Source organism: Haliotis cracherodii, unplaced genomic scaffold, assembly GCF_022045235.1.
Source record: "Haliotis cracherodii isolate W230 unplaced genomic scaffold, xgHalCrac1.p SCAF_6, whole genome shotgun sequence".
Lineage (NCBI taxonomy): Eukaryota > Metazoa > Mollusca > Gastropoda > Lepetellida > Haliotidae > Haliotis > Haliotis cracherodii.
The window spans coordinates 58559276-58622673 of NW_027266319.1; the positions used below are offsets into that span (position 1 = coordinate 58559276).

Below are 63398 nucleotides of genomic sequence, written 5' to 3' on the forward strand. Positions count from 1 at the left end.
TGGTATGGCACGATGGGCTAATACAAAAACTTAAAAAAATAGGACTCAAAGGTCAGATAATAAACTACATCCAGGACTTCCTAAACAATCGTAAAATAACCGTGTGTATAGACCAAACTCTATCGGACCAATGTCCCCTAGAAAATGGCACTCCACAGGGCAGTATCCTCAGCCCCACCCTCTTCAATATAATGATAAACGATCTATTCGAGGGTCTATCCCCTAAAGTAAACACATCAAAATTCGCGGATGATGGAGCCATCTGGATCCGCACTAAAAGCATGAAAATGGCCAAAAATCTACTCCAAAAATCTCTTAATAAAATACAACAATGGGCTGACAAATGGGGCTTCTCCCTTAACTCAGAAAAAACAACAGGAATAGTATTCAAACATAAAAACATGAAACCCGCCTCCCCAATCCTCCAGCTAAACAATCAAACAATCAAATTTCAAAAACAAACCAAATTCTTAGGACTTATTTTCGATGAACATCTCACCTGGGATGCTCATATCCAAAACCTAACAACTAAATGCAGTAAAGACCTAAACACCCTAAGATGCCTAACTGGCTCTAACTGGGGAGCCTCCAAAGATACTCTCCTCTCTCTCTACATATCCCTAATTAGATCAAAACTAGACTACGGCTGCGCCATATACAACACCCTAAACAACTCTCTATCTAAAAAACTTGACTCAATACAATATCAGGCTCTCAAACTCATTACACGCACCCAACATGGCACCTCCTACACCTCACTTCAGGCCTTAACAGGAGAAATGCCACTAAGTCTACGCAGGGAACAGCTAAGCTTAAATTTCTGGGCCGCGTCCCAATCAAACCCTCTCATCCAAAACTTAATAAACCAAAACATCAGCCCTAAAAACCAAGCTCTAGCTCGTAAACACCCCTTACTTACCCCAATATCCCAAAGAATAACAAACTACCTAAATGAACACCAAATTAAAAATCTTAAACAAAACTGCAAACAATCAAATATCTTCACCCCTAAACTTAAAATACCCAAAATAGACACAACACTAGCTAGCCAAATAAATAAACAAACCGACCCAAACATAGCTAAAACTACCACACTAGCATACATACACAAAAATTGGCCAAATTGGTGTCACATTTACACGGACGGATCCTCAGATCCGACCTCCAAACACACGGGTTTCGGAGTCCATACCACACAACCAACTAAAACCACACAATCCTTCCGACTCCCAAATAACCAATCAATATTCACGGCCGAACTAATGGGCATGGCCTCAGCCCTCCACAATCAAGAATCCAAAAACAACCAAAAAATCCTAATACTTACTGACTCCCTAAGTGGACTACAAGCCCTCCAAAACAAAAATACCAAAAACCGACCTAAATTAATAAATCAAATACTTAAAAGCTCCAACGACCTAACAAAAGCAGGCAAACAAATAACCTTCTTGTGGATACCCGCCCACGTAGGAATATACGGTAATGAAAACGCCGATAAAGCAGCTAAACTATCCCTCAAAATCCCAGAAATAAGCTTAAACTTACCCATCTCAAAATCAGAAATTAAAAGTGTAAACAAACAAAAAATCACAAAAAAATGGCATAACCTATATCTAAACTCAAATAGCCAAATCAAAAGAGTGCTCAGCAAACCACTAACCAAACCAAAATTTCTCCATCCATCAAAAAAAATCGACAGAGTAATCACTAAACTCCAAACAGGACACACCAACCTAAATAACCACCTAAAAAAATTTAAAAAACACACTACAGGTAACTGCCCACACTGCAAACAACCAGAAACCCCAGAACACGCACTCATCCACTGCACACACTACCTAACACATCGAACCGCATTACAAACCACCCTCAATCTAAACAAGGCTCTCACTCTAGAAGCAATACTAAACCCACAAAATAAACTAGAAAACTTCAAGGCCTTAGGCGTATTCTTAATCAAAACGGAACTAATAAAACGCATCTAAAACCATAATAACCTACCAAATCAAAATCACAAAAACAAACAATCATCCACCATACCCAGCTCCCTTAGTTCTCCTCCCCAACCCCATCGGCATCTATTCCAAATCTCAAAATTCCCAAATTCTATATAAGCAACCCCTAAAGCCCCCTCTTGGGTTGCACAGACCACCCTCGCCCCTTTCGGAAACACATTAAATGGCCTGGCCGGGCCCGTGTGCGAAATACGCGTCAGTCGGAAAGCGCACGTTAAATCTCCAAAGTAAGTAAGTAAGTAAGCGGGCAAATTAAAAATCTTAAACAAAACTGCAAACAATCAAATATCTTCACCCCTAAACTCAAAATACCCAAAATAGACACAACAGCCAAATAAATAAACAAACCGACCCAAACATAGCTAAAACTACCACACTAGCATACATACACGAAAATTGGCCAAATTGGTGTCACATTTACACGGACCGATCCTCTGATCCGACCTCCAAACACACAGGTTTCGGAGTCCATACCACACAACCAACTAAAACCACACAATCCTTCCGACTCCCAAACAACCAATCAATATTCACGGCAGAACTAATGGGCATGGCCTCAGCCCTCCATAAGCAAGAATAAAAAAAACACACAAAAAATCCTGATACTTACCGACTCCCTAAGTAGACTGCCAAATACCAAAAACCGACCTAAATTAATAACCCAAATACTTAAAAGCTCCAACGACTTAACTAAGGCAGGCAAACAAATAACCTTCTTGTGGATACCCGCCCACGTAGGAATATACGGTAATGAAAAGCCGATAAAGCAGCGAAACTATCCCCCAAAATCCCAGAAATAAGCTTAAACTTACACATCTCAAAATCAGAAATTAAAAGCGTAAACAAGCAAAAAAATCACCAAAAAAATGGCATAACCTTTATCTAAACTCAAATAGCCAAATCAAAAAAGTACTCAGCAAACCACTAACCAAACCAAAAATTCTCAATCCATCAAAAAAAATCAAACAGAGTAATCACTAAACTCCAAACAGGACACACCAACCTAAATAACCACCTAAAATATATATAAAAACACACTACAGGTAACTGCCCACACTGCAAACAACTAGAAACCCCAGAATACGCACTCATCCACTGCACACATTACCTGACACATCGAACCGCATTACAAACCACCCTCAATCTAAACAAGGCTCAATACTAAACCCACTAAACCCACAAAATAAACTAGAAAACTTCAAGGCCTTAGGCGTATTCTTAATCAAAACGGAACTAATAAAACGCATCTAAAAGCACTATAATCTACCAAATCAAAATCACATAAACAAACAAACATCCACCATACCCAGCTCCCTTAGTTCTTCTCCCCAACCCCATCGGCATCTATTCCAAATCTCAAAATTCCCAAATTCTATATAAGCAACCCCTAAAGCACCCTCTCGGGTTGCACAAACCACTTTCGCCCCTTTCGGAAACACATTAAAATGGCCGGGCCGGGCCCGTGTGCGAAATACGCATCAGTCGGAAAGCGCACGTTAAATCTCCAAAGTAAGTAAGTAAGTAAGTACTCGATCCTGTTTGGTTTAGTGGATGTTATGATTAAGAAATTGCAAGTATTGGTAGCGGATAATTCTAGAAACGGCTTGTTGTGTCAGTGTTTGATATGAATGTGGCTATGGCATTGAAGATGTTTTGTGGGTTATCTGGGGAGAAAAGTTTGGAGATGTTGTGTTGAAAGGAAGGAGGGATAGCAGTAAAAAGTTGGGAGCGCTGGGTGCTGGCGACAGGACAGTTGTTAAAAACATGTTTAGATCCTCGGGTGTGTTACAGTGATTACAGTTTCCATCTGCATGTCTGTTTTGTGGAGTGTATTGCAGTGAGTATTACTAGTAGTTCCGCCGTGTTGTTGTTTGAGTGGTTTTGGTAGTGGAAGTTAGTGGAGATGGGCGGATTTTGTGTTATATACAAAAGGTATTTACAGGTTGTATACAAATATATACAGTAGCTGGGGGAGTTAGCTGACATGCAGCTATACTTTAAGCAAAAAATGGTATATACAATGAGATATATTTAAAGGGTAAAAAAGGGTAGATGGTAGGTTAACTTATCTAGCCTTGCTAGGTGGCTGGCAAGTACGTGGGGGGGGGGGGGGGGGGGTGTCCGGGTGAACAGTGGCGGCCAGCCGGCCGGCTTGTGCGTTCGAGAGTCCGAATCCCTGTGTTGTTAGCTGGTGGTTGGTGCTATTAATCAAGTGGATGGTGGTGTTGGTGGTGATTTGGTATATCAACTCATATATCAGCTGAATTGGCCTCAGGGGGTGTGATTACCTCTGCGGGAAAAACATACGTTGTTTCATCTCCAACTGAGAAATTTGAATGACGGGACTGACTGACTGATATAGAAGTTTTAACGTGCGCTTTCCAACTGCAGCGTATTTCGCACACGGGCCTGGCCGGACCATTTAGTGTATTCCGAGAAGGGTGAAAGTGGTGTGTGCAACCCAAGAGGGGGCTTTTAGGGGTTGCTTATATTGATTTTTTGAAATTTTTAAATTTGGAATAAATGCCGAGGTGGGTGGAGGAGGGAACTAAGGGAGCCGGGTGAGGTGGGTGTTTGTATGTTTATTGGATTTTGGATTGGTAGATTAATTAATTTTTAGATGCGCTTAATTAGGTCTGTTTTGATTAGGAATACGCCTAGGGCCTTGAAGTTTTCTAGTTTATTTTGAGGGTTTAGTATTTCATCTAGAGTAGGAACCTTATTTAGATTGAGGGTGGTTTGTAGTGTGGTTCTGTGTGTTTGATAGTGGGTGCAGTGAATGAGTGCGTGTTCTGTGGTTTCGGGTTGTTTGCAGTGGGGGCAGTTGTTTTAAGTTGTTTTAGGTGGTTATTTAGGTTAGTGTGTCCTGTTTGGAGTTTTGTAATTAATCTGTCAATTTTTTTAGAGGGGTGTAGGATTTTAGGTTTGGCTAGTGGTTTTCTGAGCACTTTTTTTATTTGGCTATTTGAGTTTTGATATTGATTATGCCATTTTTTGGTTATTTTTTGTTTGTTTACACTTTTAATTTCTGATTTTGAGATGGGTAGGTTTAGGCTTATTTCTGGTATTTTGAGAGATAATTTAGCTGCTTTATCGGCGCTTTCGTTGCCGTAAATTCCTACATGGGCGGGGATCCACAAGAAGGTTATTTGTTTGCCTGCTTTTGTTAGGTCGTTGGAGCTTTTAAGTATTTGGGTTATTAATTTAGGTCGTTTTGGGGTATTTTTGTTTTGGAGGGCTTGTAGTCCACTAAGGGAGTCAGTGAGAATTAGGATTTTTTTGTTGTTTTTAGATTGTTGGTTATGCAGGGCTGAGGCCATGCCCATAAGTTCGGCCGTGAATATAGATTGGTTGTTAGGAAGTCGGTAAGATTGTGTGGATATAACTGGTTGTGTGGTATGGACTCCGAAGCCTGTGTGGTTGGAGATCGGGTCTGAAGATCCGTCAGTGTATATGTGACACCAATTTGGCCAATTTTCGTGTATGTATGCAAGTGTGGTGGTTTTAGCTATGTTTGGGTCGGTTTGTTTATTTATTTGGTTAGCTAGCGTTGTGTCTATTTGTGGTATTTTGAGTTTAGGGGTGAAGATATTTGATTTTTTGCAGTTTTGTTTAAGATTTTGAGTTTGGTGTTCATTGAGGTAGTTAGTTATTCTTTGGGATATTGGGGTGAGTAAGGGGTGTTTGCGAGCTAGAGCTTGGTTTCTTGGGCTAATGTTTTGGTTAATTAGGTTTTGGATGAGAGGGTTTGTTTGGGACGCGGCCCAGAAATTAAGGCTTAGATGTTCCCTGCGTAGATTTAGTGGCATTTCTCCTGTAAGGGCCTGAAGTGAGGTGTAGGAGGTGCCATGTTGGGTGCGTGTAATTAGTTTGAGAGCCTGATATTGTATTGAGTCAAGTTTTTTAGAAAGAGGGTTGTTTAGGGTATTGTATATGGCACAGCCGTAGTCTAGTTTTGATCTAATTAGTGTTGTATATAGTGAGAGGAGGGTATCTTTGGAGGCTCCCCAGTTAGAGCCGGTGAGACATCTTAATGTGTTAAGGTCTTTGCTGCATCTAGTTTTTAGGTTTTGGACGTGAGCCTCCCAGGTGAGGTGTTGATCGAAAATAAGTCCTAAGAATTTTGTTTGTTTTTGGAATTTGATTGTTTGGTTGTTTAGCTGGAGGATTGGGTAGGCAGGTTTCATGTTTTTATGTTTGAATACTACTCCTGTTGTTTTATCTGAGTTAAGGGAGAAGCCCCATTTGTCTGCCCATTGTTGTATTTTATTTAGAAATTTTTGGATTAAGTTTTCTGCCATTTTAATGCTTTTAGTGCGGATCCATAGGGCTCCGTCATCCGCGAATTTTGAAGTGTTTAGTTTAGGGGATAAGCCCTCGAATAGATCATTTATCATTATATTGAAGAGGGTTGGGCTGAGGATGCTGCCCTGGGGAGTGCCATTTTCTAGGGGACACTGGTCCGATAGTGTATGGTCTATACCCACGGTAATTTTGCGATTGTTTAGGAAATCTTGGATGAAGTTTATTATTTGACCTTTGAGTCCTATTATTTTTAGTTTTTGTATTAGCCCGTGGTGCCATACCATATCGAAAGCTTTAGAGAAGTCGAGGAATATGCCTATGGTGTATTGCTTGTTTAGCTGTCCTGTTTTTATATCCTGTTCTAGTCGGGCAAGGTTATCGAGAGTTGATCGGCCAGGAGTGAAGCCGCTTTGGTCAGGAATTATGATGTTGTTTTGGTCTAGGTAGTGCTGTAGCCTATTTTTAGTCATAAGTTCCATTATTTTGCAGGGATTTGAGGTTAGGGAGATGGGCCTATAGGAGTTTGCCTGATCTGCTGGTTTATTTGGTTTAGGTATTGGGATTACTAGAGCTTCCTTCCATGAGGATGGGACCTGTCCGTTTAGGTAGACTAGGTTGTATAGTTTAAGTAAAGTTTGGAGTAGTTTGGTAGGTAAGTGTTTGATTATTTGGTAAGAGGTGAGGTCTAGGCCAGGGGCTGTTCCTTTTTTTCTATTGTTTAGTACGTGATTTAGTTCTTCTATGGTGTAAGGTTGATTTATTTCTAGGTTGTCTTGTCTGTTTTCTTTGGAGAATTTGGTTTCTTTATTTAGTTTATCTTGGAATTTCTTACTGAAGTTACTGTTGCTGCTAACTTTAGAGAAGTTTTTGGCTAGGTTGTTTGCCTTTTGGGTGGGGTTAGTGGAGTTGTTTATATTGGGGCTTTTTTTGTGCCGCTTGATGCCTCGGATGGCGTGAATTTTGCGCCACACCTTCCTAGCGTCGGTGTGGTGATTTAGCTCCTGACAGAATTTTTTCCAGTTTTTGGTTTTAGCAGTTTTAACTAGGTTTTGCACTTTGTGGTTAAGTTCATGAGCTGTTTTGAGATGAGAGGGGTCTCGTTTAGCTCTGTTGAAAGCTGATTTGCGTTTTAGTCTAGTTAGCTCTATTTCCTCATTCCACCAAGGGACAGTGGGTTTTCCTGGGTTGGATGATTTGAAGGGGATTGCGGATTTGGCTGCGTTGAATGACGGGACATAGTGCAGAATATATATAGTAGGTGGAGGATTAACAGTAACAACAATAGCATACATGAGTGGGATAACATAGGTAGGTGTGACAACAAAGGGATGGTGCTGTCACAACACGATGGACAGAAAACACATAGCTGGAAGCCACTAGGGTCATGAAGCCAACAAACAGGATGAGTGATTATTGTTTGATGAGTTCATAGTAGGCGGGTGGGATGAAATAGCCTTGATCTCTGTTGATTGATGGCTTGTGGCGGCGAATGTGGACTGCTTCTGTTAGTTTTCTTTTAGTGAAATCATGGAGGTTGTTGGCGAGGATTTGAACGTTGTCCCAGTTGATGATGTGATTGGGACAGTTGCTGATATGGTCCGAGATGGCTGATTTGCTGTCGGATTTGATGGTGGAGGTTTTATGCTCTTTGATTCTGGTGTTGATTGGGCGGAATGTTTCACCTACGTAAGATTGTCCACAATTGCAGTCAATTTTGTAGACTACACCTTTAGGCTCTTGGGGTTTAGATGTGTTCCTGCCGTTGGCTCTTAGCAGGCTGTTGAGGGAGTTGGAGCTCGTGAAGTGGGTGTCGATGTTGGCTTGCTGTTTGAGAAGGCGGCTGATGATGTGGGAGGCTTTTCCTATGAAAGGGAGGGCGATGCGGAAGGGCGCTGATCCGGGTTTAAGGGTCGCAGGTCTGGGTGTTGGATAGAGAACAGAGGCGATGACTTTGTCGACTAGTTTGGCTGGGTAATTGTTGAGGTGGGTGAAGACTTGGCGGAGGTGTGCGATCTCAGGTTTGGGGACAGCAGAGGAAAGGTTGATGGCTCGTGTGGTAAGGGTGGAGATGATGCCAGTCTTGGTTCTAAGAGGGTGGTTGGAGTTGAAGTTGAAGTGGATACACTGGTCAGTGTGGGTGGGCTTCCGGTAGACACTGGTTTGGATTCTGTTTGTTGGGCTTATGGAGACGAGGACATCTAGGAAGGGTAGTTGGTTGTCCTTTTCTCTTTCGATGGTGAACTGTACTCGGGGGTGTTGTTGGTTAAGATGTTGTAGTAGCAGGGTTGGGTCTTGGTCTTGTTTAGGATGACAAAGGTGTCATAACTCGTAATAGCCACTAGTGGAGCTACGATCGAGCCACGAAATTCCAGCCTGTTTCGGCAAGGGTAGAAACTGGACTTTTACAGTCAGTTAACTCCCTTTCCTCGGGAAGATGGATTACAGTCTGAGACTAGACTTTGTACTGACAACTCCAGTTTTGTCCGATTGTCAAAAATCAATAGCGGGGAATCTCAGAATAATACAGGCAGTGATGGTTCAGCATGGAGCCACTGCCGAACTTAATTGGCAAATCAAAAGGTCGGACTTTTCTCTTGTTTAGAAACAAAGGTGCTTATTTTGACATCAGAGCTAGCGGGCCTTTGGAAGCCTTTCAGTGTTTTTCGCATATTTTGCCTGATAATATAGCTATGTTACTACATTAGCGGCAGTGAGAACTGACAATATATCTTTACACAGTGATCATACAACTAGCTGCTCCCAGTTGGACATCGATGCCTACACGCGGAGCAGTAAACAAAGGATAAATATACAATTGGAAATAATGTATCTGTCTGTCTTTGAAAACCATGTGTAATTTGTTGAATGGACAGTGTAAGATGTGAAGCATTGTGGCAGAGATACAAGGTGGACCACAAGGAACTGTGGGTTAGAGAGAGAATATCATGTTGTCAAGTCCATTTTAGAAGCTGGGAGAGTCACTCCATACGCGGACAAGTCTGACGCGTACAACACCTCACTTTATAGCATTTTCTGGTGTCCCCCGCCGTGATATTGCTGGAATATTGCTTAAAGCGGCGTAAAACCATACTCACTCACTTTATAGCACAAGTCACTGTGAGCCAAACGTTGGTGGGACTGATAGCTCTAGTTATGTCCACGTCCAGACGAGTCTATGCCACAATTCACTTCACCAAGGACAGGCAAACAAGTTCTAAAACTCAAACGATTTTTCTACGGTATATTCTAATAAAGTAAATCTAACTTGTGCAATACAAATTAATTCGTTTTTGTGTAAATGGTCAGTTGACCAATAGATGGAAATTACCACTCGAAAACCGAAATAACCCTTTCATCATATTGATTGTTTATTAGCAGTCCTTTAGGGACCATTTCGTTGCATTAAATATTGTCAATCGATTACTTACACTGACCATATCACTTTTGGAGTTAAAAGTAACAATTTCATTTGATGCTCCGCTCAAATTCATGTGAAAGTCAGGGGCGGTTGGGTAGCCTAGCGGTTAGAGTGTTTGCTCGTCACGCCGAAGACACGGTTTCGATTCCCCGCATGGGTACAATGTGTGACGCCCATTTCGTGATATTGCTGGAATATTGCTAAAAGCGGCGTAAAACCATACTCACTCACTCTCACTCCAGTGAAAGTCTGAAGCATGTCGGGTAGAACCACGGCAGCCATATTGAAAAATCTACTTACGGCAAATAATCGGCCATTTTTGTACGAAATGTAACGTTCTAGTTGAACGTTGTCATGTGTGTTTCTCCTTTTGCTGCCATCGTACGTTCAGTTCATTAGGTTTTGGTGGAGGTAGAAAATATTTGAATATATTAGATCTAACATTCCGTGTCGTAAATTTTAGTGTTGTCAGATTAAAACTCCAGCTACTCTCCCTTCATGAAACAATACCACAGTCAGCCGGGGTTTATCCCCAGTGTGTCCCCTTCCCAGTATCACCACCGTATTTTGATTGGTTATGGTGAAAATTCCGTCTGTGACCACTCTTCATTTTACTCTTCCCACTGTCGGACCGTCTCCGTGGTCTAATGGTAGAGCGTCCGCCCGGACAGCGAAAGGTCCGGGGTTCGATCCCCGGCCGCGTCATACCAAAAGACGTTAAAATGTGGTACTTGTTGTTACCCTGTCTGGCGCTCGGCATTAAAGGGCTAAAACAAGGACTGGTCGGCTCGGAGTCAGTATACTATGTCTGAGTGGGGTATTCATGTTAAACTGCGGCATGGTATCTCAGTGGGCTAGCACTATAAATCGGCATCAGTCCGGACTTGTACAAGCAGCCACACACACACACGTACATGCACGTCGCTATATAAGTGCAATAATCTTGGATGCGACGTTAAACCCCATTTCACCTCACCTCACCTATTCCAACTGTCACCACTCATCGTTAATTGGGATCTTAAACTGAAAGAATAAAACAAAACAAAGTATTCATATTATATATCTATTTACCGTTTGCATTGAAATAGTTTATAGTTAGTTATAAATAGCGTTTATTGTTCATTGTCACTATTCACTTCACTTGTGTAACTGCTCACTGTGTAGACACTGTGACTTCATCCAATTCCCAGTGTGGACACTGTTCAGCGAGGCCTAAGCAGGTCGGTGACCCTACTGGGAGAATACCTCAGCCAGGCGTTAGTGAGTGAGTTGAGTTTTTACGCCTCTTTGAACAGTATTACTGTTATATCACGGCGTATTCCCTTAATATGTGTGGGAAGCCCAAAATGGTGCAGGTCTCAGATGTTTACCACTTCGGTAAAACCCACAAACAAGGATATGGTGCTGACAAATCTAGAAACATAATCGGGGCTAACCGGGATTCGAACCCACAATCACAGGTTTCTGGCGTGCCAAAGGGACGCAACTCTGCACAGTGAATTTCGGCGCCTTAGACGCCTTGGTCACACGTGCCACCATGTTCGTAAAAAAAGGCCCCGAACAATAGTAGTATTTTCACAGAACCAATTTATAAGGACATTCAACACGTCCAGCCAGAATTAAAAATCGGCTTTGTAAAAGCTGAGTCAGTATTACCAGTATTTTCTGGAAACGTTTTACTTTTGGTAAATGACCCAAGGTCACATGGGATGAATGAGTATAGAAAAGACAAGCAGTGCCGACCGGCTTCGCCTCGCGTCGTTTTGACCTCAACACATATGGCAATACTCAGAAAATGTCAGATTTTCAAAGGACAAAAATGTCAGAGTAGTTTTGTTTTGAAAGCACATATAGTGCTCTATAATAACCATTTGATATAACCATAATATAACCATTTGAGCATTAAAAACTCTGAAAACTTCACTTAATTTCGAATTGGAGCTTTATTTATACACATTGTTGAAAGGTAACCGAAATTAGAATGTCCCCCTGTTACCACCAAAGTGAGTGAGTTTGGTTTTACGCCGCTTTTAGCAATATTCCAGCAATATCACGGCGGGGACACCAGAAATGGGCTTCACATATTGTACCCATGTCGGGAATCGAACCCGGGTCTTCGGCGTGACGAGCGAACGCTTTAACCACAAGGCTATCCGACAGCCCCTGTTACCACCCAAAACATGATATATGATGACATACTGATGTGATGAATTATGTTTGATGAAAGTTGTACCCGTGAAGATTCGGGGTAGAATAGGTCTTCACAACCCATGCTTGCTGTAAAAAGCAACTATGTTTGTCGTAAGAGGCGAGGGTCAGGCTCGCTGACTTGTATACTACAGTCACGAATTGAGTGTGCATTGCAGCATTAACTATTTTGCGAATCAGTTGCCATAAAGAATTTACTAAATGTTCCATATAAACAAATTAAAAGCTACAATTTTAAAGTTTTAAATGACATTATAACACGAAGAAAGACAGAGAGGGAGTAATTATTTTTTGTTTTTCACAAACTTCAAGTTCTCGGTAACAGGACAGAAAGGGACAACAACAACAACAACAGGAAGGACATGAGCTTTATGTAAACAAAACATTTGTGTTCATCTCTGTATTAGAATAATTTCTGTTTGTTGTTTTTGTTGCTGTTTTGGGTGTTTGTTTATTTGTTGTTTAACGCCGCACTCAGCAATATTCCAGCTATATGACGGCGGTCTGTAAATAATCGAGTCTGACCAGACAATGCAGTGATTGACATCATGAGCATCGATCCACGCAACTGGGATACGATGACATGCATCAACCAAGTCAGCGAGCCTGATCACCCGATCCCGTTAGTCGCCTCTTACGACAAGCATGGGTTGCTGAAGACCTATTTTACTCCAGATCTTCACGGATGTTTTTGCTGTTCATTATATTATGTGTCTATACGTTAAATCATTGTTTTACTTCAAATAAGTAACACCAGGTAAAGTTACTTTTAATAATGTCCCTGGTGTTATCACTGAGGTCCTTCGTGTAACGTATGTCATGGCAACATCTGGTACAGTAACAGGAGGGAAGAGGGAAGAATTGGCTTTAAATAATATTTTAAAATTTAACACCCATAAGCCTACTTCTTTGTTGGAATGGTGCATCCAAAGATATTGTTTAATGTTAAAATGGGAGAAACATAATCGGCACGCCTTAAGCTTACTCCATAACTCGTCTCACCTCCAAGACTTTTTAAAAATAAAAACTACCGTATGCGACTTAAAAAGCGCCTCGCTCTAATAAGCGCCCGGGGCGATATTTGCTAATATATTGGTTAGTGAACAATCCCAATTAGTACCCATTCCGATTTAGCAATGTACACAAGATTTATTTATTAGTGTATAATACGCACTAATGTGTTATATGCACCCTTAACTATGGGCCATTAAATTCTGGAAAAATATATCTGTCGTATATAAACATTTCAGGCTGTCAGCATAAACTACGAAATTTACGATCTTTCAGCTCTGTTTTTTTTCCACCAAAATAATATTCTAATAAGAGCCCCCTATTTCTAATTTGGAGAGCGCTCTGGGCGCTTATGACGTCGAATACGATATATCTAAGATCCAAAATCAACCCACCACTGGAAAGACAGGGTCACGGGTGGCCCAGTCGTCTAAGGCGCCGCGATTCGATGTGCAGAGTTGCGTCCCTTGGGCACGCCAGAAACCTAAGATTGTGGGTTCGAATCCCGGTTCGCCCCGATTATTTTTCTAGGTTTGTCAGCACCATACCCGTGCTCGTGGGTTTCACCGAAGTGGTAAACGTCTGAGACCTGCATCACTTCGGGCTTTCCTCCCACATTAAGCTGACACGCCACGATATAACTGGAATACTGTTAAGAGCGGCGCTAAACCCAACTCACTGAGAAGACAGGAAGGCCGAATGGTTTGCTACCTGAAAGCTTGGAATCACGGGAGGGCTCAGTGAAAACAGTGTCAGTCTGGTAACAGGAGGGATAAACACATTTGAACCTAAGAAATGTAAGTTTCCCTTTGGCGCGCTGTAACTAAATCAATAACCGGGATTATCCGTATACATGAGGCTCGTGAATATCCGGGTTAGAAAAGATCTTCAGCAACCCATGCTTATCATAAAAGGCGATTTTGCTTGTCGTAAGAGGCGACGAACGGGATCGGATGGTCATGTCATCGTATCCCAATTGCGTGGATCGATGCTCATGATATCAATCACTGGATTCGAGTCGATTATTTACATACCGCCGTCATGTAGCTGGAATATTGATGAGTGCCATGTTAAACAACAAACAAACAAACAAAAACAACGTATACATGCAAATGACGTGTTTGCCGTACAACATGACAAACTTACAGACTTGCTGACTATGTGAGCGCGGACACACATGTTTGGAACTTGGTGTTCAGTTTCGTTTATGTGTGTTCTACAACCGTCTTTGGCGAGGGTATATTTGGACAGTGGGTCTTGTGGTAAGTGAATGGGAAATTCTTGCATTTGTACAAAGTGTGTTTTGTCGTTTGGTTTAACGTGAAATGTATGTTGAAGTTAAGTATATTGTTAAAGGCGCCTTGAAAAACATCATTCTAACAAAACATATCGCTGCAGTCATGAGCGGGAGACATTTATCCTAACAGCGAGTGAGTATGGTTTTACGCCGCTTTTAGCAATATTCCAGCTATTTCACGGTGGGGACACCAGAAATGGGCTTCTGGTGTCCCCCGCCGTGATATTGCTGGAATATTGCTTAAAGCGGCATAAAACCAAACACACTTACTCTTAGCCTTATATTCGCTGGACATTACTTGTGATTCACTTGTGTTAATATATACCATACAAATAATGCATGACAGGATAGACACAATTTTTTATGGATAACAACTTCTTTAATACTGTAAAAGGCGACGTTTCGGTATAGATCCTTATACCGTTGTCAAGCAAGACTGAATGAGGGACATAGTGCAGAACATATGGCCAAACACCTCAGCATGTAAACAATAAATCTGATCAAACAACTTGGGACAGGCATAAAATGTACCATCACAAAATACAATGTTTGCAGTACACAAATGTTCAATGTTCTTGTCTGTAGTGAAGATGATGATGTCGTCACTAACACGGTGTAGGAACTGGTCGCCTCCCTCAGTCTGGGAGTACCACGCTTAGTAATTTAAATGTGGGACACTCATATAAAGGTATCGGTAATCGGATTAATTAATTACCCGCTAGAATAGGCGAAATGCACTCAGCTAAAATGTGGCTTTACCGGCAATAGCCATTTCTGAAATGTGGCTCTCCCGGCAAGTGGATGATTAACAGTAGAGGATTAACAGTAACAACAAGGGCATACATGAGTGGGATAACATAGGTAGGTGTGACAACAAAGGGATGATGCTATCACAACACGATGGGCAGAAAACACATAGCTAGAAGCCAATGGGGGCATGAAGCCAATAAACAGGTGATTATTGGTTGATGAGTTCATAGTAGGCGGATGGGATGAAATAGCCTTGATCTCTGTTGATTGATGGGTTGTGGCGGCGAATATGGACTGCTTCTGTTAGTTTTCTTTTGGTGAAGTCATGGAGGTTGTTGGCGAGGATTTGGACGTTGTCCCAGTTGATGATGTGATTGGGACAGTTGATGATATGGTCCGAGATGGCTGATTTGCTGTCGGATTTGATGGTGGAGGTTTTATGCTCTTTGATTCTGGTGTTGATTGGGCGGGATGTTTCACCTATGCTTGTCACCTCTCCGGGATGACAACACCTTCAAGATTGCCCCTGCTGATAAGGGCAAGGCCACAGTCATCATGGAAGCTAGTATGGAATCCTTCCACAAAGTAGCTTTCAATCTAAAATTAACCGATCTTCCCTTCTTCCTCTTTAACCTCCATCTAAAAGAACTCACCGAATAAAATAAAAACTAAAAACTAAATCACCAATCACCCGAACCCAATATTCGAAGGACTAAATATTTTTCAGTGGAACGCCAACGGACTCACCTCCCACGGCCATGAACTAAAAACTAAATTTAAACTAAATAAAGGCCCTCACATTGCTTGTATACAGGAAACCAAATTCTCAAAAAAATCGAAATTCACACTACCTAACTACAACTCAGTTAGAACTGACAGAGCTAAACCGAAAACAAGAAGAGCCGCAGGAGGACTAATCATATTTATCAGGGAAGATATGAATTACGAAGAAATAAAAATAGACACGCCAAACCTAGAAGCCAACGGCATTAAAATCACATTAAATAACCGAAACATAAACATCATAAATATTTACCACTGGGCGGAACAAAAAGTCCAACCTGAGGATCTAAACAAACTACTCAAAATAAGCGATAAATCTACTATATTCCTAGGAGACTTTAACGCTCACCATCCTACATGGAGCATAGATGATAAAATAGATACTCATGGCAAATTAATCTCCGAATGGATAGAAACAAACGACCTAGTACTCCTTAATAGCAACCAACCCACGAGGTACGATAAGATAAACCAAAAAATGTCGGCTATCGACCTAACCATATGCACCGCAGATCTAGCCCAAAGCACTCAATGGGAAGTGCACGACGTCCCGCTAGGTAGCGACCACTTCCCCATAAACATAACCATAGGAAATACAAACGTACCAATCCAAACAGAAAACCAAGAACCAAAATTCCATTACAACAAAGCTAACTGGGACCAATTCCAAGATATCTGCAACGAAGCTAACTTAAACGAAATAGAAAATAATGATCCAGAAACCTATTGTAAAAACCTAACAGACTATATAATAAACGCAGCCAAAACCTCCATCCCCTTCAAAGTATCTAAGACAGGCAAACCGACGGTACCATGGTGGAATGAGGAAATAGAACAGACTAGACGAAAACGTAAATCAGCCTTCAATAAAGCAAAACGCGACTACAAATATTTAAACATAGCCCACGAACTAAACCACCAGGTTCAAAAACTAGTCCAAATAGCCAAAAGTAGAGACTGGAAAAAATTCTGCGAAGGTATAAATAACCGTACAGATGCCAGAACGGTCTGGCGCAAAATCCACGCCATTAGAGGCTTAAAACGACATAAAAAAAACCCTAACATTAACAACTCAACCAACCCCGCCCAAAAAGCAAATAATCTCGCCAACCACTTTTCGGCCGTTAGCAGTAACAGCAACTTCAGCCAAAAATTCCAAGATAAACTTAAAACAGAAAACAAACCCACAAAAGAACCAAACAATAACAATCTAGAAATAAATCAACCCTACACAATGGAGGAGCTCCTCTACGTAATCCAAAACAGGAAAAAGGGCACAGCCCCAGGATTAGACCTAACCTCTTACCAAATAATTAAAAAACTCCCCCTAAAACTGCTCCAGGCACTACTCAAACTATACAATCTCATCTACCTAAACGGACAGGTTCCTACACCCTGGAAACAGGCCCTAGTCATACCAATCCCTAAACCTAATAAACCAGCTAATCAAGCTAACTCATATAGACCAATATCCCTAACTTCAAACTTATGTAAAGTAATGGAATCAATGGTTAAAAATAGATTACAACATTACTTAACCCAAAATAACACCATAAACCCAGATCAAAGCGGTTTCACTCCTGGCCGCTCAACCCTAGATAACCTCGCCCGACTAGAACAAGATATTAAGACAGGACAACTAAATAAACAATATACCACAGGCATCTTCTTAGACTTCTCTAAAGCTTTCGACATGGTATGGCACGATGGGCTAATACAAAAACTTAAAAAAATAGGACTCAAAGGTCAGATAATAAACTACATCCAGGACTTCCTAAACAATCGTAAAATAACCGTGTGTATAGACCAAACTCTATCGGACCAATGTCCCCTAGAAAATGGCACTCCACAGGGCAGTATCCTCAGCCCCACCCTCTTCAATATAATGATAAACGATCTATTCGAGGGTCTATCCCCTAAAGTAAACACATCAAAATTCGCGGATGATGGAGCCATCTGGATCCGCACTAAAAGCATGAAAATGGCCACAAATCTACTCCAAAAATCTCTTAATAAAATACAACAATGGGCTGACAAATGGGGCTTCTCCCTTAACTCAGAAAAAACAACAGGAATAGTATTCAAACATAAAAACATGAAACCCGCCTCCCCAATCCTCCAGCTAAACAACCAAACAATCAAATTTCAAAAACAAACCAAATTCTTAGGACTTATTTTCGATGAACATCTCACCTGGGATGCTCACATCCAAAACCTAACAACTAAATGCAGTAAAGACCTAAACACCCTAAGATGCCTAACTGGCTCTAACTGGGGAGCCTCCAAAGATACTCTCCTCTCTCTCTACATATCCCTAATTAGATCAAAACTAGACTACGGCTGCGCCATATACAACACCCTAAACAACTCTCTATCTAAAAAACTTGACTCAATACAATATCAGGCTCTCAAACTCATTACACGCACCCAACATGGCACCTCCTACACCTCACTTCAGGCCTTAACAGGAGAAATGCCACTAAGTCTACGCAGGGAACAGCTAAGCTTAAATTTCTGGGCCGCGTCCCAATCAAACCCTCTCATCCAAAACTTAATAAACCAAAACATCAGCCCTAAAAACCAAGCTCTAGCTCGTAAACACCCCTTACTTACCCCAATATCCCAAAGAATAACAAACTACCTAAATGAACACCAAATTAAAAATCTTAAACAAAACTGCAAACAATCAAATATCTTCACCCCTAAACTTAAAATACCCAAAATAGACACAACACTAGCTAGCCAAATAAATAAACAAACCGACCCAAACATAGCTAAAACTACCACACTAGCATACATACACAAAAATTGGCCAAATTGGTGTCACATTTACACGGACGGATCCTCAGATCCGACCTCCAAACACACGGGTTTCGGAGTCCATACCACACAACCAACTAAAACCACACAATCCTTCCGACTCCCAAATAACCAATCAATATTCACGGCCGAACTAATGGGCATGGCCTCAGCCCTCCACAATCAAGAATCCAAAAACAACCAAAAAATCCTAATACTTACTGACTCCCTAAGTGGACTACAAGCCCTCCAAAACAAAAATACCAAAAACCGACCTAAATTAATAAATCAAATACTTAAAAGCTCCAACGACCTAACAAAAGCAGGCAAACAAATAACCTTCTTGTGGATACCCGCCCACGTAGGAATATACGGTAATGAAAACGCCGATAAAGCAGCTAAACTATCCCTTAAAATCCCAGAAATAAGCTTAAACTTACCCATCTCAAAAACAGAAATTAAAAGTGTAAACAAACAAAAAATCACAAAAAAATGGCATAACCTATATCTAAACTCAAATAGCAAAATCAAAAGAGTGCTCAGCAAACCACTAACCAAACCAAAAATTCTCCATCCATCAAAAAAAATCGACAGAGTAATCACTAAACTCCAAACAGGACACACCAACCTAAATAACCACCTAAAAAAATTTAAAAAACACACTACAGGTAACTGCCCACACTGCAAACAACCAGAAACCCCAGAACACGCACTCATCCACTGCACACACTACCTAACACATCGAACCGCATTACAAACCACCCTCAATCTAAACAAGGCTCTCACTCTAGAAGCAATACTAAACCCACAAAATAAACTAGAAAACTTCAAGGCCTTAGGCGTATTCTTAATAAAAACGGAACTAATAAAACGCATCTAAAACCATAATAACCTACCAAATCAAAATCACATAAACAAACAATCATCCACCATACCCAGCTCCCTTAGTTCTCCTCCCCAACCCCATCAGCATCTATTCCAAATCTCAAAATTCCCAAATTCTATATAAGCAACCCCTAAAGCCCCCTCTTGGGTTGCACAGACCACCCTCGCCCCTTTCGGAAACACATTAAATGGCCTGGCCGGGCCCGTGTGCGAAATACGCATCAGTCGGAAAGCGCACGTTAAATCTCCAAAGTAAGTAAGTAAGTAAGTAAGTCATCATGGACACTGACCACTTCCATGAGCTAGTGAACAACATTCTCCAAGATCCCACCACCTACTCCAAGATCAAGAAGGACCCAACCGCCAAACTCCTTCGCCAACATAAAACCCTCCTCAAACAACTTAAAGACAACTTTGAAATTACCCAAGCTCTTCACCACCAACTCTCCGTCAATCACCCCCAGCCAGCCTATGCCAGAGCCACCATCAAAATCCACAAGAACCCTCCTACAGCCCGTCTACTTGTGTGTTCCCGAGATACTGTCTTCTACAAAACGGCCCAACACCTAATCAGAATCCTCGCCCCCTTAGGAAAAACAGCCGACTCCTTCATCTCTGACTCCACGGACTTCTGCTCCAAACTCAAGAACATGACCAATCCAGATCAAATCATCAGTTACGATGTAGTAGATCTTTTCACCAACGTACCCATAGATGACACTCTGCGAATTCTCCGCCGTCGCATCACTGAAACCCCTCCTGAAACCAGCCTAACCACCGAATCCATCATCGCCCTCACTACCGCCTGTATCTCCACCACATACTTCACCTGGGGCGACGAGTATTATCAACAGATACACGGCCTAACCATGGGATCCCCGCTGTCTCCTATCCTTACTGAATCTACATGACCCACTTCGAACAGCAAGCCCTCACAACATCACCCATCCAACCTATTTGCTGGTACAGGAAAGTTGACGACACCTTTGTCATCATAAAACAAGACCAAGACCCAACCCTGCTACTACAACATCTTAACCAACAACACCCCCGAGTACAGTTCACCATCGAAACAGAAAAGGACAACCAACTACCCTTCCTAGATGTCCTCGTCTGTAGAAACTCAGCTAACAGAATCCAAACCAGTGTCTACCGGAAGCCCACCCACACCGACCAGTATATCCACTTCAACTCAAACCACCCTCTTAGAACCAAGACTGGCACCATCTCCACCCTTACCAAACGTGCCATCAACCTTTCCCCTGCTGACCCAAACCTGAGATCGCTCACCTCCGCCAAGTCTTAAGACAGAAAACTAAATCCGAGCCGACCACTCCTGGTTTTAGCCCCATAAATGCAGAGCGCCTGGCAGGGTAACAACAAGTACCATCGTCGATTGGTATGACGCGGCCGGGGGTAGAACCCCGTACCTGAATCGAAATAGCTCTTTTGACGATATATCAACTTACAGTTATATATCATAACCAGCAGCTACAGCGAAACTGAACCGAAAGGTGCATGATTGTTAATTTCACGATGTATTGTCTTTCGCCATACGTTTTAAGCGTTCAAGGTCACCAGACGTCTAAACCGAGGTGAGGCCAGACTTTTTTTTAAAAAATCTTTACGAATTCGCCGAAACAAAAAAATCAAATGTGATCAAATAAAAAAAATGAAATGCCGGCTAGAAATAAGTAAAATAAGTTTTTTGTTTTCGGGGTTTTTTTTAACTCTTTTACTGTCGCTATCAACTTAAATTAATTCATTAAATATACTATAATTAAAACTTATTGAAAATTAATCTTAATAATTCCCGTTCCCAATTTTGTTTTTCTTACCTTCTTACCATTTTGACGAAATCCAAAACAAATATTTCAAACTTTTTTTCGACCTACCCACCTGAAGTTTTCCCCCAAAATCAGTAAACCAAAACAAAACATATCATGCCACACTGGGAAGAGGAAAGTTGACATGGATAATCCTCACAACGGTGAGTCACGTGCTCGCGGGATTCAGATCAGAATGTTGGGCGTCTGATGTAGGGGAGGTAAATGTGTATGGCGTGTGCATATTTTGAAAATATATGAAATAAACCTGGAAAACAAATTAAAGCACCACTGCTTTATTTCATATATCCCGAAACTCCTTGTTTCTTTTGGACGTATCTCTAACTGACATCTCCAGATGGCTATCATTATAATGCATATATATAAGCAAAGGAAGCGATTCAAAGTGAAATTAAATAACTAATGCCATGGAATGAGGGGGTTAGTATGGTTTTACGCCACTTTTAGCAATATTCCAGCAATATCAGGGCGGGGCGCGCCAGGAATGAGCTTCAAACTTTGTTCCCATGTCGGGAATCGAACCCGGGCCTTCGGCGTGACGAGCGAACACTTTAACCACTAGGCTACAATTTTATATGGAAACATACAGTTAAATGAGTCCAATTATTGTCCAGGTATGTATCATATATGATTCAATTTATTCTAATCTTTTTTTATATAATGGTGAATATATGGGGCAATATGTTCCTATTTCTCATCGTTTTTTAACGTACATTCCACCATGCAAGATTCATTTACTCTTTCAGTGGAAGTTACAACATTCATATTGCTATTATTTTAAGAAAGCTCTGTTTTTTGAAAGTTCTGTTTTATTTGAACAATTAATTTGTCGTTTTGTGAATGTTCTTTAAGAAAGCAGTTAATATCTATGGTTAAGTTTGAAACAGGCCCATCAGTATCCCCAACCCACCCGCAAACAACACCACTACTATTGTAGCCCCAACCCACCCGCAAACAACATCACTACTAGTGTATCCCCAACCCACCCGCAAACAACACTATTACTAACATGGTCACCCGTGAAGAACCGGGTTTGAATAGGTCTTCAGCAACCCATGCTTGCCGTAAAGGTGTCATATGAGAGGCGACTGATATATCATCGTATCTCAATTGCATAGATCGATGCTCATGATGTCAATCACTGGATTGTCTGGAGAATGGGTATGATTTTACGCCGCTTTTAGCAATATTCCAGCAATATCACGGCGGGGGACACCAGAAATGGACTTCACACATTGTACCCATGTCGGGAATCGAACCCTGGACTGTGGCGTGAGCGCAAACGCTTTAACCACTAGGCTACCCGGCCGCCCCTGCATGTGAATGAGAAATCATGGCGGTCACATCATGTTGGGTATGAGAAGAAATACTGTATTTATTTTTGACCTGATTCATTGCGTGCCACCGCGCTCTGACGCCGCTGGACGTTGTTCGTGATGACAACACTGGTTGGCTGTCCCAAGCTTAATTATTGTCAACAGACCGACGTGATAAAGCTTGCGCGGCGTAAAACACCATTCCCTCAATGGAATTTGGTTTAACAAATTAGCATTTACGTGCATGGTAACACACATATGATTTCTGTTTCAGTGATATATGGCCATACATGGTGTTCACATATCGTGGGGAATCGAACCCGGGTCTTCGGCGTGAGGAACAAACGCTTTAACCACTGTGCTACCCCATCGCCCCGAGAAAAGTGATTAGTATTATAAGTGACGTCCCACGCTATCGGACACAATGGCACCAATGAACCAAATCACTGAGTCTGAGAACCCCAGCCATTAAGTCGGCTCTTGCCACAAGCAATAAATTGCAAGAGGCCTATTCTAACCAGGTTCTCTAAGGGTTTAGTGGAATTTAAAAAAGACATTGTCGATTGTAGTTCTGTGAATTTCAATATGATCTCAAAATGGGAGGATTGTGTGGTTACACTATAATGCTATTGTGATACATGCCAAAAGCGTCATGGACATTTCTTGGGAAATTCTTGCATTTGTACAAAGTGTGTTTTGTCATTTGGTTTAACGTGAAAAGTATGTTGAAGTTAAGCATATTGTTAAAGGCGCCTTGAAATACATCATTCTAACAAAACATTTCGCTGCAGTCATGAGCGGGAGACATTTATTCTAACAGTGAGTGAGTAAGGTTTTACGCTGCCTTTAGCAATATTCCAGCTATTTCACGGTGGGGACACCAGAAATGGGCCTCGCGCATTGCACTTATGTGGAGAATCGAAAACGGGGCATCGGCGTGACGAGCGAACGCTTTAACTACTAGGCTACCCGACCGCCCCACATCCAAACTTATTTTTTTTAGATATCGTACGGGCGCTTCAGTGACTATTGAAGAAATAACAAGAGCTGGGAGTTCTGAAAAAACTGTACAGCTGCTTCCTATAAAACATATTGAAAGCGGGTGTACAACAGTCATATAGACATATTTCTATAGCTATACATGTGTGGTAGTGATATCACGTGTGATTTCATTATTTCATTTTTTATTGTTGACATGTAATGTTTTACAGTGTTTCTTAACCTTATATGGGTACAATGTGTAAAGCCCATTCCTGGTGTCCCCCGCCGTGATATTGCTGGAATATTGCTTAAAGCGGCATAAAACTATACTCACTCACTCTTAGCCTTATATTCGCTTGACATTACTTGTGATTCACTTGTGTGAATATATACCATACAAATAATGCATGACAGATGAACTATAGCAATGCGAAAGAGTCGGGAGGTTGTTGAAGTATTTTAGAAGTATATTATGTATTCTTGTCATGTAAATGATGTGGAGTGAGACTTTCACTGGCTCTCCAACGTTGACCTAATTTTGACCTGTTTCAGATAGAGCGTCTGGAACCGTGTTGGATGTCTCGCATCAAGGCTTTTCTGTTTCATTTTTTGCCTTATCCAGGCAGCATTCGGGACCATGACGCCTGTTTATGTTTGTTTGTTTGTTGTTTAACGCCGCACTCAGCAATATTCCAGTTGTGGGACGGCGGTCTGTAAACAATAGAATCTGGACCAGGCATTCCAGAGATTGACGTCATGAGCATCGATCTACGCAATTGGGATACGATGACATCCATCAACCAAGTCAGCGATCCTGTCCACCCGATCCCATTAGTCGCTTCTTGCGAAAGGCATAGTCACATCCTACGGCAAACGTGGGTTGCTGAAGACCTATTCTAACCCGGACGTTCACGGATCTCGGAACCGTGTATGGGCGTGCTTGTGGATAAAGGTCCTAAAATGATTCGTTCAAGGGGACCCATAGTAGGAACAGCTATGCAAAGATCCAACTAAGTAACGAAGTGTGGCATTCTGGGTGATATTATGAATCGGCGGTGTCCCAAATGAATAGGTGGTATCTCAGGTGAACGGGCAGTGTCCCTTGTGAACAGATGGTGTCCCGAGTGAACAGGTGATGTCCCGATTGAATGGGTGATGTCCTTAGTGAATGGATGATGTCCCGAGTGAATGGGTGATTTTCCAAGTGAATAGGTGATGTCCTTAGTGAATGGATGATGTCCCGAGTGAATGGGTGATTTTCCAAGTGAATAGGTGATGTCCCGAGTGAATAGGTGGGGTCCCAAGTCAATGGATGATGTCCCAAGTGAATGGGTGATGTCCTGAGTGAATGGGTGATGTCCCGAGTGAATGGATGATGTCCCGAGTGAATGGGCGGTGTCCCGAGTGAATGGGCGGTGTCCCGGGTGAATGGGTGATGTCCCAAGTGAATGGCTGGTGTCCCGAGTGAATGGGTGATGTCCCGAGTGAATGGCTGGTGTCCCAAGTGAATGGGTGATGTCCCAAGTGAATGGGTGATGTCCCAAGTGAATGGCTGGTGTCCCGAGTGAATGGGTGATGTCCTGAGTGAATGGGTGATGTCCCAAGTGAATGGGTGATGTCCCAAGTGAATGGGTGATGTCCCGAGTGAATGGGCGGTGTCCCGAGTGAATGGGCGGTGTCCCGGGTGAATGGGTTATGTCCCAAGTGAATGGATGATGTCCTAAGTGAATGGGTGATGTCCCAAGTGAATGGTTGGTGTCCCGAGTGAATGGGCGGTGTCCCGAGTGAATGTGCGGTGTCCCGGGTGAATGGATGATGTCCCAAGTGAATGGATGATGTCCTGAGTGAATGGGTGATGTCCCGGGTGAATGGATGATGTACCGAGTGAATGGGTGATGTCCTAAGTGAATGGGTGATGTCCCAAGTGAATGGTTGGTGTCCCGAGTGAATGGGCGGTGTCCCGAGTGAATGGGCGGTGTCCCGGGTGAATGGATGATGTACCGAGTGAATAGATGATGTCCCAAGTGAATGGATGATGTCCTAAGTGAATGGGTGATGTCCCAAGTGAATGGGTGGTGTCCCGAATGAATGGAAGGTGTCCCGAGTGAATGGGCGGTGTCCCGGGTGAATGGGTTATGTCCCGAGTGAATGGGTTATGTCCTGAGTGAATGGGTTATGTCCCGAGTGAATGGGTTATGTCCTGAGTGAATGGGTGATGTACCGAGTGAATGGGTTATGTCCTGAGTGAATGGGTGATGTACCGAGTGAATGGATGATGTCCCAAGTGAATGGTTGGTGTCCCGAGTGAATGGGCGGTGTCCCGAGTGAATGGGCGGTGTCCCGGGTGAATGGATGATGTACCGAGTGAATAGATGATGTCCCAAGTGAATGGATGATGTCCTAAGTGAATGGGTGATGTCCCAAGAGAATGGGTGGTGTCCCGAGTGAATGGGCGGTGTCCCGAGTGAATGGGTTATGTCCCAAGTGAATGGATGATGTCCCAAGTGAATGGGTGGTGTCCCGAGTGAATGGGAGGTGTCCCGAATGAATGGGCGGTGTCCCGGGTGAATGGGTTATGTCCCGAGTGAATGGGTTATGTCCTGAGTGAATGGGTTATGTCCCGAGTGAATGGGTTATGTCCTGAGTGAATGGGTGATGTACCGAGTGAATGGGTTATGTCCTGAGTGAATGGGTGATGTACCGAGTGAATGGATGATGTCCCAAGTGAATGGGAGGTGTCCCGAGTGAATGGGTGGTGTCCCGGGTGAATTGGTTATGTCCCGAGTGAATGGATGATGTACCGAGTGAATGGCTGGTGTCCCGAGTGAATGGGCGGTGTCCCAAGTGAATGGGCGGTGTCCCGGGTGAATGGGTTATGTCCCAAGTGAATGGATGATGTACCGAGTGAATGGGTGATGTCCTGAGAGAATGGGTGGTGTCCCGAGTGAATGGATGATGTCCTGAGTGAATGGATGATGTACCGAGTGAATGGATGATGTCCCAAGTGAATGGGTGATGTCCCAAGTGAATGGATGATGTCCTGAGTGAATGGATGATGTACCGAGTGAATGGATGGTGTACCGAGTGAATGGATGATGTACCGAGTGAATGGGTGATGTCCCGAGTGAATGGGCGGTGTCCCAAGTGAATGGATGATGTACCGAGTGAATGGATGGTGTACCGAGTGAATGGATGGTGTACCGAGTGAATGGGTGATGTCCCGGGTGAATGGGCGGTGTCCCCAGTGAATGGATGATGTCCCCAGTGAATGGATGATGTCCTGAGTGAATGGATGATGTCGCGGGTGAATGGGTGATGTCCCAAGTGAATGGATGATGTCCTGAGTGAATGGATGATGTCCCGAGTGAATGGGTGATGTCCCAAGTGAATGGGCGGTGTCCCCAGTGAATGGATGATGTCCCCAGTGAATGGATGATGTCCTGAGTGAATGGATGATGTCCCGGGTGAATGGGTGATGTCCCAAGTGAATGGATGATGTCCTGAGTGAATGGGTGATGTCCCGAGTGAATGAATGATGTACCGAGAGAATGGATGATGTCCTGAGTGAATGGATGATGTCCCGGGTGAATGGGTAATGTCCCAAGTGAATGGATGATGTCCTGAGTGAATGGGTGATGTCCCGAGTGAATGAATGATGTACCGAGAGAATGGATGATGTCCCGAGTGAATGGGTGATGTCCCGAGTGAATGAATGGTGTACCGAGAGATTGGATGATGTCCCGAGTTAATGGTTGTTGTCCTGAGTTAATGGTTGATGTACCGAATGAATGGATGATGTCCCAAGTGAATGGGTGATGTACTGAGTGAATGGGTCATGTCCCGAGTGAATGGATCATGTCCCGAGTGAATGGGTTATGTCCCAAGTGAATAGATGATGTGTCAGGTGAATGGTGACTGGTGTTCCGAGTGAATGGCTAGTGTTCCGAGTGAATGACTGGTGTCCCGAGTGAATTTGTGATGTACTTAGTGAATGGCTGGTGTCTTAAGTGAATGACTGATGTCCTAAGTGAATGACTGGTGTCCTACGTGAATGGCTGGTGTCCTAAGTGAATGACTGGTGTCCTAAGTGAATCACTGGTGTCCTAAGTGAATGGCTGGTGTTCCGAGTGAATGGCTGGTGTTCAAGTAAATTGGCGGTTTTGTTCGATATGGTGAGCACCGTCCTACGCCCTTGGGGTAGGATGACACCCTGTTAAGTCACCGAGCCTGACAACCTGATCCAATTTACTCGCCACTTCCGAGAGTGTGCCGGGGTCCTATTCTTACCCAAGTTCTTATGGTTTGATGCCGATTTTATAGTGCTAGCCCGCTGAAACACCCTTAAACATGAATCCCCCTTACTTAAGACAGAAAACTAAATCCGAGCCGACCACTCCTGGTTTTAGCCCCATAAATGCAGAGCGCCTGGCAGGGTAACAACAAGTACCATCTTTTATCGTCGATTGGTATGACGCGGCCGGGGGTAGAACCCCGTACCTGAATCGAAATAGCTCTTTTGACGATAAATCAACTTACAGTTACATATCATAACCAGCAGCTACAGCGAAACTGAACCGAAAGGTGCATGATTGTTCATTTCACGATACATTGTCTTTCGCCATACGTTTTAAGCGTTCAAGGTCACCAGACGTCTAAACCGAGGTGAGGCCAGACTTTTTTTTTTTAAAATCTCTACGAATTCGCCGAAACAAAAAAATCAAATGTGATCAAATAAAAAAAATGAAATGCCTGCTTGAAATAAGTAAAAGAAGTTTTGTGTTTTCGGGGTTTTTTTAACACTTTTACTGTCGCTATCAACTTAAATTAATTCATTAAATATACTATAATTAAAACTTATTGAAAATTAATCTTAATAATTCCCGTTCCCAATTTTGTTTTTCCTACCATTTTGACGAAATTCAAAACAAATATTTCAAACTTTTTTTCGACCTACCCACCTGAAGTTTTTCCCCAAAATCAGTAAAACAAAACAAAACATATCATGCCACACTGGGAAGAGGAAAGTTGACATGGATAATCCTCACAACTGTGAGTCACGTGCTCGCGGGATTCAGATCAGAATGTTGGGCGTCTGATGTAGGGGAGGTAAATGTGTATGGCGTGTGCCATCACTAGAGGTCTGTCCATATTTTGAAAATATATGAAATAAACCTGGAAAACAAATGAAAGCACCACTGCTTTATTTCATATGTCCCGAAACTCCTTGTTTCTTTTGGACGTATCTCTAACTGACATCTCCAGATGGCTATCATTATAATGCATATATATAAGCAAAGGAAGCGATTCAAAGTGAAATGAAATAACTAATGCCATGGAAAGAGGGGGATAGTATGGTTTTACGCCACTTTTAGCAATATTCCAGCAATATCAGGCCGGGGCGCGCCAGGATTGAGCTTCAAACTTTGTTCCCATGTCGGGAATCGAACCCGGGCCTTCGGCGTGACGAGCGAACACTTTAACCACTAGGCTACCCGGCCGCCCCTGCATGTGAATGAGAAATCATGGCGGTCAAATCATGTTGGATATGAGAAGAAATACTATACTTATTTTTGACCTGATTCATTGCGTGTCATCACGCTCTGCATGACGTCGCTGGAAGTTTTTCGTGATGACAACGCTGGTTGGCTGCCCCAGGGCCACGTTCCACAAAGCGATCTTAGGGCTAAGTTGATTGTAACTCACTAAGTACGCGATCTTAAATTTTTGTTACGATCTGCCGCTTATTATTGTCAACAGACCGACGAGATAATGCTTGCGCGGCGTAAAACACCATTCCCTCAATGGAATTTGGTTTAACAAATAAGCATTTACGTGCATGTTAACATACCTATGATTTCTGTTTCAGTGATATATGACGCTATACCTGTGAGTGTTTTATGAGAAATGAACGTTCACATAAATGGCGTTCACATATCGTGGGGAATCGAACCCGGGTCTTCTGCGTGACGAACGAACGCTTTAACCACTGTGCTACCCCATCACCCAGAGAAAGGTGATTAGTATTATAAGTGACGTCCCACGCTATCGGACGCAATGGCACCAATGAACCAAATCACCGAGCCATTAAGTCGGCTCTTGCCGCAAGCAATAAATTGCAAGAGGTCTATTCTAACCAGGTTCTCTAAGGGATTAATGGGATTTGAAAAAGACATTGTCGATTGTAGTTCTGTGAATTTCAATATGATCTCAAAATGGGAGGATTGTGTGGTTACACTATAATGCGATACATGCCAAAAGCGTCATGGACATTTCTTGAATGAATTTTGAGATATTCTGATGAAACGACGTAGTTAGATTGTGTCTGAGGGAGTGTTGATCATCATGCAATTTGTTGGCTAATCGCTACTTTATATTCTTGTAGGCCCATTACCAAGGCCCCAATTCCACAATGCGATCTTAGCGCAACGATGATCGTAACTCCCATACTCTTACACCGTCGTAGTTTTTCGTTTCGTACCATAGCTTTACTGTAATTGTGACAACAGTGAGTCAATGGGCAACATATTCCGCCATTCCGAAAAAAATTTAACTCAATTTCTCCGCAAAACCAGGGAACATTATATGGTCTCTGGCGAACTGTAGCAAGTCTATGAAACCCAAACCAGATTGGTAAACCGAAACTGGTTTTCACCGCTAGGTGGCGTGGAATCAACGGGATTTCCCCGTTTGACAAGTTCAGTTGCACAATCAACGAAAGAACAGTACGTCAGCTGAGGCACAGGAAGAGGAGCCTACACATTTCTCTGACTCAAGGATGTAAATATACCTCATAAATTGAACATTTACTTGTCATAAACTTACCGATCGAGCTTTAATTTTGATGCGATCAGGGGAAAGACTCCAGTGAAAGGCAACGACCACATGCTCGATTTTGATCGTTTGTGTATTGTTACACAACCAACAACAGTAAATTGTTAATAAGTATGACTAAAATCACGTGACATTGATGTTATCTTAAAAATCTACAGTCTTCGTATCAATTTACACAGCCACTCACAGATACAGGCGTATGACTTAAAATTATGAATCCATTCAAATTCATATGGTTTCGTAACATGGCACCCATAATTCAGTGTTGAGAGTAAACAGCGACGAATAAGGATAGAAAACATTACGGATCCCGTGGCGTGTAGTTGCTCTTCTATATACTGTATAAATATTTAACCAACAGAAAGTAAACGAGAATTTATGGACACAAAAACATGTAAATACAGAAAGTAGTATTCGGATGTCCTACGAACATGATCAGCTATACAATACATGTCAGTTTGTTTTTGTTACAGGGGCCTTTTCTAGAGACATATAGAAGCTAGGTAGCAGAAGAGAAAGCTTCAAATATGGGGAAATTCTCCTTCAAAGAACGACAACAGAGAGGGGAAGATTTCATTCGGTTTCTCAAAACTGAAAACATAACCATTCATGGCATGCACAAGAAAGAAGTTCGTAACATGTACAACACACGCTACAAAAACTACCTCTCTCAGTTAACACCAGGAGAGCATATTCCAAGCTTCAGCAGTATTTTACAACCATTATATATCACAAAAACTCTCCATGTTCGAGCTGACAAATTCTATAATGGACCAGCCCCCCACAGCAGTGGCAAAGACCGCAGTGTTGATGATGTTGATAGTGATAGTGACGACAGCATTGTTTCGCTAGATGTCAGAGAAGGGGCGTTTTCAAATCCTGTTCACAATATGCACGCAGCCAATCTTAACTCTGTTCGAGGGAACATAAGATTTCAGAGAAAGTTTGCTGTAGACCAACACAGACATTTCAACAAAGCACCAATAGCAGAACAAACCATGTCCAAAAATGTTCCCAAGGCGGATTGTTTGCCCGAGTTTGTTCAGAAGAGCGGACATATATTCCGGTGTACACTGTGCGCCGCTCCATGTACGTCAGAAGCTGAAGTTACCAAGCATGTAGATGGTCGCAGGCATAGAGTCGCAGTCCTCATGAATGGTTTGCGGACAAAGAGGTATGTCATGTTTTTGTTTGTTTGTTGTTTAAAGCCACACTCAGCAATATTCCAGGTATACAGAGCTCCAGATAAGCTTTTGGTGTTGTGGGTATTTTACCCATGCATTTTAAAATCATTGGGTATCAGTAATTTTATCTGCGTATTCAAATTTCTGTTACCCACTAGTTTTTACACATGTGGGTATTTAAGTTAAATATTTAAAAACAATATTCATCTAGTCCCTGCAAACTGGTGTCGTGTGGGTTTGAGAGCTTTATAGGACTCAAAACTACCACGATACTTTCACACGAAAGTGTGATGGCAAATGATCATGATGTGACTGTCATCGTGGAATTTGACAAGGTTGACGGAATGCCCGTTTATAATTTCAAAATAAGTTGCTGATTTGCTAATCGAATACGCAGGGTTACTTCACAATATTTTGATGATACGCACAAATTTTATTTTTGTAGCGTATCTGTAATGTTCGTTGCGTATTTGATACGCTTGGATTATATTTTTCTGCGTATTTCTGCATTTCTGATGCGTATTTCACGCAGATACGCAGCTTATCTGGAGCTCTGGGTATATGTTGGCTGTCTGTAAGTAATCAAGTCTGGACCAGACAATCCAGTGATTGATATCATGAGCATCCATCCACAAAATTGGGATGCAATTACATGCATCACACAAGTCAGTGAGTCTGACCACCTCATCCTGTTACCTGCCTCTTTTTTCGACAAGCATAGTCTCCTTTTACGGCAAGCATGGGTTGCTGAAGACCTACTCTAGCCCGGATCTGCACGGGTTGTATATCAACACTGATTGAATGACAAGTATTCTATGAAAACTGTTTTTACACAATCAGGTACTCTCTAATCATTTTTGAATTTTTCATTTCTCATGCAGATTTCTTTCTAATGCTGATTATGTGGAATATAGTTTGCTGGAGAAGGGTTTTCATAAAGTAAATTTATTCAGAAATTTGCCTGTCAATGTGTCGTGCTCCTGACTTGACCACGTCAACACTGAATGATAACCATAAACAGTTCAGAGAACATTAGTTTTAAAAACATTTATGGATATATTTTTTATATTTCATATTCATCTCAAATCATCCTTTTATGACTGTGTGCTTCAGATAAATAAATAAAATACCACTTAAATATATATTCCATATTTACTTACAATACAAATGTATTAGTTTCTTCAATGTTTCAACTGTTTGACCTCTCAATCCCTGAAAAAAAAGTTAACTCATTTTTTATAATTTTGATAAGTGCCCTGGCTACTTATTGAATACGGCAGATACAATGTAAATGTATTAGACTTGTTGTTGTATGTCCACACGTGACTGAGAGCACACATGGTACACACATTCAAAACAAGCATCCCGAACCTTTTCAGTACATCCAAGCAGAACATGCACAGATGTTTACTTATTTTAACATGGTGTTTGAGAATTTACCAAATCAATCTTCAAATCTTCAACTGTTTTGTTGTTTTTTTTCATTTCAGAGATGACCTCATCAAAGACAAGTTTGGAATCCAGTTATCAGCGACAGTGACAGGGGAAGGGGAGACATTTGTGATTCCGCTAATGGAGGGTGTGTCGGAGTCTGTGACACTGACTATCCATAATACCAACGCTAGACACAGCGTGACGCTGCTCAGTTGTGAACTGCTGAAACGGATTCGTGTGTTCCAGCTGGATGATGCCAAGAAGGTGACGGAATCCCAGGGCCATGCCACGATCCCTCCTGGTAGGTTGAGCATGTCAAGTAACTATACCGTATTCGACGTAATAGGCGCCCCTCTCTAATAAGCGCCCACAGCGATATTTGCTAATGTATTGGCAAGTGAACAATCCCAATTAGCACCCTTTCCCATTGAGCAATGTACACAAGACTTATTTATTTGTGTATTATACGCACTAGTGTTATATGCACCCTTAATTATGGGCAATTAAATTCTGGAAAAGTATATCTGTCGTATATAAACATTTCAGGCTGTCAGAATAAACCACGAAACTATGATCTTTCAACTTCAATTCAAAATGACACAGGTAATAGATCATCTGGGACCATCAGGTTTCTTACAGCGATGTGATAGGTGGTCACAAATATGCTTGGAGTTGAACTCGCAACCGACTGACCATTATGTCTACAAACAAGTGATGACGGTTATGCCGAATACTCTTACCCCAGCTAAATATTTTCTTTGTGTGTCGATTTGAATTTCTATTTCATTTCAACTATCATGTAATTGGTATAGTAAGAATGTAAGGGGGAAGTTGGGTGATTTTCTGTTCGTCTGTAATCTCGAACCAATCTAAGCAAACAAAAAGGAAAATTCATCTGTGAAATATGGTCAGTTGTAAGCCTTTTCAAAATACACTATAGCATTCCCAAGGGTATAAACATTACCACATTTGGTATGAGAGGGCAAATTTCAAACTTTTTGTAATAGCCTGGTCGCAGCGATATTACCAAGAAGTGTTACGTAGGTGTCATTCGCTGGGAAGGAGCTTGGTCCTGACACAGCTAAGGGAGATAACCCTCAGTGAGTTGTGGCATCTTAGACCCTGGGCCACTTATGTCTTATGGTTTTGTTGGGTTTTTTTTCTAATATAATGCAACTTTTTTACGCAGTTTTGACCATGTGCGTAATGTGTGTTGTGCCTTCTGATACAAATATTTGTTTTTGAGACATATGGTCATGACTCAAAGTCAAAGATTTTGGGAGCCCTAAATTCAAATACTATAGCACCAGAAACAAACAGCAACCCTTAATTTCAAACAATTAAAAACTGCCTGTTGACCGGCAAATAAAGTACCTTTAATTAAAAAAAATTTGAGGTTGAACAAAACATTGGCGATATTCATATTAGTATCTTTTTCAAACGAAGTCAGCTTGTCTGTCACCATCAGAATTTGCCCTTGTCTATTTTTAGTGCAAGGAAAGATCATATATATATATTTGTAGTGACTAAGTCTCAAAATATTCTTTCAGAAAAGAGAAAATTGTGACTGAACTTTGTGTGAATGACGTGTAGATCTAACTAAGTTACAGCAGAGATGACATCATTGCATTGAACATGATATTGAAGAAATTAAAACCGGGTATTTTTCATACCTTTTTTTATTTGTTGAAAGTTGGGTCTGACAAAAATTAAGGGGGGGGCTGGTAATTTTTAGAGTTGCCAGTCCACCAGGACTGTCAGTTTCACAAGCCCGCGGGAACACTGACAACTGGCTGTAATTTGCCTGTTCCTTGGTATTGCAGGGGAATCATATCACATAAAAATCAAGGTACAAGCTCGTAATGTCGGGAGCTTCCACTCCCCCCTGGCGCTGCTGTTCTGCTTGAGCCATGACAGTCATGTGATGTTCCACATCGTGCGGTATCTCCATGCCAAGTGCCGGAATGACATCATCGAGCAGATGAAACCAACACAGGGAACAAAGATAGACAAGAGACCAAAGACACGGAAGCACGCTCGGGTTTCTAAAGTTGTGGACGGCCTGCCACTGCCCAGGTATTGGGAATGAGATGTAGTACCTTGTTTAATGTCGCACTCAGCAGTATTCCAGCTGTGGAACATATGACAGCAGCCTGTAAATAATAGAGCATGGTGAGAGTCTGGACCAGACTATTCAGTGATTGATATTGTGAGCAACAATCCAACTAAGTCAACGAGTGACTGATTGCACACAAATATTACGAAACTGATATTTAGGCTCTTGTTTTAACTACTTGGTTGATGGAGTGTTTCCACCAAAGCAAGGCACTGATAGGCATGACCGAGCTGGAGGTCAAAATGAACAAAAAAAAGCAAAGTTCACCATGTTCACGTAAATAAACAAAAAGATTTATAACATGGATTCATCATTGAACACCTGTTTTTCACTTTTGGTGTGAATTATGGAGATGGTTGATAAAAAACTGAATAAGTAACACTTGAAATCTTTTAAATTTTTTTTTTATTCAAAACATTATCTGAATATGTTGGTTATGCCGGTTTGTTTTTTCTTGCCAGGTTGGTTTGGACAATTGTTTTATTTTATATTGGGTGGAATGAAACAGTACTGTCTGAAAAAAATACTCACTTTCAATTTTATAGGGTCAGCATAACGTAAACCAATGTTTGAAACAGTTTTAAGAAGTCAACTTGTCCAAGGTTGACGACGACTATTGTATGTTGGTGTGTTTTCCAGGGTGGGGAATGACCGTCTCGAGGTGAAGATACCGCTTGGTCTCTACCGAATTCCTGACAGTCTGAGAAGAATCATCAACAACGGCCTCACGGACAAACAGGGTCTGAAAACATTCGAAGTGATAGAGATGACGACCCTCAAGTATGTACACAGAAACAGACGGCACATGCACACTACTTCTTGTGACGTGGGGCGGTTGGGTAGCCTTGTGGTTAAAGCGTTTCACGGCGGGGGACACCAGAAATGGGATTCACACATTGTACCCATGTCGTGAATCGAACCCGGGTCTTCGGCGTGACGAGCGAACGCTTTAACCACTAGGCTTTCACCTTAAGTCTACTGTAGTCAGGAGTGTTTAACTATTGGGACAAAAATACTACTCAAAATAACTTACAGAACACCTGATTTTTTCATAATGCTATAGTTAATATTTCATGGCATGACAGATTAATTCTTAAAAACTGAAAGAATTGGGTGTTCTTTAACTTAGAATATTTAAGAAATATATGTAAGAATTTTTGTTAAGAATTAATACATTTTTGTATAAGAAATTAAATGAGAAATAATATACTGTGGTGTTTTCAAGTCAGGATGTTTTTAACGTTTTATATGAATCTCAAGAAATATTTTTTTCGAAAGGACCATTGCAATACTATAATATTGTTTGTTGTTGCCGTCAGGACGATGCTGGAACAGTCAATGATGATGTCGGAATACGCCCGCCGACTAACAACGCTGATGTATTTTGAAGAGATTCAGATGGAGGTGGACATTCGACAGTACGACATCCCAGACTCATCTATGACCAAATATTCTAATAACCCTCGCCTGCTTTTGCTCAAGGTAGTGTATTCTTTTAAATCGTGTGCCGGCTCTTGCTGCACAAAAAAGTGGAAAACCTGACAGATTGATTCAGGTTCCTTTGCCAGATATTTGGGATTAGACTGTAATGTCCATGATTTCTACAGTGTCTTATGGACATGTCATTCTATCAGCGTTTTGTGGATCAGAGTGCACACATCAGTTGCCTCATATCAGACTAGGTTATGCTTCTTTAGTGATATGGTCGAGATATAGCGTTAATAACTAGCACTCACAATTGCTCCTGATCTAAAGGTGCAGACAGACATACTAAGATTTGCTCTTGACTGTTTCATTCATGGTTCACACTGTCAAAGATGTTGTGCTTGTTTGTATGTTAAGGATAAAACACGACTCCGAAGTTTTGGTTGAAACCGTGATCGAGGAAAAAGCCTGATGGCATTTCCCAAGCTTGAAGTTTTAATTTTTAACAAAAATGAGTGTTTTATTCAACTTATGAACTGTCTAACAGCAAGAAATGCCTGAAAAAATAAGAAAACATTGCAATACCTTATAGTGAAACAATACTGTATGTTGAGGTATAAAGGAATTCGATGAAAGCATGGGAGAGAAAGACAGCATGCAGCATGAACATAAACTGAAGTTGTGACGAGTAAGATTGAACAACCTTTCATCACCTGCCCTGATGGCTCAGTGGAAAACAATCTGATTAAAATCAGATCTTAGTTCTCGCTGCCGCTAAACAAAGATCTGAGGACATCCCATTGCGGGTCACGTCAGAACAACCTTTCATCTGACCAATCAAAGCGTTGCTTACCAGATCATGAAAGTGACAGTCGGAATGTGTTTTCTAACCATGCAACCTCGAAACATTAACATGGTGTAATCTGAACGACAGTTACGGCCCGTATCGTCTATCTCTCGCTTCCGTGGGATAAACATTTGAACGGAGGAGGCGTTGCCCTGCCATACAATCTCAACCATATATAATATATATAACACATTCCGACTGTCACTTTCATGATCTGGTAAGCAACGCTTTGATTGGTCAGATGAAAGGTCGTTCTGACGTGACCTGTAATGGGATGTCCTCAGATCTTTGTTTAGCGATAGCGAGAACTAAGGTCTGATTTTAATGAGATTGAGTGGAAAACCGTGGGTTACAAAATGTTACACAATGTGTGAGGTTGCAGGTTCGATTCCCATCATCCATAATCAAAACGTTTAAGTTCTACTCATCAATTTTAGAACACTGAACGTTTGAAACACCAAGTCCAAACTTACCAGAAAAAAGTAAAACCTCATGCCAGGTCTTACCAGGAAAAAGTAAAACATCATGCCAAGTCTTACCAGGAAAAAATACAACCTCATACCCAGGATAAGGTCTTACTAGGAAAAAGTAAAATCTCATACCAGGTCTTACTAGGATAAAGTTAAACCTCATGCCAGGTTTTACTAGGAAAAAGTAAAACCTAATGCCAGGTCTTACCAGGAAAAAGTAAAACCTCATGCCAAGTCTTACCAGGAAAAAGTAAAACCTCATACCAGGTCTTACTTGGAAAAGGTAAAACCTCATGCCAGGTCTTGCCAGGAAAAAGTAAAACCTCATGCCAGGTCTTACTAGGAAAAAGTAAAACCTCATGCCAGGTCTTACCAGGAAAAAAGTAGAACCTCATGCCAGGTCTTACTAGGAAAAAGTAGAACCTCATGCCAGGTCTTACTAGGAAAAAGTAAAACCTCATGCCAGGTCTTACTAGGAAGAAGTAAAACCTCATGCCAGGTCTTACCAGGAGAAAGTAAAATCGCATGCCAAGTCTTACCAGGAAAAAGTAAAACCTTATACCAAGTCTTACTTGGAAAAAGTAAAACCTCATGCCAGGTCTTACTAGGAAAAAGTAAAACCTCATGCCGTGTCTTACTTGGAAAAAGTAAAACCTCATGCCAAGTCTTACCAGGAGAAAGTAAAACCTCATGCCAGGTCTTCCCAGGAAAAAGTAAAACCTCATACTAGGTCTTACCAGGAAAAAAGTAAAACCTCATGCCAAGTCTTACCAGGAAAAAGTAACGCCCCAAACCCAGGATAAGGTTCTTACTAGGAAAAAGTTAAACCCCATACCCAGGATAAGGTCTTACCAGGAAAAAGTAAAACCCCATACCCAGGATAAGGTCTCCCAAGAGGTTATTACTAAAAAAACAGTACCGTCCAAAACAATGGTCTATATCCATTATAGGTTTGTGAATGGCGAAAATTTTCAAGATATTGTGCTTGCTTGTATATGGCTGACACACTTGTTTTGTGGCCAGGTGCCGGGTCTAGCGGAGAACCGCCCATCCGTCCTGAAGGGGGACTGTCTGTACGTGCGTATACTGGACAGTGAGGGCGTGGCAGGAGACCATGAGTACCAGGGGTATGTCCATGAAGTGTTGCAGAACGAGGTTGCACTGGGATTCAGTGACAGGTACGTGTAACCAAGAGCGTATGTACAGATACATTAGGTGCAAAAAATATCTGATTCTACCAGCTCGAAATTGTCTCTTGGTTTATTTACTGTAGATTGTACGACATGGCCTAAATTTAGCTGAGAGGACTGGACTTAACAGAATTTGACTAGACCATGGGTATGGACTAATGGCTGAAGTTGCCAATTGTAGTACTAGCTTATATCACCATTTGTTCAATGGGTCCAAATTGAGATTGACAAATACTAGTAATGAACGATAATAATTGTCAGATGTGACATCAGACATCACAGATGGAATATGTTGGTTTGTATTGACCACTATATACAGATAAACAAAACACGGAGAAGAGGGTCAGTTATCTAAACCCCTCCAATCCCCAGCCAACGAATTAATCAATGAATACACAAGTGAATGAATGAACGAACCCACGGGCTAATTCATAAGACTGTGTGGAACATGATGAGTTTTCCTTTCATTGCAGTTTGATGAAATTCTTTGTTCCCAACATGAAGTTCAGCGTGCGGTTTGTGTTCAACCGGCTGCCCCTGCGTCTGCAGCACCGAGCCTGTGAGTTGGCGGAGGAGCTAAGTCTGGACAACCTGCTCTTCCCCAAGTCCGACCTCATCGGAAGTCTGGGCTTGATGCGGCCCCTGGACAAAGACTTCAAGTGAGTGCATCACAACTCAAGCTTCTGGAAACCAAAATGTTTTTTGAGATGATAGACGTGCAGATGTAAGATATAAAAACTTTCTAAGGCCTCTAGGCAGCTTGGGTTGTATACTCCCCAGGGAGTTGAGAATGATAACTGGAATGCAAACAGATCAATTGGTCGGGGAACAAATAAAACCACATTTGAGCAGATACGAGTACCTGAGTACCTGCGGTATAGAAATGTATAATTATAATATGATAATATAATGATTGTAAAGTTCTTTAGTTTATTGGGGCTATGACTGATTGACTGGTTAGTCATCCAATACTGATTCCCACTTGAGATCTTTCCGTTGGGAGATTGGCAATATACAGGGATGAGAATCTTCCGCGGATCCGCAAATTTTAGTGAACACAAATTTGTTAAATTCTGATGAACCCCCTATAAACACCCCCAAATTATGGACCACGCTCAATTGAAAAGACATTTCAGCTGAAACGAAAATATCCGTTCTCATCCCTGAATATCTCCAGAATGATCCACAAATCAAATGAAGGGAAGGGAAGGGGATCTTTAAGTTTGAATAAAATTGAATCTGGTATTTATCAGGCTTTGCACAAATGAGAAATTTGTTACCTATCACATTCACTATTGTTGGCTGTGATTGGTGAAAAAGATTTCTGGGTTTCAAATTCCATTCATGGGTGTTTTTCAACCAATTGGATTGCGGCACACACGATATACTTTACAATCAATCTTGGAGTCAGAATATGTAATACACTCGGCTGTGATTATGATATTACACAACTATCTCACCACCAGTGAATATGATTAGTACTAGAACCTACTTCATGATGCAATGAGTTGACACAAGTGAGTGAGTTTGTTGGAACACTGTTTTGAGCCTTATTCTATTTATATCACGACGAAGAGGAAAGCCCGAAGTGATGCAGTCTCTTACCTCTTTGATGAGACCCATGAGAAGGAACATGATGTTGACAAAGCAAGAAACATTTTCAGGGCTGGGACTCAGACCCACTATCATAGGGTTCTGGCACACCTAAGGGATACAACTCTGTATAGCATATGCGGCACCTTAGATGATTTGGCCACCCATGTCCTCGATTCAACACAGAAATAGCATGTCTACTTCATTCACTATTCTGTTTCAATCAATCCAACATCATGCATATGTTAACAATGGTTGAGTTGTCTAAAGTGTTCTTACCATGGTAACGCAGGTTCTTTGCCCATAACCCGTCCCTGAACCTGCAGCAGCAGATGGCAGTGAAGCACATCGTGGCGGGGTCATCCCGACCCGCCCCCTACCTGGTGTTTGGACCCCCGGGGACAGGCAAAACATTCACCATCGTGGAGGCGATGAAACAGGCAAGTCAACATGTCCACGCTCTGTTTAGGTGGCAATGCTGAAATATAAGTAGTCCTTGAAACATGACAAACATTTGGTTAGGTCTTCTGTTAAGCGGTGGGGGGAGCCTAGTGGTAAAAGCGTTCCCTTGTGCCCCCAAAGACCCGGGTTCGATTCCCCACATGGGTGCAATATGTGAAACCCATTTCTTGTGTCCCCCGCCGTGATATTGATGGAATATTGCTGAAAGCGGCGTACAAACATAAGCACTCACTGTGTTGTGCTTGACACTGACCAATTTAAGTCTACTGACAGGTTTGAAACCTTTGATTCATATTTAAACAGACTCCGACGTTCATACAGTTTGGCCCTGACTATGAAAGTTTACACTCCAATGTACCCACACAAAGTGAAAGTCAGTTCTTATAAATGTTTATATCACTATTTTTACCTCGGAGGATGTAGGTCCATATCTATCCACAATTTAATTCATTTTCTGTGGTGACTTATGGTTACACTGATTGCCATACAACAACCATCTGTATCGTGGAATAAAATAGTTCCTCAAAAAGAGAGGTGACGTGAGCGTATGTGTTCTTGCTAGACAGTAACATCTGTTTGTAGTTTGTTTACAACAAATGTATTCAAATAATGTCATCATTGGATGAGAAAGGTGTGTCAGGAACTACCTCAGTAAGTCAGTCAGCATTTCGGAATACATTTACATCAATTAAAAGATGTCAAAATGGCCGACGCAATAACCTTGACAGGAGAGATTTCTTGGTTGTTAATGAACTTGTGACGGTTACATGTGTTGGTCATCATTGATCAGTTCAAACTCTGACATTTCTCAATGTATGCTAAATCGCTAAGTTCGAGATTAAAGGGTCTAAATGATAAAAAACAATGCTTCTGTCTGTATTCGTACAGGGAATTCCCAGGTGTTCCCCTAAGAATGTGGAAGTTGTCTGTCAGTGTTTACGTCATTTCAAGAACACAGTCTAGTGCAAAATACTATGAATGTCAATTTTGCTGTCATGTGACCGAGCTCTCGTCCAATGGAAAAGCTGTATATTGTGTAAACTTCACATAAAAAAATTCTATATTGTTATGGCTTAGGCCTGTCTCTAGATATAATGACAGAAGATATGCTTTCAGATGGGTCAATTACAGGTTGACATCACAATTCACAAAATATTTGATTGACTTGCACAAAATTATTTGGACTTACGTTGAGAAGTTGTCATAAGTCAATAACTTACGGAACAGTGTGCAACTTCAGATACTAGTTTGAAGCATGGGTCTAGTGTTTTATCATTCAGTCAAGAAAGGTCAGCTACCAAGTCTTTATTTTCTTTATGTGGACACTAAGACCTACTGAAGTGCCTGAAGACATGTTAGAGCTGGTGAACACGGAAGTTATTGGTGCATACAGCATGTAAAGATTGATAACACGTGATCATCAGTATAAAATGTTATGTTCTGTGACAGATATGGAAACACATCACATCATCCCACATCCTGGCGTGTGCCCCCTCCAACAGTGCCGCCGATCTCATCACCGAGCGCCTCTTAGACCATGTGTCCAAGTCGGAAATACTCCGAGTTAATGCAACCAACCGTGCCTGGGTCACGATCCCGGAGAAGATCAGGGTGAGTAGAAGCATGTTCATGTAAGTTTGTTTGTTGTTTAACGCTGCACTCAGCAATATTCCAGCTATATGATGGCGGTCTGTAAATAATCGAGTCTGGACCAGACAATCCAGTGATTGTTATCATGAGAATTGATCCACGCAAATTGGATCGATGACATGCGACATGACACCAAGTCAGCGAGCCTGACCACCCGATCCCGTTATATCAACGGATCATTCCTAGCCATGAAAGGATCAACTGAGAATACTTTGATTGATTAATCACTGTTATCTTACATCATTGACATCATGAGCATTGATCCATGCAATTGGGATATGATGACATGCATCAACCAAGTCAGCGAGCCTGATCAACCGATCCTGCTAGTCGCTTCATGACAAGCTTAGTCGTCTTTTATGGCAAGCATGGGTTGCTGGAGACCTATTCTAACCCGAATTTTCACGGGCCCCATGTAAGTACTTGCTGTTATCATGTCTCGCGTTTTGCCTGAACTGTGACAGTCTTGCTGTTTTCTGTCTTGGTATGTGCAATTATGTGAATCCCCGTGTTAATGACTGAGTGAGTTGGATTTAGCGCCGCTTTGAACAGTATTCCAGTTATATCACGGCATGTCGGCTTAATGTGGGAGGAAAGCCCGAAGTGATGCAAGTCTCAGACGTTTACCACTTCGGTGAAACCCACAAGCAAGGAATCTCAATATTAAGTGCATACGCTTGTTAATTGAAGGCACAAAGTATGGTAACCATTGCTTCTAGTCAGTCACAATTACAGTATCTGTTTGTAATTAATGACATTAAGTACATTAAGTAATACGTTACCACTATTATACCGAGGCTGTTGTCCCCCACAACTGCTCTTATAGCGAAATCTTCCACAGAGATCTCAATTACCTCATGCAGCACGTGCGTAGCCACCTATCTGCCATGTGACACCCTTCACTCTTGTCTCTTCGCTTGCCTTCGCAAGACGTATCCATAGACTGCTCTGCGTTCTACCAGCCTCCTGCTATCCTTGGTGATATTTATTACTGTTTCTTCGTCCTAAGTAAACTGTAATTTACGGGGCGTTCGTTATTCGGCGCTTAGAAAAATTTCCTGCCTTTTTTCGCTACTAACAGGGTGTGGCGGCGACACTTTGTGTTTTCCGTCTACCTCTAGTGGTATATTGTGGGGTGTTTTTTTGCATCACCTATTCTTATATATATATATATATCTATATATATATCTATATATATATCTATAATATATCTATTTTATGTATTCGCTATTATCGTTTGTTTTTCTTCAGAAAATCTACGTTTGTGAATATGTCTGGTGTGTGTGTTGTAACCATGTTTTGCTTTTTGTTCAAAGAACAATGTCTGACATGGAATTGGATTTGTCCAGCACCCCGACTACTCCTGATGCCAGGCGCTGCGGCGCTTGTCAGAAGTTTTTGTCGTCCCGGGATCCCCACGATCGATGCCCGCGGTGCCAGGTCCCTTGTGAGGATACCCGGTGCACCCTGTGCGAGGGTCTGGGGCCTGAGGATTTTGCGCGATTCAGGCGCTGCGTGCGTTCTGCTATCATCCCTGAGGTGGCCGGTTTGTCCGGTCGGGCGCCCATTGCGGGCACTACCTCCTCGGCGGCGGATCCCTTGGCGGCCCTTGGGCTGTCCAGGGATTCCATCGCAGCTTTGTTGTCGCAATTGGTGGACTCCAAACTGGCGGCCTTATCTCAGGATAAGGCCCTGGTTGTTCCGTCCTCGGCCCCTTCGGTGGCTGCGGGTTCGGATGCGGGGTCTACGGGTACGGCGGCGGCTACCCCGGGGAATCCACAGCTCGGTGAGTTCCTCCGAGGTTTTGGACGAGTCCGTAGACAAGGCCTTCGCGGCGGCCTCCGGTCGGGGACTCCCGTTACCTCCTCCGTCGTGGAGAAAGGGTTCGTTCCCGGTGCATGACTTGGCCTTCCCGGAATCAAGTCCCACCGCGGAGGCCCATGTGGAGAGGTTGGGTGTCTGTGCCCCACATGCTGCTACAGTCACTCAAGCGACTTTACAGCAGATGGACACCCTCTCTCGGCACTCCAGGCTCGCTATGTCACATGGCGACATCTACTTGGCGGCGGCGGCCAGTCTGGTCGAAGGTTCCCCCATGGACCGAGACCAGCGCATTTACAACTGTTTGATCGGTTTGAATGCAACCCTTGAGTACGTTGCCGGGGCTTCAGCCTTTCTTTCCGGCACGTGCCATTTTTTAGGCGGCAAGCATACCTTGCCTCTTCTGGGTTGGACGCCGCCAACCAGGAGGTGTTACTTTCGCAGCCTTGGTCTGCGCAGACCCTTTTTAATAATCGGATCCCTGGTGTTCTAAAAGAACAGCAGTCTGCTTCGTCTGCCGCGGCTTCGCAGCATACGTTGGATCTGGTTGGGTCTCTGCACAGACGCCTGGGTGGTGCCCCTAAACGGAGTGCCCCTCAGGATGCTGCCGCCGGGAAGTCAAGGGGTCGGTGTCTTCTTCCTCCGGGGAGAGGTCCCGCTCTGAGGGCCCCGGTAAGGGCAACCTGCCGCCCTTTCGGTGGAAGAAGGGACACTGGGGGAAGCCTAAGCCGTCTCGTGACAGTAAGGGCTCCTCCAAATGACTCTCTCTTGCAGGGTTCGTGTGCCAACAGCGCCAGCTTCGGTTGGCCCGTAGGCGCACTCGAGTCATTCAGCCCTGGACAGTTGCGTCTGCCGCAGCCTGTCCGGCCTCCCTTCCCTTCCCCTGTCGGAGCCAGACTCCGACTTATTGGGAGAATTGGGAACAAGTGTTCAACGACCCATGGGTGGTCAACACGATTCGGTACGGCTATCGGCTAGATCTCAAAGCGGATCCGCCGCTCACCGTCGCCTCGTTGGAAGGTTTCTATTCGGAAGCCGATCTTCCCATCGTCGCCGATGCCATCGGCAGTTTGGTGGAGAAGAGGGCGGTACGGTGGTTAGTCCTACCAGAAATAACACCGGGGTTTTACTCCAGGATATTTCTTGTTCCCAAGAAAGACAGTGCCGAACTCAGAATGATTCACAATCTGAAATCGTTCAACGAGTTTTACCTGCACAAGCCGCCCAAGTTCAGAATGTTGACCTTGGTGGACCTGAAAGCTCTGATCATGCCGGCCGACTGGCTCACTTCAAACGACCTGAAGGATGCTTATCTGCATGTTCCGATTCACTCGGATCATCACAAGTATCTCAGGTTTGTCTTTCAAGGCAGGCACTACGAGTGGGTTGTACTCCCATTCGGTCTTTCGTCCGCTCCCTGGCTGTTCACTCAGTTAACCACCCCCATAGTGGGGTTCCTCCACAAGAGGGGTATCAGGTACTTCGCGTACCTGGATGACTCGCTAGTGGCCAATTGAATGACGGACGCCCTGTCACGCCATGTCGATTTCGCACGTCGGCTCTTGGAGCAATTTGGGTGGATTATCGATCTCCCCAAGAGCGAGTTAACCCCCTCACAGAACTTGCAGTTCATCGGAGGTCCGTTCGACACAGTGACCCATCGCCTCTTTGTCCCCCCAGACCGGTGGCACAAGATTCAGGCGATGATTGCCAAAGTCTTAGCGGTGCAACAGACTGTTCACTTTTGGGAACAGCTGTTAGGACTACTTGTGTCAGCCCACGACTGCACCGATCGGGGTCGTCTCCAACTCCACCCGCTGCAACGGTTTCTAATCCAGTTGTTAGCACAGGAGAACAGTGCGACCGTCGCCCTCCCGGATCGGCTCCGACCGCATCTGGAGTGGTGGACGGTCCCTTGCAACGTCTTATCAGGTGTCTCTATGTGGCCCTTCCGCGCCACAGCAAACTTGTATACAGACGCCTCTCTAGTGGGCTGGGGTGCCCATCTAGAGGGGGAGGGGAGCTCGGGGCTGTGGTGCGTAGACGAACAAGGTCTTCACATCAATTGCCTCGAGTTCAAGGCAGTGATAAACGCAGTCAATCACTGGAAGCATCGTCTCGTCTACGCCCGGCTCATGCTGGCGACCGACAACACGACGGTAGTGTCCTATGTGAACAAAGGGGGGGAACCCACAGTCACTCGCTACTCGATCTCGTGTTCGAGTTTTACGCTCTGGTTAACAGTGTCCCGTGCCAGGTACGCGCCCGTCACATCCCAGATGTGCGGAACGTACTGTCCGACGCTCTATCGAGGTCTCGGGATCGAGCCCCACGGAGTGGATGCTAAACCCAGTGGTGTTTCAGTGGCTGTGCAAACGTTTGGGTCGTCCCATGGTCGACCTGTTCGCAACCAGGTTCAACAATCAACTCCCGTTGTTTGTATCACCAGTCCCGGACCCAAGGGCCATCGATCACAATGCTATCGCGTTAGACTGGACGGGCATGGACGCTTATGCTTACCCGCCAACGGCGTTAATACCACTCATTCTAAGCCGGCTCCGAGGAGTTCGCTGTCGAATGTTACTGATCGCGCCCATGTGGCCGAACAGATCGTGGTACCCCGACTTGCTGGCCCAGGCCACGCAGTCGCCACTTCCACTGCCTGTGAGACCGGATCTGCTGATCCACCCTCACACCCGTCAGCTTCATCCAAACGCAGGGCAGTTCAATCTGCACGCGTGGATGTTGTCACCGAGCGTCTGAGGAGTAAAGGTTTTTCTCGTCGGGCGTCTCGGGCATACGTTAGTATGCATCGTGATTCTACCCAGAAGGTGTATAATGCACGTTGGGCTATTTTCACGAAGTGGTGTTGCAAACATCACATTCATTCGCCAGATAAGGTATCTGTGCAGGATATTGCTCGTTTCATGTCTCACTTACGAGAGACCCGGAAACTCTCCGGGGGTTCCATTGCCAACTATGTCTCGTCCGTTGCTACGGTACGGGACGTTGCTATGGGTACCAGTCTCTCAAAAGAGCCGGTGATTCGGGGTATTATCAAGGGTTTCAAACAGCAAGATCTTAAAAAGGGCCGCCCTCGGGCACCGGCCTGGGATCTCTCCTTAGTGTTACAATCACTTACGGAGGCACCGTATGAACCCTTGGGTAGTGCTTCGTTCCGGCATGTGACTTGGAAAACAGCATTTCTTCTCTCCTCTGCCACGCCGGCAGGAGTGTCGGAAATACACGCACTCGATGTCACCAAAGTATGCGCGATAGGGGCGATGAAGGAGCGGTCCGCCTGGGCTTGCTCATGGGCTTTGTCGCTAAGAATCAGAAATTTGGCCAAACGGAGAGAGAATTCACTGTAAGATCCCTCAAAGAAATCTTACCTCCTGCTGACACCGAGGACAGATCGCTGTGCGGTTTCGGTCAGGTTTCAGGTTGTAGGTGCTCCCCACCGCCTACTGTGGTAGTCAGCCTGGGTATGTGTCCGGTTAGGGCCCTTAAGAATTATCTTAAGGCTTCGAATGAACGCAGACAAGGGCGTGACCGTCTGTTCATATCGTGTAACCCTAATCGCTTGTAGGCTTGTTCTCGGGATATACGGTCCGAATGAAATTAATTTCCCTCTTTTCGACTGTTTTAACTTGATCTAAGATTTAGCTCACACAGATACTGTGTTCTCATTCGCTGCGGCGATGAAATACCTATCCATTTGGGCCGTTTGGAGTCACCAATCGTTTTGGCAATGATGATTGAGCCTTACGGTATGCGCTTGACAGTGCTTTGGTATCCCTATATGGTAACGCCAAGCTGGGTGCATGCGCATCAAGTGCTTCCGCCTTGTTGTATACTTCCGCTGGCCGGAAGGAACACGAGCAGTCAGGTTTCGGGTTGTAGGTGCTCCCCACCGCCTACTGTGGTAGTCAGCCTCGGTATAATAGTGGTAACGTATTACTTAATGTAATTTTTAGAATTTTCCTATTTGGAATATTCTATAAGTAATACGTTACCACTAGGCTGCTGCCCGCCCGTCCGTCCCCCGAGCACTTGCTCTCGCAAGAGACAAGAGTGAAGGGTGTCACATGGCAGCTAGGTGGCTACGCACGTGCTGCATGAGGTAATTGAGATCTCTGTGGAAGATTTCGCTATAAGAGCAGTTGTGGGGGACAACAGACCTCGGTATAATAGTGGTAACGTATTACTTATAGAATATTCCAAATAGGAAAATTCTACAATTTTTTATCAATTACTAAATCTCTTATCAAATCACCTCAAACATATACATTAGTTAAAATTTGAATGTTGAATTCAACTGAAACATATGCAGAGCAATAAAATTTCAATGGAAATTCATGACAAGTGACACATATTTAACTTGTGGTTGTGCTCCTGTTTGTTGCTATTGGAAGGCTAGCTGTGTCAAAGTAGACACAATTTATGGATAACAACTTCTTTATTTACTGTAAAGGCGACGCTTCAGTATAGATCCTGATACCATTGTCAAGCAAGCCTTTGTTATCCATCAATTGTGTCTGCTTTGTCATCTGTCTATCAAAGTAATGCCTATCAAAGGATTCAGCTGGCTGTGTGTTGTGGCTGGGATGATTTGTCACTGTTGTGTTGTCCCGGCAGGATGTGTGCAACTACGACCGCCAGACTGGACACTACTACTACCCCAAGAAGGAGGATCTCATGTCTTGCAGGATCATTGTGTCCACGCTGGTCACTGCCGGCAGGTCAGTCACCTCACCCAGCACTGTCAGGGTTCCTATGGGTCAGGGTTCAGGGTTCGGGGTTCATACAGTATCATTGTGTCCACGCTGGTCACTGTCGGCAGGTCAGTCACCTCACCCAGCACTGTCAGGGTTCCTATGGGTCAGGGTTCAGGGTTCGGGGTTCATACAGGATCATTGTGTCCACGCTGGTCACTGCCGGCAGGTCAGTCACCTCACCCAGCACTGTCAGGGTTCCTATGGGTCAGGGTTCAGGGTTCGGGGTTCATACAGGATCATTGTGTCCACGCTGGTCACTGCCGGCAGGACAGTCACCTCACCCAGCTCTGTCAGGGTTCCTATGGGTCAGGGTTCAGGGTTCGGGGTTCATACAGGATCATCGTGTCCACGCTGGTCACTGCCGGCAGGACAGTCACCTCACCCAGCTCTGTCAGGGCTCCTATGGGTCAGGGTTCAGGGTTCGGGGTTCATACAGTATCATTGTGTCCACGCTGGTCACTGCCGGCAGGACAGTCACCTCACCCAGCTCTGTCAGGGCTCCTATGGGTCAGGGTTCCTACGCGTCAGGGTTCCTATGCGTCAGAGCTCCTCTAGGTCAGGGTTCCTCTGGGTCAGGGTTCCTACGCGTCAGAGATCCTCTGGGTCAGGGTTCCTATCGGTCAGGGTTCCTCTGGGTCAGGGTTCCTATGCATCAGGGTTCCTCTGGGTCAGGGTTCCTATCGGTCAGGGTTCCTCTGGGTCAGGGTTCCTATGCATCAGGGTTCCTATGCATCAGGGTTCCTATGCATTCCAAGGCCTGGAGTTTCCAAGGCCTGCACCCCATTCCACAAACCGATCATAGCACTATGACTGTCATGTGTCTATGTTAAAGTATGGGAGTTACGATCATCTTAGCGTTAGGTACGTCCGGCCCTGGAATAGTTTTGGAAAATAGAAATGAACATAATAGAGTTACATGCTGATAATCTTTTTGCCATATATACTACATGCTATTCTTACACTTCAATTGCTTGTTGTCGAGGGGTATGTTACTTAATGAAAGTACAAACAGCTCTACACCATGAGCACATGGTAACTACAGAAAGCCAGTGGCACTTACAATCCACAAGTATACATTTAGTTTAACTGGCAGTGTTTATGTCATTTCTGGAATACAGTCTCACGGGGAAAAAAATTAACATCAAATTGTGTCGTTTATACACTTTGGAACATCTTTTTTCTTGCCATATGACCAGTCCCTCTCTCATCAGCCTGCCTTCTATTGTGTATCCCTCAAATTATACATATAAATTATCTTACTCAACAATTACAAGGACACAAAAAGATGTCTTAGTCAAACATGTGGTCCTTTAGTCAAACGTGTGGTCCTTTAGTCAAACGTGTGGTCCTTAAGCCAATGTGGAGTAGTGCATGTTCCTATTGATGTCCTGTCATCCTCTATGTCTTGTCTATCCCCACCAGACTGTCGTCGGCCAATTTCCCGGCGGACCACTTCACCCATGTCTTCATCGACGAGGCCGGTTATGCCGTGGAGCCGGAGTGTGTCATCGCCATTGCCGGGATCCTTGACTGTAACCCCCTTGTCAGGAACGGAGGTCAGCTGGTGCTGGCAGGAGATCCCAAACAGCTGGGACCAATTCTGAGGTCGCCATTTGCCATGCAGTATGGTCTAGGTGAGGTCGCACCCTGGGGTACCCAGTCAATGGCCAGAATTGCCAGCTCACTTGTGCTCGTTAAGTTTGTAATCATACCCCAATATAATCATAACACAATAATAAAAACAAAACCGTTATGGCTACACTATATTGTGTCATGATCTTAGCGTGAACATCACTTTGTGGAACAGGGCCTATAACATTAAGTTAGTGCGAACATCACTTTGTGTAACAGGGCCTATAACATTAACTTAGCGCGAACATCACTTTGTGTAACAGGGCCTATAACATTAACTTAGCGCGAACATCACTTTGTGTAACAGGGCCTATAACATTAACTTAGCGCGAACATCACTTTGTGTAACAGGGCCCATAACATTAACTTAGCACGAACATCACTTTGTGTAACAGGGCCTATAACATTAACTTAGCGTGAACATCACTTTGTGGAACAGGGCCTATAACATTAAGTTAGTGCGAACATCACTTTGTGTAACAGGGCCTATAACATTAAGTTAGTGCGAACATCACTTTGTGGAACAGGGCCTATAACATTAAGTTAGTGCGAACATCACTTTGTGTAACAGGGCCCATAACATTAATTAGCGTGAACATCACTTTGTGTAACAGGGCCTATAACATTAATTAGCGTGAACATCACTTTGTGTAACAGGGCCCATAACATTAATTAGCGTGAACATCACTTTGTGTAACAGGGCCTATAACCATGATAACATTAAGTTAGTGCGAACATCACTTTGTGTAACAGGGCCCCATAACATTAACTTAGCGTGAACATCACTTTGTGTAACAGGGCCTATAACTTTAAATTAGTGCGAACATCACTTTGTGTAACAGGGCCCACAACATTAACTTAGCGCGAACATCACTTTGTGAAACAGGGCCTATAACATTAACTTAGCGTGAACATCACTTTGTGTAATAGGGCCTATAACATTAATTAGCGTGAACATCACTTTGTGTAACAGGGCCCATAACATTAACTTAGCGCGAACATCACTTTGTGAAACAGGGCCTATAACATTAACTTAGCGTGAACATCACTTTGTGTAATAGGGCCTATAACATTAAGTTAGTGCGAACATCACTTTGTGTAACAGGGCCCACAACATTAACTTAGCGCGAACATCACTTTGTGAAACAGGGCCCATAACATTAACTTAGCGAGAACATCACTTTGTGTAACAGGGCCCATAACATAAACTTAGCGCGAACATCACTCTATGTAACAGGTCATATAACATTAACTTAAGCAAAGGATGAATGCCTCCAACTCATTTTTATCCTGTCCATCCTTCTATTTTTCAGTCCGTCTGTCCGCCTCTCAAAGGGGACAAGTGTTCTCAAAAACTATTTGAGGTAGAGAAATGAAATTTTGCACTGGTCATGATCTCAAATGAGTTCGAAAATTGATGTCGTCAATTAACTTTTGACAGAGTTATGGCCCTTGCCCCGTGTCTTTCGACTTTGCGCATATTGTGTGCAATGGTGACAAGTTTTCTCAGAAGAAACTACTGAAGTTACAAGAATGAAACTTTGCATGCTTATCTATGAGATACTTTTGAAGACTGTTCGAAAATTGGTCCTGTAAATTACTTCCCTTGCTACGTGTTTTTAGATTTTGAGCATACAGTTACAGCTCTTGATCCATGTTAATTTACAAAGTACATTTTTCCCAGAGAAGGGGCCTTTTGTGTATTAATTTCACATTGAATCATTTTTTTTCTAATGAAATAAATCAGCCAAAAAGAACTCATGGAAATTAAAAAAAACCTGTTTTGCTGGTTTTAATAATCAACACTAAGCATTATGTAGATGTAAATACGAAATAACAAAACAACTGGAAAATGGAAATTAAAAAAACCCTGTTTTGCTGGTTTAATAATAGACACAAAGCATTACGTAGATGTAAATATGAAATAAAACAACTGGAAAAGTAGTAGTCTGGATTTTCTAGTTTTATCTCAGTGCTCAATACAAAATGTACTTTACAGGAGGTACTTTCAACATTCAAAAATGAAACTAAGTCCAAATTGACATGGCAGAAACAGGCTATAGGCACTATGCAAATTAGCCTAGGAAAAAAGTTATAAAAACAACAATAAAAATAACAGCTGTGTTTGTGTACATAATAATAATGACATGTAAGTTGTTGTTTGAGAAGGGAATATGTTACTTTTACGTTCTGATATTTTGACGATGATTCACTATCCCACAATGCCACTCGCAAATCACTTACCACTGACAAATCACATGCACGTGGGTTTCAAGCACCTGTTTTCACCTGTCGTCAAGGTGTCATAGGTCATGGACATTCACCTTGAACTACTAACACCTGGTTATGCTCAGTTTCACAATAGTCTGTTATGTTCATATTTTTACACACTTTTACATCTAAAAAGACATAAAAACCTTTGATACGCTGTATTTGTGCCAAGGCCCAATTACCCAGTAGTACTAATTGAGTTGTTTGAATATTTATATATTTTGTATATTAACTGCATTTATTTAAAATCTGAGATAAAAAAAAACAGGTTTTTTTCATTTCCGTGAGTACTGTAGTACTAACTTTTCTTATGGTTTTATTTGACTCTTTTGTATAGTTTCTACTATAAACATTTAAAATTCTATTGTGCCCCACGGTGGGGGATAGCGATTACGCTGGTTTTTTGGTTGTCCTTAACACGAACACTCACTCACCCATGAGAACTTTTTGTGGTGTTGCCTCACATCAACAACAGCAATCAATGAGTGGTTTGATCAACAGAGATAAAATCATCTTTAAATTTGTTATCGTTGATATTTCTTATAAATGTATGGGCAATATTTAATCCTGCATGATATCTCAATCTCATATCTCTACCAGCCAAATTATTAACACAATAAATAACAAGACCTTTTTTGTCCTTAAGATGTGTTAACTTATATACCACTCAACATTTGATAGGGATGTGTACTTAAAGGAAGAGAATATACGGATGTCAACTTCTTTATTATGAGGAACACGTTTCAGAGTATATGCCTACTCCTTCATCAGGTGATGTACTCCATATACTACGAAACGTTGTGCTCCTCATAATAAAGAAGTTGACTTCCATATATTCTCTTCCTTATGTGAATCACTTGTAAATGCCTTTCAAAGACCTGTACTTTCTTCAGATATGTCCCTGCTGGAACGCTACATGACACAACACCCAATCTACGCCAGACGGGAGGACGCCAGGACGCCAGAAGACGCATACGACAAACGTGTCCTAACGAAACTGCTCAACAACTACAGGTCTCACAAGGCCATCCTGCAGATGCCCAATGAGATGTTCTATGACAGCGAGCTGCGGGTGCACGCGCCCGAGATCAGGGATCTGATGTGTGATTGGGAAGAGCTTCCCATACCCAACTACCCCGTCATATTCCACGCCGTGATGGGCGAGGACATGCGGGAAGAACGCAGTCCGTCATTCTTCAACCCAGAGGAAGCTGTGACAGTGATCAACTACGTCAAACAGATCCTCAGCACCAGGATCAGAGGAAAACAGATCAAGGTGGAGGAGATAGGGATTATCTCCCCTTACAGGAAGCAGGTGGGAAGAAAGATTTGTGACACGTCATGGGCGGATACAGAGGGGGTATAAATTACCACCAAAGACAATAAATAGATCTTAATTGTGCACCCCCCCTTTTCAAAAAAGCTGTATCCGCCCATGCACGTTACTGTTTTTTGTGAATGGTTGTTGATCATGGGTAAATATATATACACTGACTTAAACTTTCACGTAGATGTGTGTACAAGGTAGATATACTTGAACCATTTTGAAGTTTACTATAAAGTTACAGTTTAATCAAAAGTTTACCCTAAGGCCATGATGATTTAATTGCTAGATTATCATCCCGCCCAACTCACGACTAAACCCTCCCCCGACAAATTAATTGTACTTGCTTGAGTGTTTAGAATGTTTAGAGTATTGTAACGACCGCAGCTGTCAAACAGCAATATCATATATACGACATGCTGTAAACTGGTCTACAACTGACGCTCAGTGAGAATATGCCTATTGTCTGCTTGCTGTTGGCTGTCAAGATGGTGCTCGCCCTTTTGAAAATACGAGAGGGTGTGCAGACCATTAAGACTGGTATGCCTGTCCTTTGCCAGAGTCTATGACTCATGGATATCTTCAACAAGTTTGCTTGTAGGGAACTTGACACGTTAACGTCAATTGAGGACAAAGTCTTTAATGCACAAGTACAAATTGGGGCAGGGAAAATGAAAATAGGTTTGACACAGATACATCTGACTGCTACTGTTGAAATCAACGTTTATTTATTATCGTTGTTATTTCAGTCATCTGTTGTTCGTACCAAGATGTCCAGTCTTCAACTTGACCACTTTAATAGAAAATAAAAAATAAAAAGCCTCCCCACTTTTTTTTAAAAAAGTGGATGATAATCTAGCAATTAATTTATGATGACCTAATGATAAGTATCCCACTTTATGCATCTTCCCGAGGCAAGGGTTAACTGACTATAAAAGTCCAGTTTCCACCCTTGCCGAACTAGGCTGGAATTATGTAGATATAATATGGCTGGCTAATGAGTCTATGCATGGTCCAATTAAAATCGCATAACAACACTTTTTCCCTCAAAATCTGTAAAATGGGACTGGCCATTAAAGTAAAACTGACACATGGGTCATCATGCATATTATTGAGAAATTATGTATCAACCATAACATGGTTTGAGTAGGAGACATCACTTGAATCTGTTGATGCTAGAAGTAGAACTCAAAGATTCTCATGATGTCTCCATCCCTGTTGTCAGGTCCAGAAGATACGTCAGCAGCTCCAGAAGCACCGGGTGGACACCCAGAAGCTGAAGGTGGGGTCGGTGGAGGAGTTCCAGGGGGCCGAGCGACTCATCATCATTGTCTCCACCGTCCGCAGCAACCCCAAATACCTCTCACAAGATGTCAAGTTCAACCTTGGCTTTCTCAAGAATCCAAAGGTAGGAGAACGTCCCAGCGCCCATGTCCAACGGTGAAACGACCCTCCTACCCTGAGTTCCTTGTTCCAACATAGAACCTCTGCCTCAGGCCAGCGCCATGTGACGATTCGTCACTTCCTACACAGTCCATTCAAGATATTGCATATGGTTTTCATCAGTTTTATTTTTTTACAAGTCAAAAAATTTAGATAAAGATGTCATAGAATGGTTAACTCAGCAAGAAGTGGCCAGGCACTTTGGCGTATCCAGACAGCGGTTTCCGCACTGTGGACCTGATACAACAACACCAACAGAGTTGACGACAGACCATGGTCAGTAAGACCAAGGGTGACAACCCAAGCACAAGATCGATACATCCGGCTGCGACACCTCCGAGACCGCACTACCACAGCCAAGTCTACAACCACACAGATCCCTGGGGTACGCAGAATATCAGATCAAATGGTATGCAACAGACTGAGGGAGGCTGGACTTTTTGAACGAAGACCTGTTCGACGTCATGTATTGACCCCACGTCATCTGACGGACCGTCTGCTTTGATGCCAACAGAGGGTTAGATGGGTACGTGTAAGGTGGAGAAATGTACTGTTTACTGACGAGTCCTGTTTCCTACTCACACGTGCTGATGCGCGCGCACGTGTCTACAGACGTCAGGGTGAACGTTATGCCCCCAACTGTGTGCAGCAGGTTGTCCCATTTGGCGGCGGGAGTGTCGTGGTATGGGCCGGAATTCATCACGGTGGTAGGACGCCTCTCGTGCATGTGGCAGGTGCATTGACAGGTGTGCGTTACAGAGACTTGATCCTACAGCCTTACGTTCTTCCTCACGTCAACGTTCATGGCGGACAGTTCCAGCAGGATAACGCTCGACCGCATATTGCACGTGTTTGTCAGGACTTCTTACAGCACAACAACATCCAGACATTACCTTGGCCAACCCGGTCACCAGATTTGTCCCCGATTGAGCATCTGTGGGACGAGTTGGATCGAAGCGTTCGCAGAAGGAATCCACCGACCCAAACACTTCCGGCGCTTCTTGATGCACTTCAACATGAATGGAAGTACATCAGCGTGTTATTGACAACTTGATTGCATCTATGGGTCGTCGGTGTCAAGCGGTGATGGATGCACGTGGTGGGCACAACCGATACAGTTAATGTCACAGGGGTACAGAAAATGTCAGTATCGTGTACGTGTGTCTGTCTAGGTAACACGATTAATGCTTTGAACATTGTGTACATTGATCTTTAAACAGTGTTTCAATTATGGTTTCTGTGTCCTATTTTTAAACAATCGCATTATATTACATTTTGAAAGTCAGTGTCAAGTTTCTTTTTTTGAAGAGTATATATTGTCATGCGCCTCACTGTCACAGTTGTAGTACAAATGTATGTGTAAATCACACTGAAAGGCTTGCATTTGACCAGTCTGTTCTGATATCATGTTACTTAGCCTGTATGGAGTGTCAGAAGAGCCTTCAGCTCAGAAGGTCACTGAGCAGGTGTAGATTACACCGTGTGTGTTTTGTTGTTACATGGTGTACACTGTGCCTGAAGGAGGGTCACAGGTTTTCTCATACCCAACATTGCCATCTTTCCAGTGATGAAATTATGTTAAATACTATGTTTATTTTTTTTATTTTTTTTCAGAGATTTAATGTGACTGTGACAAGACCAAAGGCATTGTTGATCGTCATCGGGAACCCTCACACCCTCCTGATGGACGAACACTGGGGAAGGTGGGTGCAGCTGTGTCATGCTGATTTGGTGGGAGGGGGGGCAGGATTAACACTGCAGCAAGTACAGCACACTAGTCAACAGTATCATGTGATGTGACGGCAACATGTAAACCCAACAAGCCACAGTTGAGGACATAATCATTAAGTCAGCAGTCAATCCAGAGTGTTGGTATCAAATTGTGGTTCATATTTAACAGTTGCCACCCTCTGCTTGGGATCTGTTTGTTTGTTATCTAACACCACACTCAGCAATGACTTACCAGTGATTGACATCATGAGCAGTGATCGACGCTATTGGGATATGATGACATGCATCAACCAAGTCAGCAAGCCTGACACCCAATCCCGTTAGTTGCCCCTTACGACAAGCTTAGTCGCCTTTGATGGCAAGCATGGGTTGCTGAAGACCTATTCTACCCCGGAACTTCACGGGTCACTTGGGATCTGTTCTGCCCTGAATCTCGGAGTTCAGAGACCAGCGTGATGCATCAACATCCTGTATTCAAGGGCTTTTGCTCTTCCTAAAAAGGGGGCATGGGTCTAAGGCGCTGCGATTCGCTGTGCAGAGTTGCATCCCTTGGCCCTGCCAGAAACCTATGATTGTGGGTTCGAATCCCGGTCGACCCCGATTATGTTGTCAGGCTCGCTGACTTGGTTGAAGCATGTCATCGTATCCCAATTGCGTGGATTGATGCGCTTGATGTCAATCACTAGATTGTCTGGTCCAGCCTCGAAATTTACAGACCGCCATCACATAGCTGGAATATTGCTGAGTGAGGCGTAAAACAACAAACAAACAAAATCATCTTGATCATTAAACTGAATGAGCAGCAGATATAATGTTTTTGAATAACATAATTAGGACAGCCAGGAGAGTTGAATTTACTCAGCCAAGCATCCTTTTAAGTGTTGCATTCAAACTGACATAATGTCAAGATATAAAGGTGAGGTGAGGTGAAATTGTTTTAACATTACGTTCAAGATTATTGCACTTATGTAGCGACGTGCATGCACATGTGTGTGTGTGTGTGTGTGTGTGGCTGCTTGTACAAGTCCGGACTGATGCTGATTTTATAGTGCTAGACAACTGAGATACCATGCCAAAGTTTAACATAAATATCCCCCTCAGACACGGTATACTGACTCCGAACCGACCAGTCCTTGTTTTAGCCCCTTAATGCCGAGTGCCAGGCAGAGTAACAAAAAGTACCATCTTTTAACGTCTTTTAGTATGATGCACACAGGGACTGAACCCCAGATCTCCGCTCTCTGGGCGGCACTCTACTACTCGACTACGGAAGCGGTCTGAGATATAAAGAAAATCTAACCTGGTGGTCTTTTGATACAAAAATATCAACACGAGTCAATAAACATTTTAAAGGCTTACCGATGTGTTTTAAACTATTATCGACGAGTGTTGATATATTTCATATCAAGAGACACAAGAGTGAGATTCTGTATAACATCCAAAATCATTTTTCCAACTTTTACACTTTGTAAACAGCAATAAAGTGTCTTAGATGTAGAAAGTACATCAGGCCAGCTTCATGGGCATCTAGATTAGTGATGTGATTTCTTTGATCTGCCCGGCGTTGTGATGCAATGATTACATTGCATCTCCTGTGAAGGTCAGTTTTTGGTGATGAACAGTTCCACAATCTGAAGTTTAGACAGTTTCTCTGCATCTGCATCTCTTCAGAAGTATTCATATTTAGGCATTTTTACAAACTTTTGTTTCGTTGTGGTTTCCAGGTTTATCCGGAACTGCAAGAACTGTGGAGCCGTTGCCGGAGAGGACTTTTCCACGGAAACAGAACAGGAGTTGGATGATGTCATGCAGAGACTTGCTGCTGTCAACTTGGATGTCATAGGTAATACAGGTTACCATGGCAACACTTCATTTGCCGCTCTCATGGTAATGCAAAGACAGTCAATAAATGTCTAAATTTTCAGGCATTTAGGCGTAATTGATGAGAATAAACTCATTAGTTTTTCAAATCTGCTTGTCCAAGTAATTATTTTCTATGTGTTTTAGATTCCAACCCTGATTCGGAAGAAGGACTTGTTGTCAACTTTGAACAGCCATGGAGGAAAGACATCTGATGGAACCGGAAGAGCCAATCTCAATGCTAGCCTGTCCATTCCAGCCAATCAGATTGCAGCATCAGTATTTCCGAGTCATATGCAGACCTGTTTACTCCTGACTTGCCATACCAGTTTGACTAAGAATCTGTCCGTAGTTCTATTTGTCAGTAGCCTTTCCTACCAGTGTGCGAGCAGGCGATGTCGACCTCGTACACGTTACAATGAACGAATGAATGAATCGCCATGTTGATTTAACATGTAGTATTACAGCATAGCCTCAGTTGAAATCGACAGACCAAGGTCATAGCTTCGGTTTTTATTACCCATAATGCAACAGGTTTATTTCCGTCGTGCATCCATGGTTGAAAGATGCCAGAGCCCATGGTAAAACTGACATCAGAAACCAGTTTGAATTTTTTTTATAATTTTTTTTATGTTTTAGCAAACATCTACTGTATTTCATTCTGATTTAGAAGTAATATTATTTCATCAGTTAGGAACGTAAAATGTTTTCACCTGTATTCGATGGCTGTGGGGGTTTTCAAAATCAGTAGGTGCTATAAAGAAACACTAGGAGTGACCATGTCTGCATATGGTCCGATAAGCCAGGATATGACTGAGAGATTGTCAAGACACATTCCTTTACTGTGGCAGCTACAAGAAGGCTGAATGTAGTTTGGTTTTCTTCACAATTCGTCATACTGCCATTGTTGTAATCAGGGCAAGGGTCAATCAAGGTTGCTGTGGTGAGCAAAAGGAATGTTTGGTTTTTTTGAGAACATTGATCTTTTATGAAAGGCAATCTCATTAAAATCAGATCTTAGATCTCGCTACCGCTAAACAAAGATCTGAGGACATCCCATTACGGGTATCATCACACCGACCTTGCGCGAACTTTGACCGACCAATGGAATGACCAATCAGAAGGCAGCTTTCTCGTGCTTTACAGAACTAATTTCTAATTGGCAACTACGCTTTGAAACATATTTTGACAAATTCTCGATTACAAATTTCAAACCTTAACAAAAGAACATTCTGGAATGGCTAATAGATGGTCTAGATTGTAATGATTCAGTCATTAAACCCTAACTATCGTTCAGAATATCCCGTGTTAAAGTTTTCGAGGTTGTATGATTAGAAATCACATTCCGACTGTCACTTTCATGATCCTGAAGTGACGCTCTGATTGGTCGGATGAAAGGTCGTTCTGACGGTACCGAGAACTTAGGTCTGATTTTAATGAGATTGTTATGAAAGGCCACACACCATTACCTCCCTTTGAAACCAAATTTAGTGAAATCTTAAGATCATAATGAAATAATTATTAGATTTTAATCCACATTTGAACAAAAGTGTCAGGAGGCTTTTTATTTGAATTTTTTCCAACAAGTTGGATCACTGTCCTGTGTACATGAAGCGTTATTGATTGGTTGTGCTATGTACATGGTGTTTCATCTGTTTCATCAAAGGATGAAGAAAGCAACACACACAGATTTTCTTCTGTTTATAAGTAGCTGGGAACAATATATTGATGTAATGTGAGTTGTATGGTACTGAGGCAGGCAGGGATGAAAATCCATTAATTAACATATTTTGACCTAAGGCATGTTCGTGGTTGATATGTTGAATATAATCTGGGGCAATCAGTAAGACGCACAAACCTCGTCTGAAGGAGAATGGTTGTTTGTACTTATAATGTTTCCGAACTTTATTGTCATCTCTCTCCTTCCTTCGACAAACATTAACTGTTTCGTTGTGGCCTTAGTCAGTGGAATTGCAACAGTTCCATTTAGTAAAAGGAAATCTACAGTTAATGGTGTGTCGGACGTTTTTCATCGTACCACATGTACTTGGGGTGTATGGATTGCAACAGATCGGAGACATTGCTGGTTACATGAAGGAATTTTATCATCAATGAAAGAATGTGATATCTGTAGTATTGTTATAATGCAGTCTTTTAGTCTATGATTTTAGCTTTCATAAAATGCATAAAACCTGTTTTTCATTAAGTTTTAATCTGCTTTTCCATACAAATAGCTTTTACATATTATTTTTATCAGTATAATAGATATATCTGCAGTGTGATAGAGATGTATGCACCCTAATGCTTGCTTTAATATGATGAAAGCACAGACACTAATATTTTCACTTCTTGTAGATGGCAATGAAGGAAAGAATATTTTGTGAGAACATATTGATGCTTGAAGTCCCATCTTAATCTGAACCTCGGTCAGAATAATTAATATTCACATTAAATGGAGTAGATGTGTTCATTTAAATCTTATTACCGTATTCGACGTAATAAGCCCCCCGCTCTAATAAGCGCCTACGGAGATATTTGCTGATATATTGGCTTGTGAACAATCCCAATTGGCACCCCTTCCGATTGATCAATGTACAAAAGACTTATTTTTTCGCGAATAATACCCACTCGTGTGTTATATGCACCCTTAATTATGTGCAATCAAATTCTGGAAAAATATATCTGTCGTACCTAAACATTTCAGTCTGTCAGCATAAACCACGAAATTTATCTTTCAATTCTGTTTTTTTTCTCCAAATTAATATTCTAATAAGAACCCCCTATTTCTAATTTTGAGAGCGCCCTGGGCGCTTATTACATCAAAAACGTTATATCGGTTTGAAAACTGAGGCAGTATAATAATTGATATTGTCGACTATAATACAATAAGAATAACACAATTGTAGTATTAATTATGGAAATTAATAACGAATAGGACTGTGAAATCTTTCTCTTGATAGTAAGTACTGGACAGGAAGTAAAGACTTTACCGTATTTGCCATATTAAGTGCCCTGCTCTAGTAAGGGACCCTGATCAAGTTTTAGACCAAATCTATTTAGCGCCTCTATCTGGTACCAAAATGTACAAAACACTCCATGTTGACTTGTGTTTTACATGAAGCAGCAGTGCAAGAGGGGTATGTAACAACAATCAGTTGTAGTTTCATCGATATTTGAACTACCCCCAGTAAGCTTCTTCACTTGACTTGTGTGTGGTTTCAATACGTGACCCCATTTGTCTAATTTCTCCAAGCGCACTTATTACGGTGAACATGGTTATATATACATAACAGTTGTATTGAAGAAAAAATAAAGATATTGATGTAAAAAATGGTTATGATTGCTATGAATATTGTGTTCCTACACAAAAACTAGGTCTTAAAGAAATCTATTTGAAATGTAATAATTGATGTGGGCAAGAAAATGTTGAAAATTGATTAAAATGGACTAAATATGTTTAACAATTTAACAATTCATATTGAGTATTTATATGGATGATTCCAATACTGAAACAGAGAGATTCAAAATTTGGTCTTGTCACGTTCGTACTGCCAGAATTCTTCCCTTGCACTATATACCACATCAGCATGATTTAGTTCATTAGAATCTGTTTTTTTTAATTTTCAGTTGTTGCTTGCAATACCTTGTTTTCTTGTGGTAGAAAGGTTGTGAGAGTATAAGGAGTCAGGATCGATGTGTTCATGTGTTCATGTTCATTCCA

General features: G+C 42.6%; 4 protein-coding genes and 1 pseudogene across 4 annotated transcripts in view; 4 read left to right on the forward strand and 1 right to left on the reverse strand.

Annotated features, from left to right (window-relative positions):
* Nucleotides 1–10020, reverse strand: part of LOC139446538 (uncharacterized) — an 18223-nt gene extending 8203 nt beyond the window's left edge. Inside the window, exons 1-2 of the mRNA XM_071227840.1 lie at nt 9970–10020; nt 8007–8561 (exon numbers count right to left, since the gene is read on the reverse strand). Coding sequence (XP_071083941.1) covers nt 8007–8561; nt 9970–10020 — 606 coding nt within the window. The remainder of the gene's footprint in view (nt 1–8006; nt 8562–9969) is intronic.
* Nucleotides 10021–19749: 9729 nt separating this feature from the next.
* Nucleotides 19750–20382, forward strand: LOC139446539 (uncharacterized). Its single transcript, XM_071227841.1, has one exon. It carries the CDS (start codon nt 19750–19752, stop codon nt 20380–20382), a length of 633 nt encoding a protein of 210 aa, XP_071083942.1.
* On the forward strand, nt 20379–20777 carry LOC139446540 (uncharacterized). The gene has a single exon (XM_071227842.1). The coding sequence runs from the start codon at nt 20379–20381 to the stop codon at nt 20775–20777; it is 399 nt and encodes a 132-aa protein (XP_071083943.1).
* Nucleotides 20778–30303: 9526 nt separating this feature from the next.
* On the forward strand, nt 30304–60222 carry LOC139445522 (putative helicase MOV-10). Its single transcript, XM_071226662.1, has 17 exons — nt 30304–30392; nt 30920–31620; nt 33121–33365; nt 34888–35140; nt 35820–35960; nt 36500–36662; nt 38946–39100; nt 39586–39771; nt 40998–41145; nt 42617–42778; nt 49277–49380; nt 50839–51050; nt 54213–54634; nt 55869–56051; nt 57701–57789; nt 59542–59660; nt 59825–60222. Exons 2-17 carry the CDS (start codon nt 30974–30976, stop codon nt 59890–59892), a joined length of 3297 nt encoding a protein of 1098 aa, XP_071082763.1. The 5' UTR covers nt 30304–30392; nt 30920–30973; the 3' UTR covers nt 59893–60222.
* LOC139445314 (uncharacterized) lies at nt 44856–46985 on the forward strand (annotated as a pseudogene).
* Nucleotides 60223–63398: the final 3176 nt, after the last annotated feature.

Excerpts from the sequence above, each read along its gene's own strand:
- LOC139446539 (XM_071227841.1), top strand. The coding sequence starts at position 19,750 with ATGGACACTGACCACTTCCATGAGCTAGTGAACAACATTCTCCAAGAT.
- LOC139446540 (XM_071227842.1), top strand. The coding sequence starts at position 20,379 with ATGACCCACTTCGAACAGCAAGCCCTCACAACATCACCCATCCAACCT.
- LOC139445522 (XM_071226662.1), top strand. The coding sequence starts at position 30,974 with ATGGGGAAATTCTCCTTCAAAGAACGACAACAGAGAGGGGAAGATTTC. Across the intron at positions 39,772-40,997 it reads CCCCTGGACAAAGACTTCAA|GTTCTTTGCCCATAACCCGT; the intron begins GTGAGTGCATCA and ends ATGGTAACGCAG. Across the intron at positions 42,779-49,276 it reads CGATCCCGGAGAAGATCAGG|GATGTGTGCAACTACGACCG; the intron begins GTGAGTAGAAGC and ends TTGTCCCGGCAG.